The sequence below is a fragment of the Phocoena phocoena genome, chromosome 1 (genome assembly GCF_963924675.1).
Source record: "Phocoena phocoena chromosome 1, mPhoPho1.1, whole genome shotgun sequence".
NCBI lineage: Eukaryota > Metazoa > Chordata > Mammalia > Artiodactyla > Phocoenidae > Phocoena > Phocoena phocoena.
Genome location: NC_089219.1, coordinates 96228730 through 96298183, shown reverse-complemented (window position 1 = coordinate 96298183; position 69454 = coordinate 96228730). Strand labels below are relative to the sequence as shown.

At 37.6% G+C, this 69454-nt stretch overlaps 1 protein-coding gene across 3 annotated transcripts; it reads left to right on the top strand.

The window, feature by feature from the left end:
- The first annotated feature begins 27356 nt into the window (after positions 1-27356).
- Positions 27357-66112, top strand: WDR47 (WD repeat domain 47). Of its 3 annotated transcripts, none has more exons than XM_065882737.1 (15): positions 27357-27514; positions 30341-30424; positions 34239-34323; positions 35917-36719; positions 37066-37068; positions 41383-41506; positions 47043-47221; positions 51053-51313; positions 54118-54193; positions 55988-56145; positions 59250-59419; positions 60194-60364; positions 61050-61181; positions 64034-64252; positions 65970-66112. In XM_065882737.1, exons 1-15 carry the CDS (start codon positions 27357-27359, stop codon positions 66110-66112), a joined length of 2766 nt encoding a protein of 921 aa, XP_065738809.1. The 3 variants fall into 3 exon arrangements, with proteins under 3 accessions (XP_065738809.1, XP_065738801.1, XP_065738817.1); XM_065882729.1 differs by having other exon boundaries at positions 34239-34344; XM_065882745.1 differs by lacking the exon at positions 37066-37068.
- The last annotated feature ends 3342 nt before the right edge of the window (positions 66113-69454 follow it).

Below are 69454 nucleotides of genomic sequence, written 5' to 3'. Positions count from 1 at the left end.
AGATGTCTACACAGAATATGGGCTCAGCGTGGTAGTGGGAACTTTGCAGGGCCTGGAGACCCAAGTTCTCTTTGTGTCCCACTGTCTCTGCATGGCCCAGCAAACATTTGTTTACCAGACATTTCCCATCTTCCTATAAATTGTTTTCTTTCCCTTTGAAGTCCCAAACCCCTAACCCCTTCTCTTTCTCAGATGGCGTATAAGCCTCAATTGCCTAACTTGGTTTTGGGCCTCCTATTCTTATGCAGTCCCCATATGTAGTAGTTACATTTGTTTTTTTTTTTTCTCCTGTTAATCTATCTTGTGTCAATTTAATTATTAGACCAGCCAAAAGAACTCAAGAAGGGTAGGGGGGAGATTTCCCCCTCCCCAACAGTTGGTGTAGTCAGGATAATCTTCACTGGCTGGAAACTTTCTCCCAAAACTGCTACAGATGAGATCCTGGGACGTCTGATAAAAGCCAGCAGAAGGTAAAATTTCTCACCATGTCAGCCTCCCAGATCTCTGCAGGGTCCAGTGAAATCAAAAGTGGTGAGAGCCCCTTTTCTCTCTTTCTAAATTTAGATTAGCAGGAGAAGATATTTGTGGAACAAGTCCCTTGGGCACAACAACTCTGGTAAAAATTTGGTAAATGCGTACTCTCAGTTTTTATTGATCCTTTTCCTCCCAGAGATGGTCACTGTTTTTCTTTGTCTCTGTCTGTTGTGTTGTTTGTCTTGTTCTATGCCTTAAGAGCTTAGCTTTATGACCAGTGAGAATATTCTCTCTGGTCTCCACCATCAGGAAGGTGCATGTATCAGCATGCATTTGGCAGTCAGTCAATCAAATAGACGGATTCTGAGCAGCTGTAGCCTGTTGGTCAGAAACCCAGGTAACAACCTAGCCTTGCAACTGGCTTCTCTTTTCCAACTGTGCCAGCTCTCAGGGGAATTTATCATAAGGGTCCAGTCCATAAGGGGCCTTTGTCTTCTCAACCTTCATTGTTTTGTTAGTGCTGGAAAAGTCCAATTCCTGTAGTACCTGCCTGGTGTCACAGATTAGTGGGTCTTTGACTGGAGGCATTTCATGTTCTCATGAGAAACTGGAGACACTGCAGTACACCATTCTTACCACCTGTGACAACAAAGGTCTTTGCTTTCTCTTTTTAAAAAATATTTATTTATTTATTTGGTTGCACCGGGTCTTAGCTGCTGCAGGTGGGCTCCTTAGTTGCGGCATGTGAACTCAGTTGCGGCATGCATGTGGGATCTAGTTCCCTGACCAGGGATCGAACCTGGGTCCCCTGCATTAGTGTGGAGTCTTATCCACTGCACCACCAGGGAAGTCCTGGTCTTTGCTTTCTTGAGGAATTCTGGGAATGAACTTTCTGGATCTTATGAGGGCTTCATCCTTTGTGCCTCTTGCATTTTTGGTTAAGCCATAAAAAGGCTTACTGATTTGAGTTGCTATTTGAGATTAATATTGGACCCTACTCATCAAAGGCCAGATAATGCATCCTTTGAATTGGCTATATTTAAAAGTGAAAATATAGACAGCTCTCATCCAAGGACCAAATTTAAATGTGGGTTAAAAAAATATACATATGTAATGGCTAACTTTAGGGACTCTTAATAAGAGGGAAGGACAGAAATTAGAACAAAAATCAAAATCCACTCAGACCCCTTCCTATTTGCCTTCAGACATTTGCAGATATTGTAAAAAATTAGGACATTGGAAGTTCAATTGTCCTGTACTTAAGAAAAAGAAGGAAAAGAAAAACTGTACGGAAATTGGGAAGTGAAATATTAAATGACTATGAACTATAGCCCTGGAAGCTATAAATATCTATAAAAAATAGCTGGACAAAAATATGGGTTGTACCCTATTTGCAGCTAGATATGGTTGGACAGAAAATGTACATTATGGAACTTTCCTGGCGGTCCAGTGGTTAAGATTCTGCACTTCCAATGCGAGGGGCTCGGGTTCGATCCCTGGTTGGGGAACCAAGATCCCACATGCAGCACGGTGCGGCCAAGAAAATATTAAAAAAAAAAAAAGAAAGAAAATGTGGGTTACGCTCCATTTGTGACTAGGGTCCTACCAAACTGCTGCCAGTCCTCAAGGAAATTACAACCTAGAATGACAATGGCCATTATGAGGAATGTTCCAGTTAGATAAGAGATTTTAAAAATGTACTTAAAAGCAAGGGCTGGGGCTTCCCTGGTGGCGCAGTGGTTGGGATTCCGCCTGCCGATGCAGGGGACACGGGTTCGTGCCCCTGTCCGGGAAGATCCCACATGCCGCGGAGTGGCTGGGCCCGTGAGCCATGGCCGCTGAGCCTGCGCGTCCGGAGCCTGTGCTCCGCAACGGGAGAGGCGACAACAGTGAGAGGCCCGCGTACCGCAAAAAAAAAAAAAAAACCAGGTCTGGGACTTCCCTGGTGGCGCAGTGGTTAAAAATCCGCCTGCCAATGCAGGGGACACGGGGTCTGAGCCCTGGTCTGGGAAGATCCCACATGCCGTGGAACAACTAAGCCCATGCTCCACAGCTACTGTGCCTGCCCTCTAGAGCCCGTGAACCACAACTACTGAGCCCGTGTGCCACAACTACTGAAGCCTATGTGCCTAGAGCCTCTACTCCGCAACAAGAGAAGCTACCACAGTGAGAAGCCTGTGCACCACAACGAAGAGTAACCCCCACTCGCAGCAACTAGAGAACGCCTGCACGCAGCAGCGAAGACCAAATGCAGCCCAAAATTAAAAAAAAAAAGGCAAGGGCTTCCAAATCAAGCAAACAGAATTGGATACCTACTGTAATTAGTATGCAGGAGCTGCCAAAATTTCAAAATAGCTTCACTGAAAGATTTGTTGTAAAAGGCAGAAAATAAGATGGGAGGCCACCGGTCTGACTGAACTTGTGACCATAACTCAAATTCAGAGCATAATAGGAAATAATTTTAGGCCTTCTCCCCTAAGCTAAATGTATCCGGATAGAAAGAAAAACATTCCAACATAAGTTGATGGGCATGTCATTCCTATGATAAGCAACTAACTTCACTGATCTATCTCAAAAGGTGTGTAAGTATTGCAGCCTTAAGAAATCAACTCCTTCTTGGAGAACTTACATTCCTTTCCTGTGCCTTTGGGATGTAAATGTTCCAGAAACTTAAGGGAGGTTTTCTGCTTTTTTCAAATTGAAGTATATATATATATATATATATATATATATATATATATATACACACACACACACACACACACATATATATATATACATATATATATATACACATACGCACACATATATATTCTTTTCCATTATGGTTTATTATAAGATATTGAATATAATTCCCTGTGCTATACAATAGGACCTTGTTGTTTATCTATTTTATATATAGTTCTTCGTATCTGCTAATCCCAAACTCCTAATTTATCCCTCTCCCACTCCCTTTCCCCTTTGGTAACCATAAATTTGTTTTCAATGTCTGTGAGTCTGTTTCTGTTTTGTAAATAAGTTCGTTTGTATCATATTTTAGATTCCACATATAAGTGATATCATATGGTATATGTCTTTCTCTGATTTATTTCACTTAGTATGATAATCTCTAGGTCCATGCATGTTACTGCAAATGGCATTATTTCACTCTTTTATGGCTGAGTAGTGTAGTATTACATTGGGTGTGTGTTTATGTGTGTACCACATCTTTATCCATTCATCTCTGTGTCTTGCCTATTGTACATATTACAGCTAAGAATATTGCATGTATCTTTTCGAATTAGAGTTTTCTCTGGATATATGTCCAGAAGTGGGATTGATGGATCATATGGTAACTCAATTTTTTAGTTATTTAAGAAACCTCCATACTGCTTTCTATAGTTGCTGCACCAATTTACATTCCCACCAACAGTTTAGGAGGGTTAAGGGAGGTCATTTTATCAGAAAAATAACAAAAAGAGGAAGAAAATTTGAAAATTTAAATGCATGAAAATTCATGTGTCTTCTCCACCAGTATTAGTAAAAAACCTTTAAGTTTACAGATAAACTTAACTTTTTCCAACTGCTGAAACAAAATTTGGATCCAAATGTTCTTCTGTTAACTAGTAAGTTTCGTACCTTTGTGCCCATTTAATGACTAAAGTTTTTTTTTAAATGAAAGCTATAAGATCATTGTTTGTATCTGTCTATATGTTTGTGTATGAGTCTATATATGTATGTTGTAGATGTGTGATATTTTTATACCAGTGGAGCCCTATTCAATTGGCTTAAACAAGTGCTTATGTAAAATTCTCAAAAATATAATAGAAACTCAACCAAATATTTTTCAGGTTCACATGATCTAGGATTAATCTTTAGAAAATAAAAGCAAATTTAAGGTTATTGGTTTAACTAAAACAGGCATGTCTTTAGCATTATCAGCATTAAGTATAATAATTAAACCAAATTAAATAGATGCAAATAGGATAAAATTTTTTACGTGAACTTGTTAACAATAATTACGTATCATGGTATGTGTACTTAAAAATACTTTTCAGAATTCTTTTGGTAACTTGAAACCTTAGAGTTTTGCTAAGTTAAATTAAATGATGGAAACTCATTGAATATCTAGGTCATTTCCAAATAAGATAAAGTAATACAATATTAGTTATGGAATATATGTCTATCTACTTTTATCTTCCTCTTGCAGAGAAAGTAAACATAAATGTGTGTCTATTAATAACCACGTCCTGTGCCACATTGAAAGATTGTACTATTTAAGAAGGTACAGGACTTCCCTGGTGGCACAGTGGTTAAGAATCTGCCTGCCAATGCAGGGGACATGGGTTTGATCCCTAGTCTGGGAAGATCCCACATGCTGAGGGGCAACTAAGCCCATACACCACAACTACTGAGCCCATGTGCCACATCTACTGAAGCCTGGGCACCCTAGAGCCTGCTTGCCTCAACTACTGAGCCCGCATGCCTAGAGCCCATGCTCTGCAACAAGAGAAGCCACCACAATGAGAAGCCTGCACACCGCAATGAAGAGTAGCCCCCGCTCACCACAACTAGAGAAAGCCTGCACACAGCAACGAAGACCCAACGCAGCCAAAAAATAAAAATTAACTACCAAATGTAAAATAGATAGCTAGTGGGAAGCAGCCACATAGCACAGGGAGACCAGCTCGGTGCTTTGTGACCACCTAGAGGGGTGGGATAGGGAATGTGGGAGGGAGACGCAAGAGGGAGGAGATATGGGGATATATGTATATGTATGGCTGATTCACTTTGTTATAAAGCAGAAACTAACACACCATTGTAGAGCAATTATACTCCAATAAAGACGTTAAAAACTAAATACAAGGGTACATGTTTCTATAAATTATAAAAGGTATTTATAAATTAACCAAGCCACAAAATGCTAATACCATTCACAATTGTTTCTTTATTTTCACTATAAATTAAGGTTTCTAATTAACATGTGTGACTAAGGCTGCTAGAAATAATAAGGAAAACAATTCTGTATGCAAGAAAAATAAGATGTATTTTTGGTTAAGAAAAGGTATGAGATACGGAGATGCATTTTTGTTGAGGGAAATGAGTGTCTTTGTCCTAAAACTGATTATTTCTAAATGGGAAAGAGAACAAGAGACAAACTAAAAGAGACATAGAAAGTTATAGAAAAATTGTGAAAAAAGGAATCTTTGGGAAGAAATTTTATGTATGGTCAGGACTGGTTAAGATTGGAATAAATTTATTTAAGTAAATGAGTTTTTATACAAAAGTAAGGCTGTGCAAAATTAGAATTTGGTTTTCTCTCTGATATTGAACATATAAAAAAAAAAGTCCAGTCTGAAATTCCTTATGAAAAGTTCCAACAAAGTAGATTAGGAGGGCCTACATGGTCAGTTGCAATTCTTGCTGTATTTAAGTAGATAAACAGGCCAAGTTTATTGAAACTAAAATTATTTTGCAAACAAATTTGTCTTAAGTTGACTACCTTTGGTAGAAAATTCGGGTGATGGGATTTCCCTGGTGGTGCAGTGGTTAAGAATTTGCCTGCCGGGCTTCCCTGGTGGCGCAGTGGTTGAGAGTCAGCCTGCCAATGCAGGGGACAGGGGTTCGTGCCCCGGTCCGGGAGCATCCCACATGCCGCAGAGCGGCTGGGCCCGTGAGCCATGGCCGCTGAGCCTGCGCGTCCGGAGCCTGTGCTCCGCAACGGGAGATGCCACAACAGTGAGAGGCCCGCGTACCACAAAAAAAAAAGAAAAAAAGAATCTGTCTGCCAACGCAGGGGACACAGGTTCGAGTCCTGGTCCAGGAAGATCCCACATGCCGCCAAGCAACTAAGCCCATGCGCCACAACTACTGAGCCTGTGCTCTAGAGCCCTCGAGCCACAACTACTGAGCCCTTGTGCCACAACTACTGAAGCGTGTGCGCCTAGAGCCCATGCTCCATAACAAGAGAAGCCACCACAATGAGAAGCCCGCGCACCGCAACGAAGAATAGTCCCCGCTCACCGCAACTAGAGAAAGCCCGCGCACAACAACGAAGACCCAATGCAGCCAAAATAAATAAATAAATAAGCTTATAAAAACATGATTTTAGAGAGGAAATTTATGTTTTAGTAATACACTGTGGATATTAGCTTCTAATACTGTCCATTGTCTTTGAGGTTTGTTTTCTATCTATAAACTGGACTAGATCCTCAATTCTTCTAGTTTCCTCATATCTAGCTACAACTCTCTGAACAAATGTCTGCTTTTTCCCATCCTTTTGATTTGGAATTGTTGAGAATTGCCTTTTCTCCTGAAGCCCTGCAAACTAAAACTAGAAAACTTGATATAAACTTCAGAGAAATCACCACAGTTGCTCATGTTTTAGACAATCTTTTTTGTGCCTCTTGCTATGTGGGCCACTCAGAAAGTTTACTGGTATACCTGATGACATCACCAAAGACATTCGAGTGACAAATGAGGAAAATCTGTCAAATTGTCACTGCCTGCCTTATTCCATCTGAATATGCTTTAAGCCAGACATCTAGAAATCTCCACTGGCTGCCTTCAGATCCCAGGAACTGGGATTATGTGTCTGCTCTAGTCATTAACCATTGTTTTATTTTGTCCCCATAGAAATGCCTCATTAAATGCCTGTTTGCTTGCACCACAGCCCTATTTTGGGGAGCCCACCTGAATCACCTTCTCCTAAAATGAGTCTAACTGAACTAATCTATTGTCAGGACTAAGAGACTGGTTCAGTGAGATAAAACAATCTTCCAACTCAGCTTCTGGACTATGAAATTTCTTGGGGGAAGTTTTAAAGGTGGGACGGTAGGGGAGCAAAATTTGCCTCCCTAAAATGTTTCTCTTTGGCATGAGCATTATTTTATGCTGATTATTTTTAAGAAACAAAAGACTCAGGAAGTCTTTCTTTTTACCTCCCCCTTAACTGCCTAAAAGAATTTAGATAAAGGGCCTGGTCCAGGAAGAGCACCATCGCAGGAGATACCTACACAGAATATGGGCTACGAGTGGTAAGGGGAGCTCTTCAGGGCCTGGAGACCAGTGTCTTCTTTGTGTCCCATTGTCTCTGCATAGCCCAGCAAACATTTGTTTACCAAACATTTTCCCATCTTCCTGTAAAGTGTTTTCCTCCCCTTTGGAGTCCCAAATCCCTAACCCCTTCTTCTCTTCTCAGATGGCATGTAAGCCTCATTTGCCTAACTTGGTTTAGGGCCTCATATTCTTATAGACTCCCACACATAGGTAATTAAATTCATTTTTTTCTCCTGTTAATCTGTCTGGTGTCAATTTAACCATTAGACCAGCCCAAAAAAACTCAAAAAAGATAGGGGGGAGATTTCCCCCTTACCAACATATTATTAACACTTCCTAACACATATTTTCTAGTTTTAAAAAATTGTTCAACTATTTCAATGACTTAATTTAAATAGGTTGAGTATTTCTTTCCAAAACAAGTATTTTATTTACTTTGTTTTCAATATAACATCCAGATATTTACTTAATATAAATAAAAGCATACCTTTTTTACATTGAAACAAGAAGGTATGTTTCTTTACTAGGTTCAACCATCTGCATAGAATTTAAGCTTTTATTTAGGGGTGTGGAGAGGAGCTCTGGTAGACCCAGTATTCTACCTTCATAATCCTTGAACCTGTTTGAAGGAGAAGCAGCTGTGGTGGTACTTTGTTTTCCCAGAGCCGGAGCAAATGCTGGCTCTGAAGCACACAGCTCTTTGGTGTGTATATGTATGAGTATGCATTCTAATGAGAGTGGAGCTTTTAAAACAAATTCCCTTATACCCATTGATCTTCCCCTGAACAACTTGAGGCAAGAGTTCCTTACTTAGGTTTATACTCAGCTTCCTTTCTACTTTTGGGGAAACACCAAAACCTTTTATTCTCCCTTTTGGAAGTGAGATTTGAGAATCAGATGAAAACGGGTCCACCTTAGCCTATAGGCTTGAGTCACAAGTCACCATGAATCATTCCGTTAAGTTAGAACCTGCATTTTCACATGATACCTAGCCTAGTTACTGATCCAGAGGAGGCACTCTAAATATTTGGTGAGTGATTAAGGCAGTACCTCAGGATGTGAGGACAGCCCTTCATCTAAGAAAGGCTTGTCCTTTCTGAACAATTCTCTGCTTTACAGCAACTAGAGTGAAAGACAAGAAGATCTAATCTTAACCAGTGTGGCTGAGTGTAGAAGGAAAGGTGATATCTTAGACTAACAGCTATTAAGGTTGTAGTGTAAAACTTGATGTTACATTAGGAAGCAAATACATAGTCAATGCATTTATCAGTGTACAAGTGATAAGATGTACCAGATGTCTTGTATTTCAGTGCCTGGTTCTTTTCCTCCTCTCATCCCCCTTTTCTGGAAATATAATGGTTGTGCATCTGCTTCCAATAATTCTGATTACTATTTACTGAAAACTTAGATGCAAATAACACTATGCCCTAGGGCATGAGGGATATAAACATGAATAAGACCTCTTATTCCCTCTGCCTTGTCAGAATAAAGTCCATTTTCTTAAAGCTAAAATTTCCAGTTATTACACAGTGAGGTGGAGTAGATAAAGAAGGTTTTAAGATTCAGAATGGTTAGAATCTTGGCTCTGCTACCTATCAGCTGTTTGACCTTGGGTGATTTATTTCCCTTAATCTCTAAAATGGTAATAATTAACAGGCACTTTAAGGGAGATTGTGAAGCTTAAATGAGAATATAGGCGAAGCATTTTGTTTTGTAGTTAGTGAACACCAAAACCAATCTAGTGCCAGAAGGTCAGGTTCTTCCTTTTTATAGCACTCTGCCCCTATTAGGTGGTCAAATGTTTTTCAGATTGTTCCTGATTAGTAACTGTTTCTAGATTTAGTTGAAGATTTAAGTGATGCTGGTTCTTGTAACTGCTATTGTTTGAGAATCAAGATTGAGAAGCGAGTTGTCAGGTAAACTATACTGGTAAAATAATCAATAGACTATTTATTTCCAAGATATATTTGCCCACTTTTTCATTTTATACATTCTGTAAAGTTTTTGTTGCTGTGTTTTTAACATCAAGACCCTGGGTAACATTAACTTGTGTTTACATTTATTTTTCTGTCACTTATCACTGAGAGCGTTCTTAATGAAGACTTTATTCCAGGAGTTAATCAGGGCTAGGCAATTGAAGTTTTGCAGTTAAGCTTCTGTGCTTAAATTGTTTTCCATCAATTTGTAAATATTTTTCTTAGAACCTTTTCCTCAAGCTATAGCTTCTTTTATCTTGAATTGGGTCAAATTCTTCCTTTCCAGAAATGTTTCTGATGTTTATTACCAGTCCATTTTGCCACATTTCCCTCACTTTGGGAGGCCCCACTTACTCTTGACTTTTAGCCTTTGTGAGGACCAAGTTCTTACAGGTTTGTGTCCTGTATTATTTCGTTAGCTCTACATGGTTTTACCCCTGAATGCTTAATTCAGCTCGGTTGAGCATCAGGTATATTTGTGGAATGCTGCTGCACCGATAGGGTGGGAACTAGTGAGGTCTGCTGTCATGGGGCTTACAACCAAAACGGGTGATGGGAAACAGTGAATGTGTTAAGTGTTAAATAACAAAAATACTTCAAGCATCAAGAAGGGGGGATTAAACTGCTGGAGTCTTCAGGAAGGAAGTGGAACCGGGAAAAGCAGAGAGGAGAAGGCGGCGAGATTTATTTCGTTATCCCTTATTAATAGATCAACAGCGAGGAGTCTTAAGAGTCACTTCTAATGCGCAGACGACTCTCCATTCGGAGGAGACAACCCCCTCAGCCCTATTTCGGGACGCGGGGTCACCAGCCACCAAAGGGTCTGCGTGCCGGCTGCTAGTCTCTCACGCAGTCGCCGCGCCGGCTTTTCCTTCGAGTCCAGCTGGTCCTTGGAGCGCTAGCGGGGAGCCGGTCCAACAGACCAGCCCCCACCGTGCCCCGGGCTGGCGCCCGCCCAGCCGACTCTCCCTTCGACGCAGGCACCTGCCTGGCCGCCCCGCTCGGCGGGGTCCTGAGGCGCCTCGGTGAAGCGCGGCGATTGGCTGCGGCTCGGGGCTGGTGCTCGGCTGCAGCGCCGCTTGACAACCGCAGTGTGTGAGAGGCTGAGCGGACGGTCGCCGGTCCGGGAGGGGGAGACGGGAGGAAAGACAGACTGACGAGCTGATGGATTGACGCGCGGGCGGCTGGAGGCAGGACCGACGTCGAGCCCAGACCGCCGCCCTCACACTCCCTTTCCAGCCCAGAGCTCGCCGCTTGGGGGCCCCGTCTCCGGCCTCTGCGCCGCTTTCTCCTCCGCGATTTCTCCGGGCTCGTCCCGGAGCCCTCAGGTGAGCGACTTCGGAAGGCGGAGGCGGGGTCGGGCCGCGCTGCACACCTCGGGTTGCCATGGTCACCCGTCACCGCCTGTCACCACTTGACAGGGCTGCGACCGTGGCGACCCCCAAGGGCGGCGTTCGCGGCCCCGGAGAAGGGTCTTGGGTAGGCTTGGGTGCTGACTGGGTGGCGACTGGGGTCGTGGGTGAGGCCCCGGCGCCGACGGATGGGGGCCAGGCCCCGACGGGAAGCCGCCGCTCCTGAACCACACCTTTCTCTCGCTGCCAACCCGGCTCCGGGGGCCGAGCGACGGCCCTCGCCCTGGCACCGCCCGCCCCTGACCAGTAAGCCAGCGCAGGGTTGGTGCCCACCTCGCTGCTGCTGTGGGGCGGGAGGGCGGCTGACTGCGCTGATTTTTCCTTCCTCGCCCCTCTGCCGAGCCCGAGCGACAGCCGAGGGACGCGCTCGCGTCCCATTCTGGGCACGCCTTGGCCGGGAGGAGGGGAGAGCGCTGCGGGGCTGGGGCAGCCCCGCGGGGGCCGGGTTTGGCCTTTCTGACGTCAGTGGTCAGTGGCAGCAGGGCTTTGGGGGTCTGGGCGGGGTCGCGGAGGGGGGTAGCGACTGGATTTGGAACTCGGGTTGGACCGGTGCCCCGGGGACGTCTGCGTAGGAGACACGGGAACGGGAGCTTGTAGAACTCTTTGGGTTAAGCCGCTTTCTTATGTTGGGGAGAAAGAGATTGGGGCTGCAGCTCTGGCGCGAGGCCTTGGGCGAAAGGGGCGGGGGCAGGCAGGGGCGGCCTTTGACCAGTATTTGATTTTTTTCTTTTCTGTACCCAGAGGTGCAGTCAGTAACCACGCATGGTATCTGAGCAGAGCGTTTTTGGCAACTTTGTTCTCTCTGCATAATGAAGGGAGAAGTCTTTGTTCCACCCACATTCATAGGTTATGATCCTAACACTTATTTCCCTCCCTTTGCTGCGGACTTCTTAGAATGCTTCAAGAAGTTAATGGCACAGAGATTAACATGTAGGCTTTAATACACTATAAACCTTTTCTTTACGGTAAATCCAAGTAGAATATTTTTTGTCTCCAGTGTTGGTACGTGTTGCCTTGAAATTTTACTAGACAGGAGAAACGCCTAAGAGCCCATTTTCCTTTTTATGACATATTCTGTGGTCTCGTTTAGGAGGAAAATGTAATGAACAGTTTTACCTTAGGTTTCAGTGGGTAGATTGCTTCCACACAGGAAAGAAAAATTATTTTAGTGACCAACCAATTAAGCCATAACCGTATATTGTTAGGGGAAAAACACACACAAACACTTGAATTTGATGCCATTATGAATATGTAATTTTTTTGTGAAGGAATTTTAACCTGTTTTCTTCCCACCCTCCCACTTCCTAATTCTTGTCTTTTTCTTTTTTTTTTTAAAGTCAGTACTAGGAATGTATCATAAGAGAGCAGGGGTACTATCTTATGTTCCTAGTTACATAATTATGTTCAGCCTCTTTTTCTGTTTGTGAAATCGAGTTTATCAGTTAGTTACTTACTAAATAGTGTGTGATATGCTTTGATATATGCTGCAAAATAAGTATGAAAAGATGCAGTTTTCCTCAGTAGCTCAGTAAGCTGGAAATCAGATTTCTAGGATTTAAGTTTCCCTTTGCTACTGATTGCAATCTTGGAAGAGGTACTTACCCTACTAGTGACTTAATTTCCAGATGATAGTACTTGCTATTGTATTAGTCTCAGAATGAGCTCTGAAGTTGAACAAAGTAAAGTATTTGAAAGCACTTTGGAAAAAAATTTAAGGCATCTGTTGATTACCTTTTAACAGAATGGAGCATTGACATGGCTAATTAAAATTTTCTGCATGATCTATTTAGTATTTCTAGGTCCAGGACCTTATTTCTTACAGTGGCCTTAAAATGGCTCATGGAAACTATTAAGATGCGTCTTTACTCCGTGGCAGAGGTTCTTTATTACTGTGGTGACATGGAGAAAAGGGTGTTTCCTCCCTATATGTGGGTCAGGATTGCTTTCCTGCTTTCAGTAGGGTATTCTCATATTTTAGAAAATAAGACTATGGCCAATAACTGTTACTTGAGTTTCATTTGGTGTTAAATAATCCTCAGCGTGCATCATTGGTTCTTGAATAATCAAGAAATAGCTTACTTTATCCCCCCGACCTTTGCTTTTCAAATAGGAGTATTAGTGATATGCTGCAATGTGCCAAGAGATAAATCTGTCGTCACAGAACATGGCACACACTAATGGAGTTGTCATCAATTTCACTTGAAGAGCTGGATAAAAAATAGTGTTTTATATTAAACAGAAGATATATGGAGAATGTAATAGTCACACTAATTTCTAGGTAAAATTCAAAGACTTCAAAGAAATTTTATGCTTATGGGCTCTGTGGGGATGGGTTCAGTTTTTTCTGTCCTTATGGAGAAAGGTTTAAGAAGCATTGCCTTAGACTTACTCGGCTAATAAATGACAAATCACTACATAAGACAGGAAATAAGTTGAATTCCGTTTTCTAAAACTTTGACATTAGCCTCAAGATTACTTGAATCCTAACTATGCTCTCTTTGTTTTCACCCCTGTATATGTTAGAATGTTATAGTGGAAAGGTCACAGGATTTTAGACCTGGTCGTCCCATTCTTGCTTCTGCACTTTTTGCAGTGTGACCTTAGACAAGTAACTGACGTCTCAGAGTATTAGTGTAATCATCTGTAAAATGAAACTGGAGAGTTGTGAGTGTTATATAGATGATGGATGGGAGTATTTAGCACAGGATCTGACATAGTGGATACACAATAAATGTTAGTTACTTTTTCACAATAATGTTACTTTTCCCTTCCCATCTCTGCATGTTAGGATATTAACAATCCCTCAGACCCATTCTTAGCAAGATACCTCAGAACTTCCATAGCATTTTATTTGTAATTTTTTATGATACTCTTTACTTTATATTTTATGTATATTATTTTTATACAGAAGACTTTAATCCAGGTCTTCATTAAATCCAGTGCTGACCTATGTCAGAGAATACTTTTTTTTTTTGACATTTAATTTTGAGACTATTACATTGAATAGCCAAAGCTTACATACTTCAGCTGATTTTTCTTCCTTTTTATTTTGAGTTTGTTTTTGTTTGTGTAAAAAGATACCTTACAAAACACCACACCCTCCCTTAGAAGCCTTTGTTTTGTGTTTTATCTTCTTGTTCACCATAGTAACTCAATCATTGTATCCCAGGGATGCAGCATCGTGCCAGCACATAATAGACACAAGTATTTTTAAATGAATACTTACTTCAAACATGTTACCACAAGTAGGAGTCTCTCCATGTGGCATCTTTAACATCTAATCAGGATTCCCAATGTTTCAAAGTTACACCTAAAATTTTTTTAAAAAACAAGGTAAAAAAAAAAACAAGGTAAACTTTTTCCAGAGTAAATTTTTATACTTTATCTGTAGCACAGTAGCACTTCCATAGCATGTTATTAGCAACCCTAAGGACAATGCCCTTACCTTATGAGTTCTAAAGGGGATAAATTTATATTGCACCAATCACATGCTTGCCACTCTACTAGGAGGTTGATCCCATTTCACAAGTCAACACTCTATGTTATAGAGAAACAGTACTACATGAAAAAGGACATAAAATTTTTATACTATTTATAGTTGATATATTTGATTTAAATAATGAATTCTGTGAAATGAATGAGTTTCTATGATTAAGTGCCATGTTTTGTGACTTTTGTTGATCTATTGAAAAAGAAAATGGAGCTTACATAAAATCTTTGCGAAAGCTTTACAGAACTGAGCTAAAATTGGTGCCTTAATGTCCATTTTGGTTTAACATTTTTTCCTGTTTATTTATTTATCTATTTTCTTCCAGTTTTATTGAGATATCATTGACATATAGCACTGGATAAGTTTAAGGTGTACAGCATAATAATTTGACTTACATACATTATAAAATAATTATCACAGTAAGTTTAATAAACATCCATCATCTCATATAGGTACAAAATTTAAAAAATAGAAAAAAATATTTTCCCTTGTGATGAGAACTCTTAGGATTTACTCTCAACAACTTTCCTGTATAATATACAGCAGTGTTAATTATTTTTATCATGTAGTGCATTACATTCCTAGTACTTGTTTATCTTATAACTGGAAGTTTGTACCTTTTGACAGCCTTCATCCAGTTCTCCCTCCCCTGCTCCTTACCTCTGGTAACCACAAATCTGGTCTCTTTTTTCTATGAGTTTGTTTGTTTGTTTTTGAAGTATAATTGAAGTATAATTATTGAAGACACTGTTAGCTCCTATTATATAACTTAGTGATTTGATATTTCTATACATTTCAAAATGATCACCATGATAAGTCTAGTTACAATATGTCACCCTACAAAGATACTACATAGTTATTGACTATATTCCCCACACTATACATTTTATACCCATGACTCATTTATTTCAGAACTGGGAATTTGTACCTCTTAATTTCCCTCACCTATTTCTTTTCTCCTCCAACACCCTTCCCCTCTGACAACCACCTTTTTGTTCTCTATGTATAACTGTTTCTGTTTTATGTTTTTTAGATTCCACGTATAAGTGAAATCATACAGTATTTACCTCTCTCTGTCTGACTTATTTCATTTAGCATAATACCCTGAAGGTCCATCCATGACAAGACTCCATTCTTTTTTATGGCTGAGTAATATTCCATTGTGCATATATGTGTGTATGTGTGTGTATATATATCTATATATAAAAACACACACACACCACATCTTCTTTCTCAGTTCATCTACTGATGGGCACTTAGGTTGCTTCCATATCTTGGCTTTTGTAAATAATGCTGCAGTGAACATAGGGGTGCATATATCTTTTCTAATTAATGTCTTCGTTTTCTTCAGATAAATATCCAGGAGTGGAATTACTGGGTCCTATGGTAGTTCTATTTTTAATTTTTTGAGGAATCTCTGTACTGTTTTCCATAGTGGCTGCACCGATTTACATTCTCACCTACAGTCCACGAGGGTTCCGTGTTCTCCACATCCTCACCAGCACTTGTTATTTGTTGTCTTTTTCAATAATAGCCATTCTGACATGTGTGAGGTAATATCTCATTGTGGTTTTGATTTGTATTTCCCTGATGATTAGTGATGTTGAACATCTTTTCATGTGCCTATTGGCCATCTGTATATCTTTGGAAAAATGTTCAGATTCTTTACCCATTTTTTAATCAGGAATTGGGTTGTTTTTTGATGTTGAGATGTATGAGTTCTTTGTATATTTTGGATATTAACCCCTTACTGTATATATTGTTTGCAGATTTTTGTAAATTTTGCTGTTTTGTTGTTTACATTATTTTGAGAGCTTGGAACTAGAATTGGGTTGGTCTTCTTTCCAACTTCAGGAAAAGCTTTTGAAATGAAATTCTGGGAAGTGCAAAAAACAATATCTCACAACTAGATGGTGTAAAGCAACTTTAGGTGTGTCTAGGTGTGTTCATTGTATAGTACCCACATAATGGGAATTGTTAATTTCACTGTGTACAGTTGTTGACCAGACCATACCTGGAGTATTGTGTTCTATTTCAGATACTTTAAAGAGAGAGATTAACAAATGTTCAGAGGAGAATGACTAGAATTGTAGGGGATCTGGAAGGTATGTGAAGAATGGTTGAAGGAAGTAGGGAAATAGACCTGATGATTGTCAGATTCAAATGTATAAAAGTTTTTAATGTAACAGATTTTTATTATGCTGACCCAAAGACATACCTAGATGAAAGTAGATTTTAATTCAATATTAGAAAACAAAACAAAATGCCTTTTTATACTTGAGAAAAAATTGAAGGAATTCTATATTATCTATTGCTGTGTAACAAATTACCCCAAACTAAGTGGCTTAAAATAGCAAATATTTATCTCACTGTTTCTGAGGGTCCCAACATCCCAGCTGGGAGCCTCTGATTTTAGGTCTCTCTTGAGGTTGCAGTCAAGTTTCTTACAGGGGCTGTGGTCTCACCTGAAAACTCGACTTGGGGATGATCTCCTTCCAAGCTCAGTGACCTGGACCTCTGTTCCTTGTTGGACTGAGGGCTTCCGCTCTTCACAGGCTGTTGACTGAAGGCTTCCCTCAGTTCTTTGTTACTTGGACCTTTCCACAAGGTTGCTTCATGACATGGCAGCTGGCTTCCCAGAGTGAGCAGTCTGAGAGAGGGCACATGCCTGCCCTCAGGATGGATGTTACCATCTCTTTATAAATCTTGGAAATGACATCCCAACACTTCCACTCTGTACTTGGGTACAAATGAGTCAGTAAATCCAGTCCACACTCAAGGGCCAGGGACTACAAAAGGATGTAAAAACGCTAGCAGTCTTATTGGTGACCGCCTTAGAGACTGTCTTCCATAGGTGCCTTGGGGGGTATAGAAATTTTCTGTCATTGGAGGCATTTATGTAGAGGTTGGCAGACCATCTCTCAGAGTTAAGTGTTCAGATATTCTGTACTAAATTAGAGAGTGGACAGAGGTACCTTCCAACTCAATTCTATGATAAGTTTATAAATGCGAAGGAAGTAGAAAAGCTAAGGATAGAAAACTTTAATGGGTAATTATATAGTATATACTCTGTTGTACTTCTTTCTATAGTTAATACTTGTATAATTTGTGTTATTTTTAGTAAGCTTTGAAGTTTTTGTGACTCTTGGTTCGGTACATTTTCTTATGTTTCTGAATGTACCGCTATATAATAGATATAGTCCTATACTTGCTGACAAACCATTTTTTATGTAGTTCAGTTTTGAAGCATACTCACATATCTTTAAGTTCTGCTTTTTTCGTTGAAAACAAAAAAGTGTGGGAGTAAAAAAAGAACATAAAGGATAAGTTTAATCTATTTTACAAAGCACTCTTTTGGTACCTTGGCTTTAGGTGTGACAGAAAACTATACTAGAGATTTCATCATATAATGAAAGGTTCAGTTGTGTTCTTAGATAAAGCATACATTTTACCGCAGTTAAGGTAAAAACACACAAACAAGCAAATAAAGAATACTGTATGAATTTATATGAATATTCACTTTGATCTTAGTTGATGTAGCATTAATTTGTGATTAGAGTCTATACTTAAAATTTTTGGTACAAATATTAATCTTAAAACAATTCTACATTTCTTACTTACATGTGTTTTTATAGGTTGAAATTTTGCTTAATAAACATTTGAATGTTTACGATAAGGTGCTGTGATAATTTAATGAATAAGCTATTTAAAACTCCTTTGGGACTTCCCTGGTGGCATAGTGGTTAAGAATCCACCTGCCAATGCAGGGGATAAGGGTTTGAGCCCTGGTCAGGGAAGATCCCACATGCCATGAAGCAACTGGGCCTGTGCGCCACAACTACTGAGCCTGCACACCAGAACTGCTGAAGCCCGCGCTCCGCAACCAGAGAAGCCACCGCAGTGAGAAGCCCGTGCACCGCAACAAAGAGTAGCCCCTGCTCGCCGCAACTAGAGAAAGACCACGCGCAGCAACGAAGTCCCAACGCAGCCAATAAATCAATAAATAAACGAACATCCTTTATCTTAAAAAAAAAAATTAAGTGTGGTTTATCAAGTAGGGTTAGGAAGTATATTTTATTAGACCTGGAGAGATCTTTTATAATAAAAAATAGGGCTTCCCTGGTGGCGCAGTGGTTGAGAATCCTCCTGCCGATGCAGGGGACACGGATTCGTGCCCTGGTCCGGGAAGATCCCATGTGCTGCGGAGCGGCTGGGCCCGTGAGCCATGGCCGCTGAGCCTGCGCGTCCGGATCCGGTGCTCTGCAACGGGAGAGGCCACAACAGTGAGAGGCCCGCGTACCGCAAAAAAAAAAAAAAAAAAAAGTCTGGTTAGATTGTTATTAATGTAGACTTCTAGCTTGTTTACCCACCCTATTAACATTGTTTAATAGAAAAATAATTTGAAGAATCATAGAACTATGGACCTCTGTTGGAATAATTTTTATATATTATTTCAGGAAAATGAAGGTTTTTCATTTTGGCGTATTTAGATGACTCTATCCATTTTATGTTTTTCCTTGCTTTTGTAAAGTATTGATGCCCTTCCCTTTCTTGGGAATCAGTGTGATACAGTAGGAAGAGCTTTAGAATCTGGTCAACTTATGGTTCCAATCTTGATCTAGGGTTTTAAACTTTGTCTACCGTATTTTCTTCCTTCCTTCCTTCCTTCTGTCCCTTCCTATTTCTATCTCTCTGTCTCTCTTTGCCTCTCCTCTATGTCTCTTATTTCTTTTACTCTTTCACAGTCAGAAATTCTAATTTTTATTGTTACAAAGCTTAGGATATGAGTTGGGGAGGAGGAGGCAATTTCTTACCTGACTATCAAGATAAGGCAGCCCAGATGTTTAAGGAACTAATGAAAAATTGATCTAAAAGTTAGTCTAAATATATATATTTTTTCCTCCTCTTTGCCCCTTCGTTTTGTTACACAATTAAATAGGTTCCCTCAGGTACTTTTAAGAGATTTCCTGGATGGTGTTGACAGGGATGTTGATATCAGGATTTATGTCCTGACACACTTCTGAAAGAAGTATTCAGCTGCTAGTGAGATGTTCAGCCTTAATATAAATACTGGGCTAATTTTTTAACCTTACAAAGCTTAGTATCTTCATCTGTAAAATGGGGATGAAATTGCCAATCTTGTAAGATTGTTATAAAGATCAATTAAAACAATACAAGTAAAGATCCTAGAATAGTTTTTGTACCCAATAGTTTTTGCATTGTAAATGTAGCAATTGATACTATCTTTGGGATTCTATTCTACCTGGTACCTTGATATAGAAGAGAACTTTTGAGATCTAATTCTATAATTTTTTTCATTTTCACAGTTTTTTCTGTATAAAATTAAAAATTTTATTTATATAAGAAATGTATGTATAAATGTACAAGTAATGCATGAATATATATTGGTTGTAAACCATTCATATAATACAAATGATAAAGAGTAAAAAAACTCCCTTCAACCCCTTTCCCTTCCTAGTTCCCCACCCTCTATCCAATCTCATTCCTCTCTTCAGAGGTAACCACTCTGAACAGTTTGATAAGTATCACTCCAGTCCTCTCTTTGTCATTTATTTAGACACAGAGATATTATGCCCTCCCTTTTAAAAAAGATAAATTGGCCTATTTATATAAATCCATTCAACAAATATTTATTGATAGCTGTATTGTTCTGTGATGTGCCTTTTTATTGTTAAGGTACAGTAGGTCTACATCACTGCATTAGTATTCTATAGTGTGAATTTACCATAATTTAACAATTCTCCTATTGATGAGAGCTCAGTTTGTTTCTAGTTTTTCTCTATTACGAGCAAATCTTAAGGAACATCTTTGTATATGTATCTTTATATATATTTGCAAGTATTTTTGCAGAATAGGTTCCTAGAAATAGAATTGGAATCGGTGAGTCAAAGAGTATATACATTTAAAATTTTCATAGATGAAAATTTCATGCTGTCAAATTCTTTTTTCAAAACGTCTGTCCCAGAACTTCGCTGTTGGCACAGTGGTTAAGAATCTGCCTGCCAGTGCAGGGGACATGGGTTTAATCCCTGGTCTGGGAAGATCCCACATGCCACCAAGCAACTAAGCCCGTGTGCCACAACTACTGAGCCTGTGCTCTAGAGCCTGCGAGCCATAACTGCTGAGCCTGCACGCCCCAACTGCTGAGCCCGCGTGCTGCAACTCCTTAAGCCTATGTGCCTAGAGCCTGTGCTCTGCAATAAGAGAAGCCACCACAATGAGAAGCCTTCACCACAATGAAGAGTAGCCCGCTCGCCGCAACTAGAGAGACCCTGTGTGCAGCAACAAAGACCCAACACAGGCAAAAAAAAAAAAAAAAAGGCCTAATTTATATTCTTAACACAGCATATGAAGGGGCATTTACACTCTTGCCAACACTATATATTATCAGGTCTTTTAAATTTTTCCATAAATGGTATCTTTAATATTACTAGTGAAGTTGAACGTCTTCTCATAAATTCTTTGGTTATTTGTAGTTCTGTAAATTGTCTGGATTTTTTGCTTATTGTTCAACTGGAATTTTGGGGGAGATACTGATTTGAAGATGCTATTTTTATGTTCTAGATGATAATCACTTAGCTGTTTATATGTATTGTATTTGGTCCTTGTTTGTCCCTTGTCTTTTAACTTCATGGCAACTTCTGTTAAATGGAAGATTTACATTTTACATTTTTAGTGCCAAATTTAGCAATTTTTAAATTTATCTTTTCTGTTTTTTAAAAAAATAAATTTATTTATTTTTATTTTTGGCTGTTTTGGGTCTTTGTTGCTGCGCACGGGCTTTGTCTAGTTGCCACGAGTTGGGGCTACTCTTTGTTGTGGTGCACAGGCTTCTCATTGTGGTGGCTTCTCTCGTTGCGGAGCGCAGGCTCTAGGCAGGCAGGCTCAGTAGTTGTGGCGCATGGGCTTAGTTGCTCCGTGGCATGTGGGATCTTCCCGGACCGGGGCTCGAACCCGTTTGTTCCCCCTGGATTGGCAGGCGGATTCTTAACCACTGCGCCACCAGGGAAGTCCACCTTTTCTGGTTTTTATGTGACTCAATTATACAGCCTGTGTCTGCTTATCTTGTACATTTTTAGTATTTTAGTAATTAAGTATGTTTTTAAAATACTTGTGGGTTTGAATATGCAAATAATTCAAATACTTTAATCTCATAAAGAAAGATTGAAATAGTATTTGAATCTGATCTGAGAAGAGGTCTCAGGTTATAAAAGAAATACAAATCACACCGAAATGTTATTGCTTCATTATATACACAATGAATACATTATATTCATTATATTTCTAGTTCTTTCCAGTTTTTTGCAATTGGAAATTCATTATCTGTGTTTCATGTATAATATTTCAATTTTTTGGAATAGGTAATAATTGTACATGGTACAAAATTGACAAGGTACAAAAGGGTATATAGTGAAAAATCTTCTTCCATTTCTATTCTTTATTATCCAGTTTTCCCTCTTGGAGGCAGCCGTTTTTATCAATTTCTTGTGTCTTTTTCCAGAGATATTTTATGCATATATACAACATATTGTTTATGTTAATTGATTCTTTTCTTTTTATAGCTATATAAAGCTGCACCTGCTTTAAACATAATTTGTTCTTCACACCAAAAATCATTCACAGTTCCAGAAGGTAAATTAAAATAATTGATGAATAGAGAACAGCTGTCAACAGTAAGAAGGGACATACACACGCTGCATCCGTGTTAGCCGATTAGCAGACGTGACAGAGCCTTGCAGTTAGAAGGGCTTTTCTTTTGTTTGTTTACTTAAATGATCTAAAACAAGTCTATTTTCTTCCTTCTTATTAAACTGACCTAAGGATCAGAGACTTCTGATTATTCCAGACTTGCTATTTCCCCTTAAGAATATATACTTCCTGTTACTGAAATGTGAGTTAAATTATAAAAGTTGAAGGGAAATCATAGAAATTAGCCAAACTAACCCTCTTATTTTATGTATGAAGAAATTGAGGCCCATAGAAATTGTGACTTGCAATGTCACATTTATATTCCTGAAGGACCAGACATTTACAATTAAATGATCTGGCAGCAACATAAGTTTTTGGAATGCTATTTTATTAAAGAGATAGCTAGCAAGTTTTTTCTCACTCTTTTTTTCTTTCTTTTTTTAAGGAAAAAGTACCATAGTCTTATGTTGCAGTTTGATATTTTATGAAAAAGCTTCATAGTACTTCATTTCCTTATCTGCATTTTTGCCTGTAAACTGGAATGGTAAAGGACTATTGTTCAACGTTAGGCACTCTGCAATTCTTGTTTATTGTTTAGGATAGAGATGGGGATTAATGGAGCCTCTTTATGCACTTTTTTCTTGATTATAAAATATTTAGTGGCTGTGCCTTAATCTTATGCTTCTGAATCATTCTCAGCCTTATGCTTCTGAATCATTCTTAGCCTTGTGCATTTTTCTTCCTTTCTAATCTGTATTGTAAGTAGAAGAAGAACCTCATTGCAAAGGAACATTTAAATATCTATTTATATTTGGCTAGAAAGCTACCACTGATATATTTTTCATGAAACTGTTTCCATATCTATGTATGGAAATATACATAGAAGTCAATATATTTCTATTACCATTCTTTTTTTCTTATCTGTTGTTAACATTTTACCTTTAATCTTAGATTTCTAAAAATAATTTTATTTCTTGCCCTCTAATACATTCTTCTAATCTTGATTCACTAAGACAGTAATCAGCAGGAGTCCATATAGAGACGCCATCTGGAATTTAGTTTCTGTAGGTGTTAATTGTATATTAGTACTAAAATACTAACCACTTTCCAGCTGGTTTCCAGATATATTTATTTTTAAAGAAAACTCTTGTTTCCTTACCTCACTTAGTCCAGATATTGAATATAAGTAAACATTTATTTCTTAAAGGAAAATTCATAGCGTTCATGTTTCTGTGATTTTTTTTTTTTACAGTAAATCTACCATTTAATATGGAAATACTGAAACACTCTGATTCCTCCTCCCCCATTTTGTTTTCTGTTTTCAGTGGAATACACTTTATTGTTTGTCCTATATAAATTGTGCCTGATGAGTAATTGTTCACATGTACCATGGGCTGGCAGGTCTACCTAAGATGTTATCAAGGCTGACTTTGGCTAAATAGTCAGATTAAAGGGCCAGAGCTTTATCCTTTTGAATGGCTTTTTTTTTTTTTTTTTTTGGCTGCATCACGTGTCTTGTGGGATCTTAGTTCCCTGACCAGGGATCTAACCCATGCCTTCGGCAGTGAAAGCACAGTGTCCTAACCACTGGACCGCCAGGGAATTCCCTTGAATAGCTGTTAGAACAGTTGCAAACAAAAGCATCTACTCTGTACTTTATAAGAGACATTTCTTCTTTGATGTTTTTGCTTCTTAAGTTAATAAGTGTTAATTTATAACCTATTATATACTGTACATCTGATTAAAAAATAATTTTAGTGGTTCCTAAGCTAGTTAAATCTTACTTTGGATTTGTAGTCCCCTTGAGGGGAGGGGAAGAGGCATTTATTATTGAATTCTGCTCCTCTGAATTAGCAAAAAATTCTAGCTTTGTAGTGATTAATAGTTTAAGGAGATTAAAGAATGTACATGAATCATGCTTTTATGTTATGTTTAAAAATATATACATATCTAATTTCTAAATTATATAGTTAGGATTTTGGGAGCCTCTACAAATGTTTCAGTAACACAGGGTGGGTTACAAAAGAATAATTCTAAGATATAGTCATTATGTTATGTGTCTATGTTTTATGTTGTATCCAGCAACAGTAAAGTTTATAAGAGTTAAAATTCTGGGTTGGGTGATTAAAATATCATACTTTTCTACTGGGAATTCTACAGTATAGAATTAAAACTTATCTTTTTAAATGAATTATTTTTTATTTTTTAAATGAATTTTTTAAAACCCTGAATAATTCTAGGGTAATTAAGATATATTTTTTGTATCTATTCAAATTCTAGATATAAAGTCAGTATAAAATATGTATCTGTAAGAATATACTACTTCCTTTTCTCTTAGGTTTTATTAATCAGAAATGATGGCAGCATGAAACTTGTGGGACTATTGCCATAGATTCGTAGTAACTCCAGAGCTACTTAGTATTAGACTGAATGTTGAATGAGGCCTATAAAATGTTTAATATCATTGGATGTATTGAACATTAGAAAATTATAGTCTCAGTTCTGTATTAAGTTGTGTGATTGGTATATGGTGATTTAAGTGAAGTGCCCTCTAAGATTCGAGGGGAGTTTACAGTTATTTTTCTGAGAGTTAAATTAGCAAAAGCCATTCTTTTCTAGTAAGAATTATCTGAAGATTTGGGGAATGCTAAAATTGCTAATCTCAGAGACACAGTTCTGAAATATCAGAATTTATTGAATGGAAATATCATTAACTTTATTGTACAGAGTCTTTTGGACAAAGTCTATGAACAGAAGGGTGGTCAGCTCAGAAGACAGCAAAGGGAAACCCAAAGCATGAGGAATTGGGTGGCTGGCCTGTTGGGGGAGAGAGATTTGTGAGTTGTCTGTTTCCTGAGGTAGGCATGTCCTTATTGTGGAGATGGATGTATGAGATTAGCTTAGTCTGATGTCATTAAGTATTTGAATCATAATTATTTTTCCATGCTCTGTCCCTTGTTTATCACCTTCTCCACCTAAGAGAGAAAATGTATTCATCTGATGAACATTCTAGTCTGCTAGATGTTTGTACTTCTCATTATGAAGAAATAAATTGTCAAAATAGTAGACAAAAAATAAACCCATGTGCATACATGCATATGTTTATGTTTCTGTGAATTTGGTTAAAGATAGGTCCTGTGAGAAGATAATTGGTCCTGTGAGAAAGATACGTTTACAGTCTGTTTCATCTGATGAGGTTTGTTTGCAGCTAGTCCGCTTAGCTTGGTAGTCTTTTGTCCTGCTCTGAGCGTGAACATTTGAAAACTGCAACTTAGGCCATTTAACTTGTGTGGCCTCATCTTTAAAATGAGAATGTTGATCTAATGATCTTCAGAATTCCTCCTAGTTCTAATTCTTGATGAATTAACCTGTGTGCTCAATTGTATCACTGCAGACTTACAAGTGAGTGAAGTGATTTGAGAGAGCTGAAACATCACTGATGTTTAGGTTGGCAGTACCGATATGACTTAAAGTTGCACATTTTAACCAACCTTGTTTTGTTTGGTTCCAAAGTATAGGGTACAACATTTTACTTGTTGCTGCTACACTCTATAAGTTTCTTAAGGGCAGAGCCAATGTGTCCTGACTATACAGGACAGTGTCTATCACAGAGAAAAGACAATAAGTGCTTATTGAATTAGTGTGTAGGGCATAGCTAAACATGGTTTGGTTATTAGTGATTTTTTAAAATATTCTTTATTATGGCAAATTTTAAACCTATGTAGGAGTAGACAGAATAATATTGTCTTAGTTCATTTGGGGTGCTATAACAGAATACCATAGACTAGGTGGTTTATTTATAGCATTAATTTATTGCTCACAGTTCTGCAATAGATGCTGGAAGTCTGAGATAAGGGTGCTAGCATAGTTCCGTTCTGGTGATAGCCCTCTTCCCGGTTGCAGACTGCTGAGTTCACATTTTATCCTCATGGAGAGAGTCGAACTACCTTTCTGGGGTCTCTGTTATTTTTTATGATGATGATGATGATGATGATGATGATTTTTTTAGGAAGAGCGCAAGGGCCGCGAGCGGCCGGGAACCCCGGCCCAACCCCTGCGCCGAGGGGTGGCGGAGGATCCAGACACGGATGCGTTCGGCGGCACGCGCGTGCCGCCGCCCCTCCGGCCCCCACGGCCCCCCGGGAAAGGGGCCCACGGGGCCGCCCTGCGACGTCCCCCACCTCTCGGTCAGCACCCGCCTCCCCCTTTCCCCGTCCAGCCCGTGGGCGAGGCCCACGGTGGGGTGGGGAGGAGGCGCGGCGCGCCGAGGTCGGGGGGCGCCACCAGGGGCGCCCCCTGACCTCTCGCCCCGCTTTTCCTTCGGCGGGACGGGCGCCTCCCCCGACAGACCGGCGCGGGCCGGTCCGGGAACATGCGCTCCGAGACCTGCCGCCGCTCCCATCGCGGAGACGGTGGGCAGCCGCCGAGGGTGGGCCGAGGACGCCGCCCGCGGGGTGCTGGGTCGGGGAGTCCGGAGAGCGAGGGAGGGAGGAAGGAAGAAACGGACGCCGAGCTTCCCTGGGCCCTGCCGCCGCCACCGTGGCGGCGGCGGGAGCGACAAACCCTTGTGCCGAGGGCTGACTTTCAATAGATCGCAGCGTATGATTATTATTAAAATTTTTTTTTTATTTGGTCAAGCCGCGCAGCATGTGGGATCTTAGTTCCCCGACCCAGGGATCGAACCTGTGCCCCCTGCAGTGGAAGCACAGCGTCTTAACCACTGGACTGCTAGGGAAGTCCCTGTGGTCTCTTTTATAAGGGCACTAATCCCAACATGAGGGCTCTGCCCTCATTACCTAATCACCTCCCAAAGCCCCCACCTCCTAATACCATCACTTTAGGGGTTAGGATTTCAACATAATGAATTTTGGGAGGACACCAACATTTAGACCATAGCAAATATAATGAACCTCCAATTACCCATTATCCTGCTTTAATGGTCGTGATTATTGTTTTATCTTTACTTCCTCCCACATGCTGCTTCTTGTATTATTTTGAAGCAAATCACAAACTTCATATCAATCTGTAATTCCATTGTGTATCTCTCAAAGATAAGGACTTAAAATCATAGCCATTCCTATATCACACCTTAAAGAATGACTTGGTTTTGACAAATATTACATTAGTTTCACTTAGAATAACTGTATTAAATACTTCCAAGAAACTTGTTATGTGTAGTTTTCAGATAGTTAATAATGCTTAGAAATAATAGAACTAATTTTTGTTTTTGTTCTGTTTAATATTTAGGTTATCAACATGACGGCTGAAGAAACAGTGAATGTAAAAGAGGTTGAAATCATTAAGCTAATTTTAGACTTCTTGAATTCAAAGAAGCTTCACATTAGTATGTTGGCCCTTGAGAAGGAAAGTGGAGTCATAAATGGCCTATTTTCAGATGATATGCTTTTCCTGAGGTATGATTTCATTAGCACTGTGAGGTTTGTAGCTCATTCCAAGAAATGTTAAGTATTAATAAGATAATAGGTACAGTATGGATAGACCTTTGTAATTATGAAAAGACAAAGTATAGTTTTTTAAATGTTTATTTTTATAAAGAACGTTTACAAAACAAAGTTTTCTGTAGAATGTTTTCAGGAGTAAGATCCAGAGATTCATTAAAAAGAGTCACAACTCTATTGTGTTTGTGGCATCATCATAAAAAATATTTGATTAAGAAATCAGAGACTCTGTAAAGTTAAAAAAATATTTCTGAAATACCTTTTTTATGCTATAGAAGTAAAACATACTCGTTATATAAAATATTCTTTGTAGAAAATACAGAAAAATAAAGAAGAAAAATCAGCCCACCATCCACACATACTACTGATAATTTTCTGTGCATATTGAAAAAAAACCAATTCTGTTGCATTTAGAATTTTGTATCCTGCTTTATCCATTAACATTATAAGAATTTTCTATGTGATTACAAATTTATGCTTTGAAAATTTTCGATTTACTTAATTTCCTAATGATTCCCCTATTTTTAGACAATTAAATTGCAATTTTTCTTAAATACATGCTCTACTGAGCATCTTTCATACATGTGACTATTTCTGTATCTTGAATTATTTCCTTAAAACAAGATTCTTGGAAGTGGAATTACAGAGCAAAAGGGAGTTAACATGTTTGCCAAAATGGAAAGCTAAATATATCCTTCCTTGAATTGGATTGAAAAAGAAAAACCCAAATTTCCAGGCAGAAATGTATTCTGTGCTTATGTGATACCAAATGTCCTTGATAAGAAGTACAGATTCTTGGATATGTAGCATTTTGTGGCTAGGAAAGCCTTAAGAAATGAAATGTTTCTAACTCATGAAGAAGGAGCTTTTTAAAAAGCTTTATTATTAGGAGAGTTTATTTAAACTCATTGCACTTCCCTGTATTTGACATCATGAATGACATTCAGCCCCAGGGAGCTTAGTCAATGATACAGTCAGGAACCAGTACTGAGGCAGTATTCTTTGGGCTCTGTCATTGCTACTTCTGGAATTTAGCAGTGGCTCTCAGATATCCCCATGCAGAAACCTGATGGTTTGTTATGAAGTTTTACTAGTCTTAGGTGAGATTACAGGATAGTAAGTGTTTCATTAAACTAAATGTATTCATCTTAAAGGGCTGCCGGCCTTTGAAATTGTGTCCTTCTTACTTTTGAAATATTAAAATGTCCCTTTAGGGCTTCCCTGGTGGTGCAGTGGTTAAGAATCCGCCTGCCAATGCAGGGGACACGGGTTCCAGCCCTGGTCCGGGAAGATCCCACATGCCGCGCAGCAACTAAGCCCGTGTGCCACAACTACTGAGCCCGTGCTCCAGAGCCCGTGAGCCACAACAACTGAAGCCCGTGTGCTTAGAGCCCGTGCTCTGCAACAAGAGAAGCCACCTCAATGAGAAGCGCGTGCACCGCAACACCGTAACTAGAGAAAGCCTGTGCACAGCAACAAAGACACAATGCAGCCAAAAATAAATAAATAAATAAAAAATTTAAAAACCTTTAAAAAACAAAATAAAATAAAATGTCCCTTTATAAAATGATTATGATACATATTGTGATTGCTTTTTATTAACATTCATTCTTTGTCGAATCAAAAGTTGGCAATCCTTTGTAGATCTTCCTGCCTATTTTTTTTTTTTTTCGGTTTAAATCTTTAATGCACTGGCTGGCTGGGCAGTGGCAGTGGGGGTGCGGCGGGGGAGGCTGCGACTGGAGCGCTGGGGAGCAGTGCCCAGTCTGCTTGACAGACAGCTCATCAGGCCCCGCAGAGGCTCCAGCTTCTGCTCCCGAGGGTGCGCTGAGCTCCGCTCCCTCCACCACATGCGCAGCCAGGGGAAAGAGTAGAAACAGCCCCAGTAGATCTCCTCAGCCTCCAGCGCTACCTCGTATCTCCTCAATCCCGACATGTCCTGGATTCGAAATGTCTCCTGGAGGGGGGCTGAGGGGTTGGCGCAGCCTAAATGCCCACCCTCCCTGGCTCCACTCTGGAAAACTTCCTGCCTATTTTAAAATTTTCTGTTCTAAAAAAGCATAAATAGGGAAATTACTTTTATAAAAGAACAGTAATCTGAATGCCTTATAACTTTTAGAAGTTCCTGAAGACTACTTAAGTAGGATGAAATATATTATTCATTACTATTTTCATTCTCAGAATATAAACTCTAGTGTTAAATGCCTCAAAGATGTTGAATTCACAGTTTAGAGCAGGGTTTTCAACCTCAGTACTGTTAACATTTTGGGCCAGATGGTTCTTTGTTGTGTGAGTGTGGGGGTTTTCCTGTGCATTGTAGGGTGTTTAGCAGCACTTCTGACCTATACCCTGAAGATGTCAGTCACACCCTAATTGTGACAACCAAAAATGTCCCCAGACAGTGCCAGATTTCTCCAGGGGGCAAAACTGACTTAGTGAGACTGGAACATACCAACACACTGGCTCCTAAGTAATAAAGAATAACTTTAAACTATAAGATTAGTGGGGAAATAAAGAAACTTTTAGACTTAGTTCAATGTTTTTACATAGGTAAAAAAACATTTTAGAATGAAGAGTGGGTGCAGATTCACAAATTCTTCTCATATAGCATATGTTGTTACACATAAGTTGTGAGGAAGTTTATTATAGTGGTTGAGAAACCAAGTAAAATGTTATTCTCATTACCTGCTTTGTGGAGTTCTAATGCTATCTTGTCATCTCTTCTGCTTTTAATTAGTGTAACACAAATCTGATAGCATGTGTGGATTTTTCTTTATATAGGCAGCTAATCCTTGATGGTCAATGGGATGAAGTTCTTCAGTTCATTCAGCCTCTAGAATGTATGGAAAAATTTGACAAAAAAAGGTAAGATTTCATCTGAATTTTTTAGTGTCTTATCATTGGTAGAAGTTGAGCAAAACAAAACAATAAACAAAAATTTAAAAACAAGACTTTTAGCTTTCCTAGAAAATAGTACACTCAATCCCATTGAATTGGAGAACTTCTAGAGGACAGCTTGCATGTACTTCAATTAGTTGAACATCTGATATATAAACCCCTTAGTCAACAGTGTCTATATATAAAACATCACAAGGGCCATGTCTGAAGCAGTTGTTTCTTCATGATAGTACAAAGAATTTAAAGATGTCATTCCATTGTTTCCTGGCCTCCATTATTTCTGACAGTTATCCTTAATTCTCTTGTATGTAATGTTTCTTTCTTTCTATTTTTTCTTCTTCTACTGGCTGCCTTCAAGATTTTCTCCTTGTCATTAGTTTTCAGCAGTTTGATTTTGATGTGCCTAAGTGTGATTTATTTGTATTTTTTCCTGCTTGGGGTTTGCTGAGCTTTTTGGATCTATAAGTTTATGTCCTTCATCAAGTTTAGGAAGTTTTTGGCAGTTATATCTTCAAAATTTTTTTCTGCCCCTTTTTCTTCTTCTAAGTATACAATATTAGACAGATTGATATTGTTCCACAGTTTTGAGGCTTTGTTCCTTTTTTAAAAAAACATTTTTTCTGTGTATTTTTCAGTCTGGATTATTTCCGTTGATTTACCTTCAATATTTACTGACACTTTCTTGAGTTATTAGCAATCTGCTCATAAACAATGAATTTTTCATTTCAGATATTGTACTTTTTGGTTGCAGAATTTACTTTTATTTATAATTTTTCTCTGAGATATTCCTATCTGTTTGTTCATTGTGACTGTACTTCCCAATAAGCCCTTGAACATATTTTTAGTAACTGCTTGTTCACCAATAGTCCTTATTTGCTAATTCCAACTTTTAGGTTATATCAGGCTCAGTTTCTATTGATTGCATTTTCTCTTAACTATGAGTCACTTTTTTTCACGTCTAGTCATTTTTTAATGTATTTTGCACATTGGGATTCATCATTGAAACTCTGGATTTCTGTTATCTTCCTTTGGAAGGTATTGATTTTTATTCATGCAGGGAGTTTACTTTGTTGTACTTCAGAATGCAAACTCTGTCCCTCACCTAGTGGACACCAGATGAAATCTCTGCTCAGTTATTTAGCCTTCAATCTGTTGCTTTCCCTGGGTTCTTTGGAGTCTCCCTTGCATCTTCAGTTTTAGGGATGACCAAGGATTTAGGCACAGTTTATACAGTAGATTTTGGTGTATTTTTCATTGTGGTTTCCTCTTTATTTGGAAAAAAATGAAACCTGCCCACCACTTTTCAGCTGTTCTGGCAGCCGAACTTCTCAAAAGCCTGTCTTCTCCAAAGCCTATAAAACTGCAGCTTTCTGCCTGAGTTCTAGCTCACACTGTGTGGACTGGGGAGTGCCCTCAGCTGGAAGGCCTTATACCCTTCAGTCTCACCCCCTAAAGTTCCCTTTTTCAAGGATTGATTTCCCTCTAGTTATGCCAGCTTTTTTTAATCTAGGGTTTAATTGTTATTTGCAGAAAGGTTAGCCAGGTACAAGTTACTCCACCATTATCAGAAGTGGAACCTCATATTAGTTTCTGATTCTCCATAAACCATGCTATTTGATACCTCTTTGCCTTTTTTTTTGTGGTTCACGGGCCTCTCCTGTTGCGGAGCACGGGCTCCAGACGTGCAGGCTCAGCAGCCATGGCTCACGGGCCTAGCCGCTCCGTGGCATGTGGGATCTTCCCGGACTGGGGCATGAACCCATGTCCCCTGCATTGGCAGGCAGACTCTCAACCACTGCACCACCAGGGAAGCGCCCCCTCTTTGCTTTTATACATTCTTCATTTATCTGGGATACTGTTTCTTACATCATCTCCTGCCTTTACATAGCGCATTCTTGATCATCTTCCAAGAGTCATTTCTTGTAAGACCCTCACTATTTCTGGTAGACCTGGTTTCATACTCCTTTGAAATCTTGCTGAATCCTATACATATTTCATGTAATTTATTAGATGACCCTCTTCTTTTTTAAAAAAATTGAAGTATAGTTGATTTATAATATTGTGTTAGTTTTAGGTACACAGCATAGTGTTTCAGTATTTTTGCAGATTATATTCCATTATAGGTTATTACAAGATATTGGGTATAATTCTCTGTGCTATATAGTTAATCCTTGTTGCTTACCTATTTTATGTATAGTAGTTTGCCTTTGTTAATCTCATACCCCTAACTTATCCCTCCCCACCCCCCATCCCCCATTTTGGTAACCACAAGTTTGTTTTCTGTGTCTGTGAGTCTGTTTCTGTTTTGTATATATATTCATTTGTATCATTTTTTAGATTCTACATGTGTTATCATATAGTATTTGTCTTTCTTTGTCTGACTTATTTCAGTAAGCACAATATTCTCTAGGTTCATCCATGTTTTTGCAGATGGCAATATTTCATTCTTTTTCTGCTTACTTGTGTGACTTTTAAAAAAAATGTTACTGAAGTATAGTTGATTTACAATGTTGTGTTAGTTTCAGGTGTACAGCAAAGTGATTCAGTTATACATATATCCACTCTTTTTTAGATTCTTTTCCCATGTAGGTCATCACAGAGTATTGAGTAGAGTTTCCTGTGCTATACAGTAGGTCTTTATTAGTTATTTATTTCATATAGAGTAGTGTGTATATGTCAATCCCAATCTCCCAATTTATCCCTCCTCCCCTTCCCCCCATTAACCATAAGTTTGTTTTCCACATCTGTAACTCTATTTCTATTTTGTAAATAAGTTCATTTGTACCACTTTTTAGATTCCACATATAAGCGATATCATATGATATTTGTCCTTTTCTGTCTGACTTACTTCACTCGGTATGACAATCTCTAAGTCCATCCATGTTGCTGCAAATTGCATTATTTTCTTCTTTTTTATGGCTGAGTAATAGTTCATTGTGTGTGTGTGTGTGTGTGTACACATGCATGCAATGCACCACAGCTACTTAATCCAATCATCTGTTGATGGGTACTTGGGTTGCTTCCATTAGATGACCCTCTTCCTGAAGGCAGGGATTTTGTTTTATTGGACACATATTTGCTGTTACAACAGTGGTTGAAAGAATGACTGTGAAGTTCATTATTATTTTCTTTCACCCCTTAGAAACACTTTTCTTTAAAGTGCTTAAGGCATTCAACATGTTTTGATTCATAGAGAAGTCACATAGACACTCCCTTTCCCTCTCTGAAAAATCCCTTTGAAAAAGTTTTAAGTCTACAGTTATCTTATGGTTTTTTAGCAATGTTGTTCATTCCTTCCTATCCTTTCAGCTCTATTTTTATTAGACCTTTCTCATGTTTGAAAAGAAAAGAGGACATATTTTGGGAAATAAAATATTTGTAATATAAAGGATTTTGATTTCATATTAGGTGACATTTGACATCTTCCATGAAAACTTGATTGCTTAGAATTAATATTGCAAATAGAAATCCTTCCTTTGAGTATTAAATTGTGATTACTTGCTACTGAAATTATTTTAATTATGGCTTCAGTGTGATCAGCTTTGTAAAATAATTAAAGAATTTTCTGAAAGCAAAGGTACTTACAGTAACTTATAAGTACATTTGACTTATGAGACATTGGGAAATTAATTTTTTAAAGTCTTTTTTTAAAGAAATAATTAGTGCTATAAGAAAAACTTGGCCTGTTTTGCTTTAGGAACTTGAGTTTCATTTCTTGTCTTCAACATTGCTATAATTCAGATTTTAATCATTTTAATGTTTCATATTTTATTTTTCACAGGTTTCGTTATATTATCCTGAAGCAGAAGTTTTTAGAAGCTTTATGTGTTAACAACGCAATGTCAGCAGAAGATGAGCCCCAGCATGTAAGATTTTTATTCCTAAAGGTTTGCGCCACAGTCTTGTTTCAGTCATAAGTATTCTATTCACTAAAGCAAAAGATTAGTATCATGAGTTTTCAAAGTTTTTATGAGCGGGTGTGGGGCAAGATCTGCTCTTTTGCAGATGTAGTACTTTCAGTCTGTAGTGCTTCTGAATTTGTTGTGTGATTTAGGCAAAGATGATAAATGAGTGGCTGTCTGGTTGGAAAGTGTGTGCTCCTCTCTTGTTTAAGGTGATATAGATAGCAAAAGATGTTTGACTTGATGACTCTACATCATTGCTTCTTTTCTTATCCCAGAAGTGGATTATGTTTACTTCCTCTTTCTGTCTTTTCAGTACTTTCTTTGATCCAGAGGTGTGTTTTTTAACTCTTTTTTTTTTTTTGGCTGCGCAGTGCAGCTTGTAGAATCTTAGTTCCCTGACCAGGGATTGAACCCGGGCCCTCAGCAGTGAAAGCACAGAGCCCTAACCACTGGACAGCCAGGGAATTCCCCAAAGGTGTTTTTTTAATACAATGTGTATTTTTAATAATAATTTAGATTTAATGATATTAAATTCTTTTTGATTAGAGAGATACTTTTAAAGTTTTAATATTAGTATTGTCGCATGCAAAACCGAAGAAACTTTTATTAAGTGCCAGTAAGTAATCATTGAAATAATAAAGAAATGTTTGCAGATAATGATGTTTAAAAGTGGAAAGAAGGACTTCCCTGGTAGTCCAGTGGTTAAGACTCCATGCTTCCACTGCAGGAGTCACGGGTTTGATCCCTGGTCCGGGAACTAAGGTTCTGCGTGCTGCATGTTGTGGCCAAAAAAAAGAAAAAAGTGGAAAGAACACTGGAATATTAGTCAATAAGAATTTTTATTCTGTCTTCGTCACTAACCAACTGAATTACTTAGGTTAAATCTGCACCCTAACTTTTCCCACAGGTAAGATATAGAAGCTGGGCTATGCAAGCTCTAAGGTTCCTTACATCATCAAAAGCTTATGATACTAAGATAATATTCACTATACAAATTATTGTAATTTGTTTTTCAGCTAAGCTTCCTTTTGTTCTGTCTCTGCACTGTTTTTGTAGAAATGAACTGTAGGTGTTCCCTTTCTTGATTTGCTTTCTTTCCCCACACACATTTGTCCTAAGGTAAGTTTGAGAATGGCTCTTTTGCTTTTTGAGTAAGCTGGAGTGATAGCAAGCTATAATAAATAATTGAATTTTGGCATGCTTCAGTTTCATTGCTAGAAAACTTAATTATCCTTACTCTTAAAAAATTATACATTTGAAAATTATAGTATTAAGTCTGAATTACAACACTTTTTTTATAGGTAAAAGTTTAATGTGCTAATAACCAAATTTTAAAATCTTTATTTTAGGAGTAAAAAACATTTTGGTTCCTGACTTGAAACTTGTTAAATAGCCCACAATTATATGAGTATTCTGTGACATGAGTTTATCCTTTTGCAATTGAACAGTTTGTGAAAGTTCGTAAAGTGTCTTTATATTTGAATAAAATACTCTCATTGTTTTCATATCTCATAGCATCTCTCTTTATAGCAATCACTTATGTTTTTCTTACAGCTGGAATTTACCATGCAAGAAGCTGTGCAATGTTTACATGCCCTAGAAGAGTACTGTCCTTCTAAAGATGATTACAGCAAGCTCTGTTTGCTTTTGACTTTGCCTCGTCTGACCAATCATGCTGAATTTAAGGACTGGAATCCCAGCACTGCACGAGTTCACTGTTTTGAAGAGGCTTGTGTCATGGTTGCAGAATTCATCCCTGCTGATAGGAAGCTAAGTGAGGCTGGTTTTAAAGCAAGTAACAATCGTTTATTTCAGCTTGTAATGAAGGGCCTACTTTATGAATGCTGTGTAGAATTTTGTCAAAGTAAAGCAACTGGAGAAGAAATTACAGAAAGTGAAGTACTACTTGGTATCGACCTCTTATGTGGTAATGGTTGTGATGATTTGGATCTGAGTTTATTGTCATGGCTTCAGAATCTCCCATCTTCGGTCTTCTCTTGTGCTTTCGAACAGAAAATGCTTAATATTCATGTTGACAAACTTCTGAAACCCACAAAAGCTGCATATGCTGATCTTTTGACTCCTCTTATCAGCAAACTTTCTCCCTATCCATCATCTCCAATGAGAAGGCCTCAATCAGCTGATGCCTATATGACTCGCTCTCTGAATCCTGCTTTAGATGGCCTCACTTGTGGACTAACCAGTCATGATAAGAGAATTTCAGACCTTGGTAACAAAACTTCTCCAATGTCACACTCCTTTGCTAACTTCCATTATCCAGGGGTACAAAACCTCAGTAGAAGTCTCATGCTTGAGAATACAGAATGTCACAGTATTTATGAAGAATCCCCTGAACGGTAAGTATTTGCTCATGAAAATTGGGAGATCTCCACAAGTGTGAGATAATCTAATTGGGGTGTGTGTGTGTGTGTGTGTGTGTGTTTTCTAAATGTTCAAGTCCATTTAGTTGAAAGTCTTTAAAACTTTATAAGGCGTTTTAAAAATTTTGATAATTACAGTTATCAGGGAAAACCTTTATTTTTGTATCCCGTATTATCATTTTGCTAGTTATAAAGGCAGTACATGTGCATTGAAGAAATTTTGGAAAATATGGAAGGGTATCAATAAGAGAATTAAAATCCCACACAATCTTGCACTTAGATGACCAACATTTTTCCTATGAATACATTTTTAAAAATTGAGAAGGTGTTATATATATTTTCATATAATTTGCTTTTTTCACTTGATAAATCATGACTTTTTCCCATATATTTTTCTTTTTTTGTGGTATGCGGGCCTCTCACTGTTGTGGCCTCTCCCGTTGTGGAGCACAGGCTCCGGAACCGCAGGGTCAGCGGCCATGGCTTACGGGCCCAGCTGCTCCACGGCATGTGGGATCTTCCCGGACCGGGGCACGAACCTGTGTCCCCTGCATCAGCAGGCGGACTCTCAACCACTGTGCCACCAGGGAAGCCCCTCCCATATTTTTAAACATTTATTGAGGTCAGTGATTAATGGTGTGTGCAGTATTCCATTGTATGACTGGATCATAATTTTACCTAGTTTCTTATTGTAAGAGAGAAGACTGTTTCCTGTAAATATTACTGTATTGAACATGTATGTATAAAAATCTCTGATTATTTCCACTTATCTTTTTTTAGTAATTCTTTATATACATACATGAGAAAATTAAGTATTTAAACTACCACTTTTTCCTTCAAACCTGGCTTGAAATAATAATTTCCTGATTAGCAGTTCTTTATTTCAAGGCTTAGGAAACTTCCTGCCTCCATTTTCCAGGAAACCTACTGGGGACACATCCTGGTTTCCTATACTCAGAGTTGATGCTATGAAGTATTACTATCGACTGCAATAAGCTTATTAAAAGCACAAAAACTAAACCTAAACCTTTTACTATTCATATAGGATAGTTGGAGGCATTCTTTATTGAAGAAGAAGTACTGGACTTGGAATTTCTATTTCTAATTAAAACAGGAGGAGATCTTTAGTTAAGGGTTAAGGCAGAAGAATTACAGGATAAATATTTATGGAAGCATTTTCTGTTAAGTTGCTGTGAGATTGTTGGGGTGGGTGGGTGTGATTTTCTTTAATGTTCTTTAAAGAGAGGAAAGGATTCTGGGATCAGTTAAGTGAGGGACTTCCCAAAGCCTAGGGTGACTTCCTAAGGCATCTTATTGCTCTGTATTTTATATTTGAAAGATAAAGATGATATCTAGTGATAAAAATGAATGAATATAATTTAATATAAGAGCATCCTATTATCTAAATCGTAAAGGAATAGAGAATCTTGAGCATTGGTAGAGACTATCTTAAAGTTTTCTTGGACTTTCTGATCCCCTTAGAGAAAATTCTCATTGTCTGGGATGCTGGGCTTCAATTCTGGGGGAACTGCTGATATTCTTCTGAGTACATGAGATGATAGGATATTCTTGGTTGATATAATGAATAGCACGTTTTGAATTGTGCACCAGTGGGATTGTCTTTATAAAGAAAAAAGACACACAAAAATCCAGCCAAATTTGACTCTACATGTGCTATTCCCTATGTAAAGAAAGTACTATAAGTTGAGGAATGACTGAATAAAGATGGAAAGAAGTGGAATATAAGTTATTAGACCATTATAGAATAAGCAGTGGGGTAAAACGTGACATGTCAAAAGGTAAGTAATATATGTGTTTTTAGCTGAGCAGTAGTAATAACCCAGAAAACATCTGTCATGTCTCTGAAATTGGAAAACTTATGGGACAAAGCAGTGTAGAACAATGAATAGAACATGGTCTGTGGAGTCAGACTTGGGTTTGAACTGTAGCCTTGCCATTTTCTAGCTGTGTGATCTTGGGATGGTTACTCTCTGAGCCTCAATGACCTCCTCTATAAAATAGAGTGTTGACTTGCAGAGTGGTAAACATGTGCTTAGTGCTTAATAAATATAAATTTCCCCTGTTCAGGGTCCATACCCTTGGAAAGTACAGTGTGTCAAAAGGGCTACTAATAACATACTATGGGAGCGCTATTGTGCTGTGGATAAAGTATAAAAATTTACTTTGGAAAAAAGTTTACCTGGTTTTAAAGGATATTTTAGGTGTAATTAAAAAATATTGGAAAGCTCAGATCAGTTATGTTAAAATGCAGCATAAAGAAACTCCTGCTTGTGGTAATTTGAAGTCAGTATTCATTTAAAAATATTTGATTGTCTTCTCTGTGCTAGCACTGTGCTGCATCCCCAGGATATGATTGAGTTCCTATGGTGAAGAAGAAGATAAAACACAGAAGACAAGTTTATAAAAGAGTGTGTGGTATTTTGAAGGATATCTTTTCACTCGAACAGAAACCAACTCAAAATAAAAAAGGAATAAAAATCAGTTGAAATACACAGGCTGTGACTATACAATATAATGGTCTCAAAATTAAATGGCAGGAAAAAGATCTATTCTCATACATGTGCCAGCATTGGATTTGGAGTCTGAAGACCTGGATTCAAGTTCTAGCTTTATTTACTGTGTATTTTTGGGAAAATGACTTCTTTGAGTCTGTTTCTTCATGTGTGAAATGGGAGTTCTAACCTATTTTACAGGTTATTGTGCAAGTTAAGTGAGATAATGCATGTGGAAGTGCTGTATAAATTGCAAAATTAAATCAAATGTTACTTTATAAAGGTTGTTTTATTCTATCTCTATACAGTTAATAACTCTTACAAATTCAATTTATGGACTAAAATGGGGCTTCCTATGGTCATTAGCAGCTTACAGCACAGTCTGATAGCTGAAAACTCTTCCCAGGTCTTTCTACTTCCTCCTCAAGGTGCATGTGTGTGTATGTATGTTTAGGTACTTAAGACTACTAGGCTCCTAACTAATGGTGCCTTTGTGAAGATGACTGTCTAGCTCTGCTTTCCTAAACCCTAGACCTATATTTTGATATGTCTTACATACTTCTGCCTGGAGAGGCCATTAGGAAGTCATCTCCTAATCAAATTCATTGAAGACAAAAATCACTTTACTTTTTTTTTTTTTTTTTTTTTTTTTTTTTTTAAGTACGCGGGCCTCTCACTGTTGTGGCCTCTCCCATTGCGGGGCACAGGCTCCGGACGCGCAGGCTCAGCGGCCATGGCTCACGGGCCCAGCCGCTCCGCAGCACGTGGGATCTTCCCGGACCGGGGCACGAACCCGTGTCCCCTGAATTGGAAGGCGGACTCTCAACCACTGCGCCACCAGGGAAGCCCATCACTTTACTTTTGTACTTGTTCCTATGGTGCCTTTTACTGATAGGTAATCCATGTGAATGTGGTATTTGTCATCTTTGGATAATCTTAGTTATTAAAAACTTTGAACAGCATAACTATGAAAAGTAGAAATTGCTAGTATTTTAGAAGACTGTTAGGAACAACCTGACATAAGACATCAAGCTTACTAATTAGTATACATTAAAAATACTTGAGGACTTCCCCTGGTGCAGTGGTTAAGAATCCGCCTGCCAATGTAGGGGACACGGTTGAAGCCCTGGTCCAGGAAGATCCCACATGCCGTGGAGCAACTAAGCCAGTGCGCCACAACTACTGAGCCTGAGCTCTAGAGCCTATGAGCCACAACTACTGAAGCCTGCGCGCCTAGAGCCTGTGCTCTGCAACAAGAGAGGCCACTGCAATGAGAAGCCCACACACTGCAATGAAGAGCAGCCCCCGCTCGCCGCAACTACAGAAAGCCTGCGCGTAGCAACAAAGACTCAGTACAGCCAAAAATAAAATAAATTTTAAATAAATAAATAAAAATAATTAGTATAAAATTTTTTTTTAATTTGAAAGAGGTATGTTTAGCTTTTGTGTTAAGTGCAAATAAATCAAAGAAAGCCTTTTAATAAAATCTCAACTATTCTTAAAATTTTATTGAAATATATTAGAGGAAAGAAAATTGATGTTTGGATAACAAAATAACAGATTAAGAGTTCTTTAAGAGAGTGTAGGCCTTAGGTCATCTAACCTATTAATTCGTAGGTAAAGCTGAGCCACAGAGAATGTAAGTGATTTTCCCAAGGTCACACACATTATTTTAGATGGGAGCCCCTACCGTCCTTGCTTAATAATCCAGTGCTCTTCCATTATAAGCACATTCTATTTTTAAAAATCCCTTACATAGTGTACTTAAGAAAGTGGGCTTCCTTGGTGGCGCAGTGGTTGAGAGTCTGCCTGCTGATGCAGGGGGACGCAGGTTCGTGCCCTGGTCTGGGAGGATCCCACATGCCGCGGAGTGGCTGGGCCCGTGGGCCATGGCCGCTGGGCCTGCGCGTCCGGAGCCTGTGCTTCGCAGCAGGAGAGGACACAGCAGTGAGAGGCCTGCATACCGCAAAAAAAAAAAAAAAAAAAGAAAGTAAAATTTAAAAATCTGTTTTTGTGCATTTGATAAACACTTAGGCTAAATATTCACTTTTTAAATTAAAATTTCTCTAACTACAATATGTTTTTCTTTACCCCTACCTCTTCCTTTTTGTTTTTTTGCCCTGAAGTGATACACCTGTTGAGGCACAGCGGCCTATCAGCAGTGAAATCCTGGGCCAGAGTTCAGTTTCAGAAAAAGAGCCTGCAAATGGAGCACAGAATTCAGGACCAGCTAAGCAAGAAAAAAATGAGGTAATATTTACTACACCTCGAGTCTTTTAGAGTTATTCTCTTTGTAAGAAGTAATACTATTTGCTTGGATAGAATTTAAAAAGAATTGTCTGATATTTGAGAGTAGGAGAGAGAATATCTAGATTTTCTTGTTTATTAGATCATTTTCTCTCCTCTTCCTTAAGAATTCATAGTATTTTTAGTTATCACTGTATATTTTGGAGCATTTTTAATGGATGGATTTATTAACAATTTAAAATATCACAGTTGACATTGCTCCTACATGTTTGAGCACTCATGTAACTGAACTTGCATTAAATGTGGACAGCTTATATTTTTAAGATATATGCTCTGTATTTTGCTAATTAGATTTAATGAGCAAGAAATTATGACATTTATAATATAGAATAATACTTTATCTAAGCCTTTAGAGTTCCAGATTATTTTTCTGTGGTGCTTTGGGAAGGAAATTGTACTGTGAAATAGGGTGTAAATTTTATCTTATAGATATTAGCCCCACTTATAAGGGGTGAGTAGGTAGGTTTAATAAGTTGAATAAGTTTTTTTGGTTTTGACTAAATATTTAGAATGAAGTAGGAAAATTTTTCTTAAAAGTACATATGGATATGCACAAAACAACAGAATCCCGAAATATATGAGGCAAACGTTGGCAGAGCTGAAGGGAGAAATAGACAGTTCTGCAATAGTAGTTGGAGACATCAATACCCCACTTGCAGTAATGGATAGAACATTTAACAGAAGATCAGTAAGGATATAGAGGGCTTGAACAACACTGTAAACCAACTGGACATAATAGACATCTATAGAACACTCAACAGTAGTAGAATACACATTCTTCTCCAGTGCACGTGCAGTGTTCTTCAGGATAGACCATGTGTTAGGACGCAAAACAAGTCTCAATAACTTTTAAAAGATCTGAAATCATGTAAAGTATTTCCTCTGACCACAGTGGAATGAAGCTAGAAATTGATAACAGAAGGAAAATTTTTAAATCCAAAATTTGTAAAAATTACTCAACACACTTAAACAACCACTGGCTCAAAGAAGAAATCACAAGGGAAATTAGAAAATACTTAGAGAGTAATGAAAATGAGTACAACATACCAAATATACAACAAAATTATGGAATGCAGCAAAAGCAGTGCTCAGGGAGAAATTTATAGCTGCAAATGCTTACATTAATAAAGAAGAAAGATCTCAAATCAATAACCTAATTTTATGCCTTGAAGAGCTAGGAAAAGGAAGAGCAAGCTAGACCCAAAGCTAGCGGAAGGAAGGAAATAATAAAGATTAGAAGAGAGAGAAATAAAATAGAGAAAAGGAAAACAACGGAGGGAATCAACAAAACCAAAAGTTGGTTCTTTTAAAAGATCAATAAAATTGACAAGCCCTTAGCTAGACTGACAAAGAAAAAGAAAACACAAATAACTAAAATCAAAAATAAAACTATCAACCTTACAACAATGAAAAGATTATAAGAGAATACTGTGACCAGTTGTAAGCCAACAAATTAAATAACTTAGATGAAATGGACAAATTCCTTAGAAACACAAATTACTAAACTGACTCAGAACGAAATAGAAAATCTCAACAGATCTATAATGAGTAAAGAGATTGAATCAGTATTCAAAAAACTTCTCAACAAAGAAAAGACTGGGATCAGATGGCTTTACTGGTGAATTCTACAAACATTTAGGAAGCGTTAACAATCCTCAAAATTTTCCAAAAAATATGAGGAGGAAACACTTCCTAACTCATTCTGTGAGGCCAGCATTACCCTGATAGCAAAATCAAGTGAAAATATTACAAGAAAAGAAAACTACAGACCAATACCTCTTATAAACATAGAAGCAAAAATCAACAAAATACTGGTAAACCAAATCCATCAGCATATTGAAAGGATTCTGCATTCTGACCAAGTGGATTGATTGCAGGATGCAAGGTGGTTCAACATAAAAAAACAATCAATCAGTTTAATATACATCACATTAATAGAATGAAGGAAAAAAAGAAACAACATGCAATCATCTCAATTGATGCAGAAAAGACATTTGAGAAAATCAAACACTTTGCTGATAAAAGCTCTCAGAGAACTAAGAATAGAATGGAACTTCCTCAGCATGATGAAGATCATTTATGTAAAACCCAACCTAACATCATACTCAATAGTTAATGAGTAAAAGCTTTCTCCCTAAGGTCAGGAACAAAGATAAGGATGCCTGCTTTCACCGCTGCTATTCAACATTTATTAGAAGTTCTAGCCAGAGCAGTTAGACCAGAAAAAGAAATAAATTGGAAAGGAAGAAGTAAAGCTATCTCTCTTCACAGATGACATGAATATTATATGTATAATCATGAATAATTCACAAGACAGCTACTAGAGCTTATAAACAGGTTCAACAGAGTTGCAGGGTACAAGATCAACACATAAAAATCAGTTGTGTTTCTATACACTAACAATGAACAATCAGAAAAGGAAATTAAGAAAACGATTTCAGGGCTTCCCTGGTGGCACAGTGGTTGAGAGTCTGCCTGCCAATGCTGGGGGGACACAGGTTTGTGCCCCGGTACGGGAAGATCCCACATGCCGCGGAGCAGCTGGGCCCGTGAGCCATGGCCGCTGAGCCTGTGCGTCCAGAGCTGTGCTCCGCAATGGGAGAGGCCACAACAGTGAGAGGCCCGTGTACCGCAAAAAAAAAAAAAAAAAAGCGATTTCATTTACAACGGCATATAAAAGGATAAAATATCTGGGAATAAATTAAGGAGTTGAAAGACTTGTATGCTAAAATCTACAAAACATTGCTGAAAGAAGTTAAAGAAGATCTAAATAATTGAAGACATTCTGTGTTAATGGATTGGAAGATTTAATACTGTTAAGATGTCAGTACTACCCCAGTATTATTTACAGATTCCATGCAATTCCTATAAAAATTCTACCACCTCTTTTGCAGTAATGGAAAAGCCAATACTCAAATTCATATGGAATTGCAAGGGACCTTGAATAGCCAAAACAATTTTAAAAAAGGAAGAACAAAGTTGTAGGAGTCACACTTCATAATTTCAAAACTTACTACAAAGCTACAGTAATCCAAACTGTGTGGTACTTGTATAAGGATAGGCATATAGACCAATAGAATAAATTGAGAGACCAGAAATAATTCTGTATGTCTGTGACCAACTGATTATTGGCAAGGGTGCCAAGTCCATTCAGTGGGGTAAAAATAGTCTTTTCAACAGATGATGCTAGATCAGCTGGATTTCCACATGCAAAAGAATGAAGTTGGACCTCACAACATATATAAAAATTAACTAAAAATAGATCAACAACTTAAGTATAAGACCTAAAAGTATAAAACTCTTAGAAGAAAACAAAGGGATAAATCTTCACAACCTTAGCTTTTGTAATGTGTTCTTACGTATGATACCAAAGCTTAAGCAACAAATGTAAAAATTGATAAATTGGACTTTATCAAAATTAAAAACTTTTGGATTTCCCTGGTGGTCCAGTGGGTAAGACTCCATGCTCCCAATGCAGGGGGCCTGGGTTTGATCCCTGGTCGGGGAACTAGGTCCCACACATATGCCACAACTAAGAAGTCTGCATGCTGTAACTAAGAGCCTGCATGCTGCAATTAAAAGATCCCACATGCCACAACTAAGACCCAGGGCAGCCAAAATAAATAAATAAATAATTTTTAAAAAAACCTTTTGTGCATCAGAGGACATTATCAAGAAAGTGAAAGGACAGCCTACAGAATGGGAAAAATATTTGCAAATAATTTATCTGGCAAGAGTTTAATATCTAGAATATGTAAAGAACTACTACAACTCAACAACAAAAAAAACCCAGTCTAAAAAAGGACTTGAATAGACATTTCTGCAAATTGGCTAAATGTCTATAAATGGCCAGTGAGTACATGAAGAAGATGCTTAACATCACTTGTCATTAGGGAAACGTAAATCAAAACCACAATGAAATATAACTTCACAACTACTAAAATGGCTAAAATTAAAGCAATGGAAAATAACACGTGTTGATGAAGAAATAGAGAAATTTGAGCCCTCACACATTGCTGGTTGGTATGTAAAATGGTGCTGTCACTGTGGTTTCATGGTACCTCAAAAAGCTAAATATAGAATTACTGTATGACCTAGTCATTTCACTTCTAGGTATATACCCAAAGGCATTGAAAGCAAGGACTCAAACAGATATCTGTACATCCATGTTCATAGCAGCATTATTTATAGTGGCCAAAAGGTAGAAATAACCCATGTCCATCCACAGGTTAATGGATAAACAAAAGTGATATATTGATACAATGGGATATTATTCAGCCATAAAAAGGAATGTTATGCTACAACTTGGATGAACCTCTAAGACATCGTGTTAAGTGAAATAAGCGAGACACAAAAGGACAAATATTGTATGATTCCATTTATATGAAATATCTAGGATAGGCAAATTTATAGAGACAGAAAGTAGAAGCTAGCAGGGGTTAGGGGGAGAGGGAAGTGAGGAGTTATTGCTTAATGGTTATGGAATTTCTGTTTGGGGTGATGAAAATTTTTGGAAATAGATAATAGTGATGGTTGTATAACACTATGAATCTAATGCCACTGAATTATACACTGAAAAATGGCTAAAATTACAATATTTGTATCTTACCACAAAAATTTTTTTAAAGGACATACAGATAATTTTGTCTCAGAGTTATTGCTATAAGTTATGAAGTAAAGGGGGACTGTTACTATTTTCTGGAAAAGGGAGACAGTTTTAGCTTTAGTTATGGTACAAGACTCTTAGATAAGCTTATTATCAGTGTTGGCCAAGTTTAGAGATGACTGATTTGTTCCAGTTCACGTGACCTGTGTAATGTGACCAGACTCCGGCTTGGCAGGAATCTTTCTTTGCCAATATTTGAATTCACCATGATATCTAAGTCCTTTAAGTTGGCTTCTAGAAGAGTGAGGAAGGAATGTTGAGACTGCTAAGTTTAACACCCATTTATTCTGCTTTCTTGTGAAAGGCTGTTTGAATTAAAGTATTGTTTTTGAGGGAAATTTTATAAGCTTCCCTCCAGATTAACCTATTAAGCCACGTACATGCTTAAATCAAGTGTGTTGGATAAGATTAATATTGTGCTTATTAAATATTAATGTAGTCCCTCAGTATTTTTTTCTCTGGTAATATAGATAGATTTGTGTTTGTCTTTATCTACATTTGTATTCTCTATCTATGTTTCCCTTGTGACAACTGTAACTTGTATTTTTATTTGGTGTTGGGGATCCAGGATGACCATTCATTTTGGTCAGTCTCTTGCTGTGGAATTCAGCAAATTAACTGATCTGATCTACTTGACTGTTAAGACTCATGGATACTATGTTATTTTTCAAAGATCCAATATATTAAGTACTTTCTGATTGTTATTTATAGCTATCTGTATGTTTTATTCAGCACTTATAGAAGTTACTGTTGAGTGATGACATATTCAATTGTAGTCTGCTCAAATATATTATTTTTTCTAATATTTTTAAGCTTCGAGATTCAACAGAACAATTTCAAGAATATTATAGGCAAAGATTACGCTATCAACAGCATTTAGAACAGAAGGAGCAACAGCGACAGATATACCAACAGATGCTGCTTGAAGGAGGTGTGAATCAGGAGGATGGTCCTGATCAGCAGCAGAATCTTACCGAACAATTCCTCAATAGGTCAGTCTTTTTAGTCACTTTTTTAAATATAAGGAATTATTTAAAAACTATTAAGAGCATGCAGCAACTGCTACTTGCCATGTATAGTTTGAAATTTTAAGGCTTTTTAAGTGTTTCAAGTAGTGTGGAGTTACTTAATCTCTTCCAGTCACAGCATTCTGAGGGCTCATCTAGTTTTGTCCTTCTTCCCTTTAAATGGCCTTTCACATCTAAGCAAAGGGAGCAGCGAGAGTGGTGGTTTCAGCACACAGCCTGGAAGTAGACTACTTCTGGATCCAGCCCTGTCCCAGGGTAGCTGAGGACCTAAGGGGAGTTACTACCTTCTATTTGCTTCTTTCCTCATCTATTTCACAGGGTTGCCATGAAGATTAAACGCGTTAATCTATGTAAAGTGCTTAAAGCAGTACCTGGCATAGAGTAAGCACTATATTAAGTGTTACTTGTTATTTTTATTGTTATTTTGAGAGCTTAAACTCTCAGATTCTATTGAATTCAGTATATTAAAATGATTCTTTCTTATAATTTCTGCCAAGACAGTATGAACTTATATTATTTTTAACTATAGGAGGTAAATATATGGTAACATTTTTTTTTGAGAAATCAGTAAACCAGAATATGTTTGTTTATTTATTTATTTATAAAAATTAATTTATTTTTGGCCACGTTGGGTCTTCATTGCAGCGAGCCGGGGTTACTCTTCATTGCGGTGCGTGGGCTTCTCATTGTGGTGGATTCTCTTGTTGCAGAGCATGGGCTCTAGAAGCGTGGGCTTCAGTAGTTGTGGCACATGGGCTCAGTAGTTGTGGCTAGCGGTCTCTAGAGCACAGGCTCAGTAGTTGTGGTGCACAGGCTTAGTTGCTCTGCAGCATGTGGGATCTTCCTGGACCAGGGCTTGAACCCGTGTCCCCTGCATTGGCAGGCAGATTCCTAACCACTGCACCACGAGGGAAGCCTGAATATGTATATTTAAATGAGCAAGGGTTGTTGGAAGATTGAATTAGCATACATAAAAAATTACTTAGAATAATTTCTAGCATATAGGAGGTATGCCATAAATGTTGGCTATCATCATGATTATAATATGGCAGTGCAGTGGCGACTGTCTTTACTTGGTTCAGTAATATTGGAAGTAATCTGCTTGACACTGCGTGTTATGCAAGTCAGTGAGCCTGAAACTGATCCTGTCTTCAAACCTTCACACAAGGAACTTGTATAGTGGTAATCTATAGAGTCTAGGTCCTCTGAACATTCAGTTTGAGGGTCGTTTAATTATCACCTCTGATCAAGTCAGTGGCTTATGAGAATTATCCTAATTTGATGAATTGCTACTTCTAGTTCTTGGATGTCATCTTCATATCAGTAAGTCATGGCTGCAGTTTGACTTCCTGACTGTTTTATTTTTCAGTGAAAGCAGATACCTAGCATTAAGTCAGAACATGAAGTGGCAAGGTTCTGTGATTCTGGTAGTAGTAAGATATCCTTTCTCAGAAAAAAAGTTAAACTATTCAAGATGGTTTATTCCTTTAAAGACAATAATAAATAGAATTCAAATTATTTCTTATAATTTAGGTTCAGTTTAGAGCATATTTATTATTTAACAACTGTTCTCAATTTCTTTAGAGATTAGAATTTTAAATTGTACTAAAGGTAAGTATGTTATAAAAATCCATAGGATAACCAGGTCTATTATAAATAAATATGAATGGGTGTTTATCCTAAGTTTTCGTAAATTAGTTTCATATAAATTCTCTGTTGCTTTTTTTTTTTTTTGGGTGGGGCTTTCTCTAGTTGCGGCAAGCAGGGGCTACTCTTCGTTACGGTGCACGGGCTTCTCGTTGCGGTGGCTTCTCTTGTTGTGGAGCATGGACTCTAGGCACGTGAGCTTCAGTAGTTGTGGCATGAGGACTCAGTAGTTGTGGCTTGCGGGCTCTAGAGCGCAAGTTCAGTAGTTGTGGTACATGGGCTTAGTTGCTCCGTGGCATGTGGGATCTTCCTGGACTGGGGCTTGAACCTGTGTCCCCTGCATTGGCAGGCAGATTCTTAACCATTGTGCCACCAGGGAAGCCCTCTGTTGTTGTCTTAACCATTTCTTATCTATTCTGTTTTCTAACTCTTTAAAATAATAGTTCAGGGTTTCCCTGGTGGCGCAGTGGTTGAGAGTCCGCCTGCTGATGCAGGGGACACAGGTTCGTGCCCCGGTCCAGGAAGATCCCACATGCTGCGGAGCGGCTAGGCCCGTGAGCCATGGCTGCTGAGCCTGCACGTCCAGAGCCTGTGGTCCGCAACGGGAGAGGCCGCAACAGTGAGAGGCCCGTGTACCACAAAAAAACAACAAAAAAATAGTTCAATCCTTTTTTTCTGGACCTTATATATCTGAGCCTGTACCAGGACATTAAAGTACCTGACTAATACCAAGGACAAATTGAATAGAGATGGAATCTAGAAATTAAAATATACTCTTTTCCCTTTAATGTTTTAGTCTTCCAAATCATTCTAGCAGCAGAGCAGTTTCCAGAATTAACTTTTGTTTCTTCCTTCCCAGAGGCATAGAAAGAGGCAGAGAAATAAGAGTCATGTTCTGTAATAGAACTTACTGAAAAAAATCAACTAAAGCGTGATAGGATTATTATTAACAGTACTGTATCACTACTTTATACCTCTTGATATTTTGTTTCTGTTACTAATAATTGGCACTTATTATAGGCATATTCTGCACCTTCCCCATCCTCCCCACTTTGAGAGAATCAATATGATATTTGCATTTTAGATTCTTTATACTTAGCATTTCCCACATTTATTTGACTCAGGATCTTTTTTTATGGGGAGGATTTCACAGGATTAGTGTTTCATAGACGATTAGAAGTACTGTCTAGTTAAACATTTTAACTGATAAATATTTAGTAATGGCTGCCAATTCCTTTAATAATATTAAACTGCTCTTTTAAAGTCTTTTTAAAGCCCTAAACATACACATGCACGCATGCACAAGCACACACATGAACACTAATGTTTAATGTAGGTAAATTAGAAAATACAGTGAGCCACAATACCCCTTGGTAGTTACATCCCTTATGTAGTCCTCTCTCATACTAAATCTAGGCGGGAGAAAGTGATTCTCCAGTTCTGGTCCAAGTCTTAAGAGAGCCTGGCAGCTTCCTCTGTGCCCTTTGGAGCCCTGAGTCCAGCATAAGGAGTCAGGCTACCCTGACGTAGGGAGACTTGCGGTGAGGGAAAGACCCCAGGCCACCTTATTTTGCTCCCTGTTTTATCTCACTAGTGCCTAGATCAGAGCATGGCAAATAGTTTTTGTAGAATGAATAAATGAATGAATGAGTGAATGTGTGGATAATAGGGATGCCACTTGACTTTGTCCCATCATGGCCTGCTCTAGTCATCCATTTCTTAGTTGATATGACATTACTAGACAGATGAAATGAAAATGGCTTGTTTTGTTGGTGAGAAATTTGATGGTGATATTTTTATTATTTTGGGAAATTAATTTTCATGTTGAAAATTGAACCAAAGTTATACTGGAGAAGAAGCAGATTTTTTTTTCTGTTTTTTTTTTTTATGGTAAAAGGTGCTTTAAAAAAAATCAGTGATACCCATTATGCCTGTCTCCTTTACAGTGGTATACTGTAGGAAAATTTGGATCTTCTTTCAGTTTCTTGGTTATGTCTTAAACTGATGATGGTAATTTTTAGTACTAAACTTGTCATATATTATATGTTATATGTACATGTATTTACCCTCTCAAATTTTCAGTCTTCTATATGTTAGGAATACGACCAAGTTTTTATTTTAATATGATTATGTTGTTTTATTTTATAGGTCCATTCAAAAGCTAGGTGAATTAAATATTGGAATGGATAGCCTTGGTAATGAGGTACCAGCGCTCAACCAGCAATGTAATGGGAACAAAGGCAATGGATCTAATAATTCTTCCATCACTAGTTTTTCTACACCATCCCAAGACTCTAGTCAGAGATTACCACATGATGCTTCAGATATTCACACAAGCACTCCTAGTAATCCTGGATCAATAAATCACACACCTTTTCTTGAGGAATCGCCTTCTTGTGGAAACCAAATGTAAGTGCTTTACTTTGTTAGACCTGGAAATGTTAACTTCATACTAATAAATAGACTTGGAAAGTTGAACTTCTCTTCGGAGCCTTACAAATGAAAGTTTTTACAGTTCATTACCTACCAAATTTTTTTTCTGATCTGCCTTCATTTATCTATATTCTCTTCTACTTCTTCTGAGTCTCTTAATAGTCTTTATTCTCCTATTTTTCTATTTACTTTCTTACCACCACCAAGGCAATTCTATTTTTTTATAAGCCATCTTACTCAGAGATCATACAGTTTTAGGCTTTATCTTCTCCCCGGTTTTTTCCCTTGCCATTGGTACCTTTCAACAAATAATCTTTTAATTCACAGACATCCAGGGCACAAGAAGATGTTTTCTGACATGGTGGAATGATTGCAGCAAGACAGTCTTGGCAGCTCTGGTAGTTACAGCAATTGAGACTTCTTGCATATTTATGTTTTCAGTAGTCAGAGAAAAATTTTCATCTTGTTATCCGTAGACAAGTGTCAGTTTATGCAATGGGAATAGTTGAGCATTTTCTTCCTCTATTATAACATTGAACACCTTTGGGAGTAGTTCGTTTTAAAATGCATAACTTGCTTTTGGCATTTGGATGTTTACAGGAATTAGCTTTATACTTTTAGTATCAAAAACTCTAGTTTTATACTTAAGAATATAAGTTTATCTAATATTTGCTTCTTTATTACAGTTCCTATAACACTTGTTTTGTGTACCCCCCAAACTAGAACTCAAATTTTAAAATTGGTTTTTATTTTTATCAAAGTAATATACATGCATGGTTTAAAAGGACAAATAGCACTTCAAGGCTTAAAACAAAACAGAATCCCCTCTCTTACCCTCTTTGTCCATGACTTCTGTTTCCAGTAGGCTGCCATTTTCAACCTAGTTAGCTGTTTCTTTTGCTATGTATCTCCACATTTCTGAATAATCTGCTTCTATTGCTGTTTTTATTATCCCTTGATTCCCTGCCAATTAGATTTAGCTACTGTACCTTACCCACAACACATTAATTTTGTCTACACCTTCTTCTAATATGCATCAATTTTTGTTTAAATCAGTATTCAGTGTTAACATTACTATGGCCATGTAAATGTTATTTACAACTGAGTCATATAATATGAATATATTTCCTTTCACAAAACTTTTTTGTTTTTCATGGGGGGAGTAATTGCCTATTTTTGGTGTACATGTGTATGTGTATACATGCTTAGTCTTCTTGGTACTAAACTATCTGCAGATGCTGTGACAGAACTGTAAAATCATAAAACTCCTCATTACAGTAAAAAATATTAGGTACTTTCTCTTTCCATTTTTTTTCCCCCCTGGGCGATACCCCTCCAAGATCACTCCTGGTTCACTTTATATTCATTGCTTCTAAGTCATTTTATTCAGGCCTAGAGAGTCCTGGGACTTTCCTTCACCATTCTCCTGGGAGTTTCCTTTGCCTGTTCCCTGTATTGGATCCCCTGTTTTAGGATCTCATGTAGTTTTCTGAAAAGGGGTACATCAGAGTAGAAGTTTCTGAGATCTTGCATGTCTAAGTATTTCACATTTGACTTGTTAGTATAGCTGAGTATAGAATTCTAGAATGGAAATCATTTCTCAGAGTTTCAGAGTCATTGCTACATGCTCACATACATACTGAAAAATCTGATGCCATTGTGATATGATCCTTTGTATGAGGACTACTGCTTTTTCCACTCTGGGATTTTTTAGGACTTTGTCTTCCCTGATGTTCTAAAACTTCATGATGATACACATCAGAGTAGGTCTATTTTACTTCATTTTGCTGGATACTTCGTGGGCTCTTTTAAGCTGGAAACTTAAGTGCTAGAATATCGAAAACATTTATGTAGCAATTTTCTTACCTCCATTTTCTATTGATTAATTTTTTCTGGTATCATTTTTATTTTCTAAACTCTTTCTTATTCTCTAATTTTCCTTATATTTTTTAATAGATATTTTTCTTGTTTCCTGGATTCATTATTTCCCCTTATATTTCTTAGGATTTTAATTATATTTTTGTAGTTTTTGTTTCCTTAATTGTCTTCCTTCTTCCAAATTCCTTTCTTGTTTATTTTACTCTTCGTTTTTTTTGGTTTTGTTTTGTTTTGTTTTTGGCTGCATTTCAGGGTTTGCAGGATCGTAGTTCCCTGACCAGGGGTGGAACCTGTGCCCTCACGGTGGAAGCATGGAGTCCTAACCACTGCACCACCAGGGAAAACCCTAGTCTCTGGTTTTTATTTAGGAGGCTTTCTTCAAGCATTTGACTATTGGCAGTGAGGCATTTTTTAAAAAAGCTGATTGGAAGGAAGGGCCACATGTATGGATGCATGTGTTTACTGTTGGCCTCACCAAAAAGTGATTAAATGGAAACATTGTTTTATTGTGGGACTCTGAACTGTCAAGTTTCTGTTAGTCTTTTCTCATGGTCCAGATAATTTTTCTAAAGAGCAATCCAGGTTCCTGCCTGGGTTAGGATTTAAGCATAGCAACCAGGATTCTGGAACTAAGCAGGGAAAAGGTAGTTGACATCTGACTATAAAATTTGTGGACTTTGACTTAATCTCTTTTCTAGAATGACTTCTCATTCCTTCCTTACAACTAACTATGCTTTGTGTTATGGAGTCCAGAGCCTCTTAATAAATGGCTCCAGAGAGTAACTATGACTGGAGTCAGTGGGTGTCATTTGCCAAAATAATAAATATTAGAGATTGAAAGGACAAGTTAGTTTCTGTTTTGATATTCAGAGTAAACTGTACTTGAATTTCTATTCACACAGCTCATCAGAACAGTCGGTCATTAAGCCACCTCTTGGAGATTCTTCAGGGAATCTGTCAAGATCAAGAGGGGAAGAGGTAATACTTAGGGGAAGGAAGGTTCATTATTTTTATATTTACTTGCAAATTTTGTCAAGGAATTCTCAATTTAAAGAAAGAACAACCTTTAGAAATAGTCATTATTGTTAATGCTGGTAGTTACCTCAGGGTAGTTGAGCTTTCACTGAGTGAAGTGAAGGGGTTGCCTGAGAAATCACGTTTTGAGAGTATTCATATTAATTGTCCAGTGGTGATCTTGGCGCATGAGTTAGGGCTGTGTCACTACTCTCTGAATCCTGTGGTTAATTAGTTAAGGTATTATTGTATCTTTACTCCTTTGGGCTTCTCATCAATGCATTTGTTTTTTGCTTTGGAACCCGATATCCTTCCCTAACCAGTATACACCTTCACTCTATCTTATTTTCTCTAGTTCAAATTTTAACCCCATAAACAATTATTTCAGATGCTTATGGGGCCAAACAGGTAACATAAGTGAATAAAGTTGACTATTTTTGTGATAAGTACATAGGAATATTTGTCCCTTGCACAAAGAAATATGCTGGCCTAGTGTTTCTAGTTCTTCTGATTTTCAAGAAAAGCTAGAAAGTTAGATTTTTATGTGAAATCTATTTTTTCAATGGCAACAAATTAAAAAAAATTTAAATACACTGGAGAAGAGCAGGTAAAGTTAATTTTGGCTCTGCCACTTCTGCTGTAAAGCAACCCTTAATAATTATTATTAATGTGCTATTGGCCATTTAATCAATTAGTCATTCCCCTCCATTCTTCTCTTATCTACCCATGCTATTCATTTGGTAAATAGTCACCTTTCTTGTATATGGATTAATGGAAAATGTAGTATTTCTAGTCAAATAAATTGATATGAATAATACAAGAATTTCAATTCAGTTACGTAAGACAGATTGTAACATATTAGGTTTAACTCCTACTCCCCCATGAGGATGTATTGCTGAATACATAAAAGTTTGGGTAGGGAGATGTATAGTCTCTTCATTGATATAATAATCACTATGGATTCTAGAGCTCTCAGCATACAACCAGAGCTGAAGTGATTTGCCTTTGGAACGTATGAATGTCAAGTATCTACGCAAAGAGAATTTGGTTGGGTCTGTGCACCACACCCAGCCTGGAGGGCTCTGTTCCAGGTCCAGGGTCCAGTCCTGGTCAGGGTAGCAGGGTGGTTTCAAATGATACCAATAATAGCAGTCACCAAAGCTTTTATACAGAGCTGTTTCAACTTGCCTTCCTCAGAAGAGGGCTGTGGACAGACAGGTTGACAGTTTAAAATAGAAATGAGGCTGAAATTAAATTTTCTGATTAAAATCATTTTTACAGTTTTAAAAGGGTATTTTACAATTTGAGTTTGAAATATTAAAGTATTCATTGCTGGAGATAATGGCAAACTTTTTTTTTAACCCTAAAATGATTAAATAATAGTGTTTTATATTTCCTACTTTTAGAAACATGAACAGTTTTCTGTTTTTGTAAGAACTATACATATGGGCTATTTTTTTCCTTGACAGTTAAAGAGAACTTAATATGGGAATGCATATTCTTATATATTGTCATAGTAAACGAAGAAAAACTTGAATGTCTGTGATCTATGTGAGCTTAGTTTAGCAATGAGTAGCAAAAATAGAAAAATTGGGCTTAATTTGGATTTGCCATTCAAAAGAATGTATGATTGTAGATTATGAACATTAAAGTGATGAAGTGAATAATACAGTTCACATTAATTTAAAATGAGATAAAGACAAATTCTTTCACATTTGTTTTTTTATAGAATGACTTTCATATTCATTCTTTCCATAGGATGACAAAACAAAAAAGCAGTTTGTTTGTATTAATACCCTAGAAGACACACAAGCTGTTAGAGCAGTGGCTTTTCATCCAGGTGGTGGTCTATATGCTGTTGGTTCAAATTCAAAAACTCTGAGAGTATGTGCCTATCCAGAAGTAATTGATCCAAGGTAAGGATAGATGATTTATTGTGCCATTCTTACTTTAGTTTTTAATTTAGCTATATGGTCCCTTTTTTAAGAATTGCCATTCAGTAATGTTTAATTTTTATTTCTTTTCCTTTTATTAAGCTTTTACATTTTTGTTTTCAATACTTAGGAAATATACATAAGAATCATCGATTAACTTTATAAGTTGTTTTTCATAAAATGTTTTTGATTAGGCCATTGTTCACTCAATAGTCTAGTTTTCTTTATTTACATGGTTTTTGTTAATTTTTTTAAAAATCTGCAAGATCCTTCTAGCTTAATTACATAAAGACAAAGTATTGCTGGTTATAGACTTGGAGAAAATTTAAAATGTCTTATACTAATAACTTCAAAGAAGTATTAGGTTGAACTATATAAAATTGCTGATATTTGACCATTTTGACCTAGGAAGATTCAATTTTCATTCGGTCAATCTAATTTTGATTTTAGTCTCTTGTTTTAACAGATTATGGGATTTGAAAATAAGAGATATATCTTTAAAGGCATATGTCGCAAAAAACCAGGCACATGACCTTATGTATTAGGTGTACAACTAATTCTTTAAAGTTACTGAGAAAGCATATATACCTTAGATATAATCTCACAGAAAACCGAATTTGAACTCTTTTTGTCAATTTATTTGTCAAGGCTTTTACTATCAAAATAAATAGGCATTATAAAGATCAAGAACTATTTGGTAGATTTTGTGGTTAGAGAAATGGCCACAACTGGAATAGTTTTCATACCAGTAGACAAAAACACTCAAATAAAACAAGCTACACATCTTTAAAAATTTTAAAATAAAAACAGTACATGTCATAATATGTTTTGGAAACTTTTTACAACCCTTAGGCTTTTTTATTATAACCCTAGTTTGCAGAACAGAGGGGCGAGATTATTTATTTATTTGCATTTTTTGGTATATCTCTTATCTGAAACTAGAAATTTAGGCTTTTGGACTGCAGTAGCATTTAAAGGTTGGGAAGGGGAATAGGAATCATGTTAGATGATAGTAATATAATTTATTGATGCTCATTGTGTTAGTTAAGTAGGATTATATGAGAGAGAATAGGCAGAATTCCAGATCAGGATGTGGAAAAGAAAAACAATTATGTAGGCAGAGCCAAAGACTTTGTATATTTAAGGTTAATCTGATCTTAAATTGACTTTCCTCTTTTGTATTTCTCATGCTGGCACAGATGTTTCATAGACTCCCTTGAAGAAACTGATTTTTATGAAAATAAATTCATTTATTTAACAAATATATTTTGAGCTCCTTCTATGTGCTAGGCTTTGGGGATAGTTGAGAGTAAAACAAACATGTTCATTGACCTATGGAACTTCTGTCTTAGTGGCGAAGATGGATATTATGGAGATAGGCACACTAATAAATGTAATTATACATTGTGGTAGGTGCTATGAAGAGAAAGTACAAGGTGCTGTAACATAGTAAAATGGGAGATGAGGGAACTGGGGAGTCAGAGTAGGACCTCTTTGAAGAAGAGGTGTTAAAGCTGAGATCTGAGGGTGAGTAGAACCTAGCCATGTGAAGAGAAGGGAGAAGATAGTAATTGGAGGGAACATGAAGTGAGAAAGAGCTTGGCTTTTTAAGGAACCAAAACAAGTTCAGATCGGCTGGTGTATTGTGAGCTGTAGTGTGATGAGGCTACAGAGATAGATGTGAACTAAATCATGCGGTTTTGTATCCATTTTGGATTTTATGGTGAGTGCAGTGGGAAGCTGCTGAAAGTTTTCAGCAGAACAGTATTGTGATGTAAACTCTGGGTCAGATGGCAAGATTAGATGCTAGGAGAAAGGTAGGAGGCTGTAGTCAATGGCTGGTGTGATGGCAGTGGAAAATGGATGGAGGTAAAATCCATTTAAAGAAAGAGTTGGTTGGCCCTGGCAGTGAACTGGATGTGCAGCTGAAAAGAGAATCTTGATCTGATTTATTTTCTCTCTCACTATTAAGCACCTTGTAAGTGTTGAAGATTTATCAATATTATTGTTTTTTAAAAATTTCTTAATTATGAAAATTTTAGGCATACACAGAAGTAGAGATTAGTACACTGAAATGCATTTGTCAAGATTTTTGTCACATTTCTTCATCCTTTTTGTTTACTAAAGTATTTTAAGGTATTTTAATCCTAGGTATGTCATTTCACCCTTTAGGATGAATCTCCAAAAACATGTACATTTTCTTACATAGACTTGATGTTATCATTATACCTATAGTATCTTAATATAGTCTATGTTTTAAAGTACAGATAAGATGCTACTGCTCCACTAAACCAATGTTAGACTCCCATTAAAGGCCAAGCTATCGAGGAGCATGGCGTTTAGGACCTTCCCCAGCTGTGCTTGCTGCTCCTCACCCATCATGTCTGTCCCACTCAGTCTCTGGAATGCCCCAGGCTTCTCCCCGCCAGTCCCCCAGACTTTTTCCCATGCTGCATACTGGGCTGGTCTCCCCACTATATTTTATCTTCACTGAAGCAGTTTTCCTGCCTTCATCTTTTTCTGTAATAATTCTCCCTGTCCTTTAAGGCCTAGTACCTTGTATTGGACTCTAATATTTATACTTGCTTTACTGTATGTGGGTAGTCATGAAACATCTACCCCTACCAGATACTAAACTCAGGACAGAGCTCTTGCCGCTTTTATTTTTTCTCTGTCCTTTTCTCTATCCATTGCCTTCCCCTAGCCCCAGGCAATTGCTCATATTATATGTTTATTGAACTTTTTGAATTAGAAGCATCATCAGCTCTTTTTAAAATTCTTTTGGGAATTTAAAAATATATGAAAATATGTGAAATGAAGACTTAAAAAATATCCTCTTCCCTATGTGGTCTGAAATAAGACTTAAGATTAGTATAATAATGGTTAATAATTTTACTTTTGGATTTTAAATATGCTTTAAATTTATTTCGTCTAAGAGTTTGAAAATTGTTGTTAACATATTGTCTGATACTTTTTTTGCTCCCTCCCTCAAGAACAACCATAATGCAGAACTTCACATTCACTTCACATTCATTAACCTTAGTAAGCAAGAAACTGAAATATCTTTTTGCGATTTTTCTTTCTAGTGCACATGACATCCCTAAGCAGCCAGTGGTGCGTTTTAAAAGGAATAAACATCACAAAGGATCCATTTACTGTGTGGCCTGGAGTCCTTGTGGACAGTTATTAGCGACAGGATCAAATGACAAATACGTCAAAGTGCTGCCCTTCAATGCAGAGACTTGTAATGCAACAGGTAGGGGCCGAGTATGTAAGCAGTAGCTTGCCAGTGTGTTCTTTATGTTTCCCCATGTGTGTCTCTGATATAGCTCTGTACTGTTTTTAGTAAAATCTAAGAATATACCATTAAGAATTCTTTTACATTCTAATTGCTTGTGTTCATGAGGCATTATTCTTTTCTTTTTTGCGGTATGCGGGCCTCTCACCGATGTGGCCTCTCCCATTGTGGAGCACAGGCTCCGGACGCGCTGGCTCAGCGGCCATGGCTCACAGGCCCAGCCGCTCCGCGGCATGTGGGATCCTCCTGCACCGGGGCATGAACCCGTGTCCCCTGCATTGGTAGGCGGACTCTCAACCACTGCGCCACCAGGGAAGCCCGGCGTTATTCTTTTTTAATCAGTTCTTACAAGGTGGCCAGGTGGTGTCTAATCCTCAGAAAAGTATTGTCATCAGAAAAATAACTTTTATATAACTTCCAGAATTGTATTAGTGAATATTTTCCAGACAGTATCTGTTTTTTCTTTATTTTCTTTGGGATAAAAGCCAAGAAGGTAACTCTGCATATAGCTCTGTTTTAGTGATGATGATAACCTAGTCGGTATTTTGATTTCTTGACTTTTTTTACTCAGTAAAGTGAAATTGATTATTATATCAATTCCAAAATGAAAATACAAACCATACCATTCTACCGTTCTACTACTCTTGGTCAGTTTGGAGGCATTTTAGCAATCTCAAATTATCACAGTAAGTTGAGCAGCGTCTTTTTTTAAAATTCTTATTGCTGTTTCAGGACCGGATCTGGAATTTAGTATGCATGATGGGACAATTAGAGACTTGGCATTTATGGAAGGCCCAGAAAGTGGTGGAGCTATTTTGATAAGTGCTGGAGCAGGGGATTGTAACATTTATACAACCGATTGTCAAAGAGGACAGGGCCTCCATGCTCTGAGTGGGCATACCGGTATGTGATATCAATTCTCAGATGCTACTCTTCTTTTTGTTCATCCCACGCTTTTTCCCCCTACGCATTTTCATTAATGGGGGTATATTGCATCAAAAGGGATTTCTTCAGGACAGGAAATTTTTATTGCAAAAATCTAAATTGTGAACTTTGGATAACAACACAGTAATGATAGCTAACATTTTCCTTTACTTATACACATAATTCCTTAATTTAATCCCCACAACAACCTTATAAGGCCAGAAGTTCTATCTCCATCTTATACATGGAAAAGGCAAAACTTGAAAAGGCAGAATGACTTGCTCATTATCTTACTGCCAAACATGGCAGAACAGGTCTGTCCCTTCCAAAGCTGGTGATCTAATCCCACAATCCTGTGCTTCCTCTTTGGAAAATTTGCCCTAATTTCAAATGATAATATTTTTTTCAGTACTAATTATGATGTCCTGAAATATTTGACTCACCAAAAAAGGTTAGGTTTATACAGCATGGTTTTGATGTGCCTTTTACTGAATTTAATTTTTTGAAAATTGCCAGTATATTTGATATATATGGAAAATCCCTGCCACACAGTATATTTGATTAACTAGGTCAGACGTGCTCAACAGTAAGGAGTACTTAGCTTTGAATGTGTTTTAGAAAAATACTGTTCCACAGTAATAACTGATTATATGATCTTTTATAGGGCATATTTTAGCGCTTTACACTTGGAGCGGCTGGATGATTGCGTCTGGTTCCCAAGATAAGACTGTTAGGTTCTGGGATCTCCGTGTACCAAGTTGTGTTCGCGTTGTTGGCACAACATTCCATGGAACTGGTAGGTTTTTTTGGAATTTAAATAAATTCATAGGAGAAAGAAACTTTATAGATTGCACTTACTTCTTCTCCCCTGCAAAACGTGTTGAAAAAAAAAAATAGGAACAATAGAAACTAACTACTTGGCATTTTATTGATTACCTTAAATTCTTACAAAATGCTTTCATCTGTTAGTTTATTTGTAAAAATAATATTCAGCTAAGGAAACCAAGGCCTGAGGAGATTAAGTATCATGCCCTAATTATTCTGTTAGCAGGGTCGTTTTAGAACTCAGACCTTTTAAAAAAACATTTTTTAATTGCATACACATGACAAAAATTGAGCAAAAGGGTGTAAAACATTTTCTTCCCATTCCTGTTTCTTGGTGTCTTTCCCTAAGGGACCAGTTTCTTATTTATTCTTCTAGGAATATTCTGTAAGTATATAAGCAAAAAGTTTGTATATCATAATCTCCCTTCTCCTTTAAACACACATATACACAGACACAAGTGGTAGCATATGACATGTGCCTCGCTTTTTTAATTTAACATGGATTGCTCCGTGTAAACTGAGGCTACTGCTCTTTGTGTTATATCACCTTTTAAAATACTGGTATCTAAAAGTGACAGTATTCTGCCATTGTCTTTATTTTAGAGTCCCTTTTCGGTCTTTGTAGTTTTTTTTTTTTTTTTTTGAGGTACGCGGGCCTCTCACTGTTGTGGCCTCTTCCGTTGCGGAGCACAGGCTCCGGACGCGCAGGTCAGCGGCCATGGGTCACGGGCCCAGCTGCTCCATGGCATGTGGGATCTTCCCGGACCGGGGCACGAACCCGTGTCCCCTGCATCGGCAGGCGGACTCTCAACCACTGTGCCACCAGGGAAGCCCTGCCTTTGTAGTTTTTAATAGCAGTTCTGTGGTACTATTCCAAGTGAAAAGACCTGTCTTATAGTCTTAATTTTTTTGTTTTCTCTGTAATGCTTTATCTATTCTCTCAACTTTCATGGATCTTCTTCTATACTTTGAATCAAACCAGATATGTTCTTCCACTTGTCTGCTCATGGTCAGGTCCTCTCATGTTTGGTCTTAGCTTTACTAGCACATTGCCAGAAAGGTCTTCTTTGCCTTAATTGGGACCTTACCAGTATTTTCTATCTTCGAACTTGTTTATCTCCTTTATACCTCTCATCACTATTTAAAGTTATATATTTGTGTGTTTATTGCTGGTCTCCTTCAGTAGATTTTAAGTTTCACAAAGGCAGCAGTCATATCTGTTTTATTTCTCAGAGTAGATTTAACATCTACCATAGTGCCTGGCCCAAGGGAGTAGTGATCTAATAACTTTGTTGAATAAATGAACCTAGAGTTCTGTTGGCACCATAAACTTTGCACTTGTAAAGCTAAACTCATTATATTTCCCCTGGAAATCTGCTCTTATTCCCATTTTCTCTGTGTTTGATAATGGTTCTCTTATTTCCTTGTGCACATAGATTTGAAATCTGGGGCTCATTTTTCACTTCTTTTTTTGCCCCCATCCAGGCAGTTAATTGACAAGACTGTTGATTCTTTATTCAATTTTTTCCTGAAATCTGTCTACATGTCATCATTCAGGCCCTTATTCTCTCATTATTCTACTATTCTATCTTGTCTTCCAGTGGTTTCCCTTCTATAGTGTGTCCATTTTAATTTGATACACATTTTCACATAGATTAATCTTCCCAGAGCACTCCTTGGACCATGTAAATCTCTTGCTTGGAAACCTGCAGTGATGTTGGGCTGTGTACAGGAGCAAGCTCACACTCTGCAGTTTGGCTTTCAAGATGCTTGATGGTCTGGTCCTAACCTGCTCTTACGTCTCAGCTACAAGCTACCTTTTATGTTAACTTGTGAAAGCAAGAAACTGCAGTCAAACTAAGCTACCTATCCTTAAACGTTTTTATTCCTTTCCTTTAAACATTTTCTCATGTAATTCCTCCTGATAGCCTCTTCTTTTCTCTATCAACAATTCAAGCAAAGATTATTTCTAATTACATATATGTGCAAAGATTATTTCTAATTACATATATGTGTAATGTAAACACATTCTCTCTTATTTATACTGTTTACTATTCTTCAAGATCTAACTTATGTCCCTTTTTTCTGTTAAGTCTTCGCAGGCCACTTTGGTCTAGAGTAGTGCTCTCAACCTTATTTTCATTATTGCTTTCCTTAAGGAGAAAAACAAAATTAAATTTTTTCCTAACAAAAGAAATTAAATACTAAGGAATGAGATTTTGGTTTGGTAGGGCTGAACTTTGAAGGGTTACAAACCGTTGTTAATATTTAGGATTTTTTTGTCCTCTGAGAACCAGTTTGCACCCCCATGGAGGCATTATTCCGTGGCCTAGAGTCAAGGGTCCAACCTGTAGACTCAGAGCTTATTTTTTGTTCAGTTCCTGTTGGCGGTTAATCATGTGTTGCTTAGAGATATTTCCCACACTGTGTCCTAAAACATATTTTGTTATTTAATCTTTTGTTCCCCCAACTAGACTCTGAGCTGGGTATGGGAGAATTTCTGGACACTTACCCAGTAGTGAAAACACTGCATTAGGAAAAGTGGCTCATCTATTGCACTATAGGTAATGCTGCTCCAGGGGGTTCTCCCAAAGGACAAAAAAAAAAGGAGCTTTCTCACTTCTCACAGAATCTTGCTTCATATATCCTCTAAAAAAAGGATGCAAGTATTTATTGGTTGACAGTTTGGCTTTTTCCATAACTGAACAGTATTGATAAGCTACATTAAAGCTTTAGTGTATGGTTCAGTGAACATAAGTAGCTGTTGTAGTTTAGCTATACTGATTTTTGCATATTGAACCTTCCATTCCTCCTGCTATACAGGCAGTGCAGTGGCATCTGTAGCTGTAGATCCCAGTGGCCGTCTCTTAGCCACAGGACAAGAAGATTCCAGCTGCATGTTATATGACATAAGAGGAGGAAGAATGGTACAAAGTTACCACCCTCATTCCAGTGATGTTCGCTCTGTTCGATTCTCTCCTGGAGCTCACTACTTGCTAACAGGATCCTATGATATGAAAATAAAGGTGACAGACCTACAAGGTGATGGAAATTGACCTCTTTCCTTGTTTTTAGTCTTTCCTATTCTATTTGGATTCTTTCTTTTATGTTAATCTAGTGTGATTGACTATACAACATTTTCAACTTCTAGTTTTATAGCTTCTGCTGAGCAAATTACTTGGTAAATGTATTGAGAAGAATTGTAACAAATTATTAAATTGAGTGAATAGTCTTATTGTTAAATAGTTTTTAAAATATTTAAAAGAATCAACATTTTTTTTTTCAACATTTTTTATACTGAGTCATTTTGAGTTCAGTGATGGTAGATGTTAAAATATACATTTATGTATCAATACTCCTGCTGCTACTTTAAAATAACGTAGTGTATAACCTGTATAATTATATCTTCAGTATCTAGTTTTGTTTTTAAACATAGATTAAGCAAATATTTACTGTGTACCAACTAGGGACAGACAGAGAGATGAATAAGACAGGTAACTTTCTTCCTGATGGAGCTTACATTTTAGAGGTCAGTCAAAACCAAACCAGTAGACAGTGTAATTTTAGGTATTGGCAAGTGCTGTTAAACGATTAGCAAGGCAGGAGAGAGTGACAGGGTGGCTAGGGGAAGACTGTGCTGGACAGGCTAGAGCGGGTCTCACCAGGGAGGTGCCATTTGCACAGAGACCTGGTGAGAAGAACAAGCTGTGCCAGGACCCTAGGAACAGACCATAGCACGGTCAAGGTGCTGAGGCAGGAGTGGATTTGGCTTGCTCATGACACTGCAAGAAACCAGTATGGCTGGAACTTAGTGAACCGAGGGAGAGAGAGGCAAGAGAATAAATCAGAGGCAGGGTTTTGTAGGCATTTGAAAAAGCATAATAGGAATCCTTTGGAAGATTTAAAATAGGGAGTGATATGGTCTGTAAATTTAAAAAATAATTTTGAATTATAGGGAGAGTGTGTAAGTATAAATATCTGCGAGGAGGCAATTGGACCATTTCAGGTGGAAGATGATGGTGGCTTGGACTAGGGTTGTGAAGGTGGAGGTAGTAAGAAGTGACTGAATTACGGATGTATTTTAGTTTGTTTCCATTACGTTTGGGGAGTGAGGGAAAAAGGAATCAGTGCTGATTCCTAGGTTTTTGGCATGAGCAAGCAGATGGTACCATTGAGATGAGGAAGACAGGTAGGGAGAGGAACAGGTTTAGGCAAGAAAATCAAGAGTTTGTTTTAAACAAGTTATACTTAAGTTGTCAAGGCAGTCAAGTGAAATGTCAAATAGTTGTTTGTCTACTAGTCGAGCTCAGGTGAGAAGTTAGGGTTGGAGATGAAATGTGCATGAATCTTAAGTATATAAATGGCTGCGGTAGTATGGTACTAGGTGAAATTTCATAGGAGATGAGGTATAAAGGGAACAAGAAATTTGAAGGCTGACTGTTGGGATTCACCAAACTTTAACTCAGGAAGAAGAGGACAAACATCAAAGGAGGCTGAGGTGTAGTGGCACTGAAGTCAGGGGGATATCAAGGGGAGAGAGTTTCAAGGAGAGAGTGGCAGCCATGTCATGTTGCTGTGTATATGTTACCAAATACTGCTCACATAATTAGGTCTTCAGTAATTTAAACTGTTTAAACTTTTCAATGTACTATATTAATGCATTAGGCTTTTATATACTGTAATGTCTTAAAGTAATAGGAAGTCTGTGAAATCTATACATATTTTGTACTGTAAGTCAAATCTCTTTTCTTTAATTTAGGAGACCTCACTAAACAGCTTCCTATCATGGTGGTGGGGGAACACAAGGACAAAGTCATTCAGTGCAGGTGGCACACCCAGGATCTTTCCTTCTTGTCGTCCTCTGCAGACAGAACTGTAACCCTCTGGACATACAGTGGATAGAGTACAGCCAATGTCAGTCTATGCAGTGAGGGCACAGACTTAAGACTACTGAGTTGTGAACATTACAAATTTGAAGAACATGGACTGACCTGGAAGGTGGCTTAGCACAAGGAGGCCCCTTATTACCACGTATCCCTGTGATAGGAGCTGTTGGGTGGTGTTATTCTGCAGTGCTTTCAGTCTTCCATGTGAGCTCGTGCTGCTGTGACCTGCTGTATGTAGTCTTGTTGCCAAAGTCTGCGGAAGAGCTCTTATGTTGTCAGTGTGCACTCTAAGTCAAGGTGGCCGATGTGTTTACAGTTTAGTATTAAATGCATTCCTTGGTCTTCGCCTAAATGACAGTTTTATATACACATTGAAACTGAACTATAAGCATATTATTACATGTAATGCAACCAAGTTCTACACAGATTAAACATAGATATTCAGAAATTACTTTTGCTTTTCTCACAATCCCATGATATTGTATCACTTGTCAGCTAGAGATAAGAATTTTATATGTCTCCCCAGAGTTACATTGTTGTTTTAACTAAGGATCACTATGGAGTTTAAAAATGGGTGGAAAACTGCTTCTTAGTTCATTATGTGGTATAGGCCTTTTCTTTTTTCTTAAACCCAGGGATAGAATTACTCTTTTGTCACATTATTTTGTTTCAGGCTTAAAAGGTAAATGTGTTTGCTTCATAAACTTGTTAATTTCAATTTTTTTGGGTGCAACAAGATACCTCCCTTCTGAACTGTACTGTAGGCAGAGCAGCAGCGTTATGTGATGCAACACTTGATGGTACAGTAAATTTACCGGCTAGCATTTTTCCTTTTCAAAATTAAAAAATTTGCCATAGACTATAGCATGGCTTGAAATGCTATGTCTGCATGATAATTTAAAATGGAAAATTTAAACTTTGCACTCCAAAAGCTTATTTGGATTCTTTTCTTGCACTGTTTTGTGTAATGCAGAATAATGAGTTTATTTCTGTGGTATTGTAGATCCTAACATTTATGTATCTTTATTTTCATATTGTACAGTAATTTTACTTTAACTTATTAAATAGCCTATTTTATTTATTTCAAATGCAGTTGAGTTGATTCTAATTATTGAACTGTCTGTGCACTGTATGTAGCAAGCATTTTTAATCTATTGTATACAAGTGGAAAGGGTATTAGAAGTGTAACTGTGCTATTATTTCAATAAAGACCTCTTGACACCTTAAACTATTCCTGTTCCTGTCTGTGGTTTTCAGTATAGAGTGTTGTTTTTTCCAGTTTACTTGGCAGTAGTGTGGTCCAGTGGATGAACCCCACAATCACAAGTTTCTTTTTAAATTTCTCATAGTAACTTACTTTTCAATCCTTCGCAACTGTCTTACTTTTGTGTGTCTTCTCTTTTATTCACTATCTAGAGGACTATATATACTGAACATATTGTAAAAGTTAATAAAAGCTGGGCAAAATATATAAATTCTAACTTTGACTACAAATACATTGAATTGAGTACTTTAGAAATAAAATATGATTAGCTTTTGGATATTCAGCAGTACAATTTTCTTACCTCTCAGGCATGCAGAAGGGAATTCTGCTAAAATCAGGCCACAGTCTCCTTTAGTTTACTTTCATACTTAGTTTTACACATTTTAGATATTATAGCAGGCCATTAGTGTTAATTTAAAACTAGAAAAAAAGGGCAATTTCTTGATGTAGACCAGATCAACTTCATGGTAAAAAGCGTTCATAAAATTATGTATTCTACCTCCATCACTGTCAAGGAGAAAACTTTAAGATCCTCCCATATGTTGGGTGTTTGTACTTCGCAGTGCATTAGATATAAGCACTAGAAATTATCTTACTTATTTCAGTAACTGTCTGGTTACATATGTCCTTTTTCCTGTGCCTCCACACTGTCTTCTGCATGGAGGTGAATAGATTCTTGGAGGTTCACGTGAAAGAGAAAATAAGAGAACTGAAGTGTCTATAGTCTCTGAATCCTCTATTGGGGGCTCAGGGAAGGAGACTGGGGATGGGAGGGTGGTGTAGAAGTTCCTGACTTCTCCCTGGCAGAAGCTTCAGAGGTCTGATTCAAATTTCACTTTTTAAAAAAAAAATTATTTTTAATTTTTTTGGCCATGCTGCTCAGCTTTCAGGATCTTAGTTCCCTGACCAAGGATTGAACCCAGGCCACAGCAGTGAAAAATGCCAAGTCCTAACCACTAGACAGCTGGGGAATTCCCCAAGTTTCATTTTTTTAAATGTTTAATTATTTTTTTAAAAATTGTGATAAGCCAAAGGACATAACAGTGAAAGGGCAACCCATGAAATCAGAGAAAATACTTGCAAATCATGTCTGATAAAGGATTAATATCCAGAATATATAAAGAACTCCTACAGCTCAACAACCACCAAAAAAAAAAGTCTAAAAAAAAAAAAAAGTCTGATTAAAAAATGGGCAAAGGACTTGAATAGACATTTCTCCAAAGAAGATAGACAAATGGCCAATAAGCACATGAAAAGATACTTAATATCATTAATCATTAGGGAAATGCAGTTGAAAACCACTGCACACCCAATAGGATGGCTGCTATCAAAAGAACTAAGTGTTGGCATGCATGTGGAGAAATTGGAACTCTTGTGCATTGTTGGTGGGAATAAAAAATGGTGCAGCCACTCTGGAAGACAGTATGGTGGTCCCTCAAAAAGCTAAAAATAGAATTACCGTTTGATCCAGCAATCCCACTTCTAGGTATATATGCTCAAAAGAATTGAAATCAGTGTCGCAAAAAGATATTGTACACTGATGTTCATAGCAGCATTACTCACAAGAGCCAAAATGTGCAAGAAACTGGAGTCCAACAGATAAATGGATAAACTGTGGTATACAATACAATGGAATATTATTCAGCCTTTAAAAAGGAAGGAAATTTTGATATACGTTACAACATGGATGATCCTTGAGGATATTATATTAAGTGAAATAAGCCAATCACAAAAAGACAAATATTGTATGATTCCACTTGTATGAGGTACCCTAGAGCAGTCAGAGTTATAGAGATACGAAGTTATAGAGTATCTTTGGTAATTGCAGGTGGCTGGGGCAGGGAGGAAATGATGAACTGTTTAAGGTGTACAGACTTTCAGTTTTGCAGGATGAAAAGATTCATGGAGATGGATGGTGGTGATGGTTGCACAAGTATGAATGTACTTAATGACACATCTGTACACTTAAAAATGGTTAAGATGGTAAATTTTATGTCAGGTGTATTTTTTTAAAAAATATTTATTTATTTTGGTTGCTCTGGGTCTTAGTTGTGGCATGCGGGATCTTTTAGCTATGGCCTGCGGACTTTCTTA

Bases quoted from the DNA above. Each gene is read 5' to 3' on its own strand.
- WDR47 (XM_065882729.1), top strand. From the start codon at position 27,357: ATGACGGCTGAAGAAACAGTGAATGTAAAAGAGGTTGAAATCATTAAG. The intron at 27,515-30,340 runs GTATGATTTCAT...TTCTTTATATAG, and splicing joins GATGATATGCTTTTCCTGAG to GCAGCTAATCCTTGATGGTC. The intron at 54,194-55,987 runs GTAATACTTAGG...TTCTTTCCATAG, and splicing joins CAAGATCAAGAGGGGAAGAG to GATGACAAAACAAAAAAGCA.